At 44.1% G+C, this 72,089-nt stretch overlaps 3 protein-coding genes and 1 long non-coding RNA gene across 4 annotated transcripts; 2 read left to right on the top strand and 2 right to left on the bottom strand.

The window, feature by feature from the left end:
- The first annotated feature begins 34,516 nt into the window (after window positions 1-34,516).
- On the top strand, window positions 34,517-39,539 carry LOC133927060 (potassium transporter 10-like). Its single transcript, XM_062373323.1, has 9 exons — window positions 34,517-34,944; window positions 35,125-35,680; window positions 35,801-35,854; window positions 37,142-37,402; window positions 37,489-37,541; window positions 37,639-37,762; window positions 37,862-38,116; window positions 38,235-38,641; window positions 38,739-39,539. The coding sequence occupies exons 1-9, from the start codon at window positions 34,879-34,881 to the stop codon at window positions 39,387-39,389; spliced, it is 2,427 nt and encodes an 808-aa protein (XP_062229307.1). The 5' UTR covers window positions 34,517-34,878; the 3' UTR covers window positions 39,390-39,539.
- Window positions 39,540-42,038: 2,499 nt separating this feature from the next.
- On the top strand, window positions 42,039-44,253 carry LOC133927059 (uncharacterized). Its single transcript, XR_009911244.1, has 3 exons — window positions 42,039-42,494; window positions 43,923-44,015; window positions 44,115-44,253. It is a non-coding gene; the product is annotated as an uncharacterized LOC133927059 (long non-coding RNA).
- LOC133925963 (probable glucomannan 4-beta-mannosyltransferase 9) lies at window positions 42,609-47,397 on the bottom strand. The gene is made up of 9 exons (XM_062371697.1): window positions 46,883-47,397; window positions 46,625-46,723; window positions 45,961-46,213; window positions 44,641-44,751; window positions 44,130-44,266; window positions 43,884-43,997; window positions 43,605-43,804; window positions 43,280-43,474; window positions 42,609-43,207 (listed from the first exon to the last, which is right to left on the bottom strand). Exons 1-9 carry the CDS (start codon window positions 47,210-47,212, stop codon window positions 43,045-43,047), a joined length of 1,602 nt encoding a protein of 533 aa, XP_062227681.1. The 5' UTR covers window positions 47,213-47,397; the 3' UTR covers window positions 42,609-43,044.
- A 17,752-nt stretch (window positions 47,398-65,149) lies between these two features.
- LOC133927058 (peroxiredoxin-2E-1, chloroplastic-like) lies at window positions 65,150-66,166 on the bottom strand. The gene has a single exon (XM_062373322.1). It carries the CDS (start codon window positions 66,063-66,065, stop codon window positions 65,379-65,381), a length of 687 nt encoding a protein of 228 aa, XP_062229306.1. The 5' UTR covers window positions 66,066-66,166; the 3' UTR covers window positions 65,150-65,378.
- Window positions 66,167-72,089: the final 5,923 nt, after the last annotated feature.

The raw sequence follows: 72,089 nt of genomic DNA, 5'->3' as shown, positions 1-72,089 counted from the left end.
CTCTTCCATTGGATCCTTTTAAGAAAAGCTTGACTCAGTTTTTGAATCTCATCATTATGAGGGACGGGAAAATCTGTGTTCATGGTATTGGCATGTACAAAATCCATGAAGACCACGGTATAGCAAGGACATATCGGGACCGCATGTAACACCTTGACATTTAGATGCACCTGGCCCTTTGCAACCTCAATATAGTAACCTCCAAGTCTTATGACCAGCGAGCACGGTGTGAGCCCATCAAGAAGGTCTATGGTATCAGACTCCACAGATGGAGAGAAGATAGGTTGTTCAACCTCCCTAGAGGCTTGACTACTCTTATGTTCAGCAATGGGCATACCACCCGCTGGTGCACTAGAAATTATGACTCCCTATGCCGCAAAAGTTTGCATGACGTCTTGATAAACGATCTCCCCGATTGACTAGGTCAATGCTTCCACATCTATTGGGACCAGCTTCTTCCTCTTCTTATACATCCTGACATGTTCGAGGAAGCCTAACTTCCAACCCTATGAATTGGACACGCCTCGAACGTGACCTGGGTGCTCAGGGCTTCCCAGTGTAGTGGAGAGCACGCCATGTTCCCTAACCCCAGTGAATGAACCTTCGGAGGAGTGGATTGCTATTTCTTTCACCTTTTGAGCAACTGTCTCGGTTTCACTGGATTTGGAGGTGATTTCTCCACTGTCTGACAGTGTACCCCTCGAACACAAATAGGATTGCGATCATCCCGAGAGTTGCAACAAAGGATTCTCACGGACTTCGTTGGATAAATTTGCATCCTCCGTCTGCCATTTATCCCTTTTCCTCATGTACCCGCCTGTGCCCAGGTTGTGATTCTGCTTGTTCTTTGCCCGAAGCTGCTTCTTTGCTGAACTCTCCATTTGAAACGTCTCGAAGCTCTTCAATGCTACAAAGCTTCCCAATCCTCTCTTTTAATATATGGGTACTTACTTAAGGGTTCCAACTCTTTTGCCATATACAAGCTTTCTCATATGGCTTCTCCAAAGTTTGGCGATCATTTTCATAGCAGCCCTGCAAGCCTTCGCCTTCATGTTCTCTGGGAACTCCAGAAACGTATTGGCACCATAATTGAACAAGGTGTTCTTTTGATCCACTGTAAGGTCATCGAACTTCGGAAAGGTTAATGGCACCCTCTCCTGAGCATTAAGGCATGCGAGCTTCCGTAACATCTGCAGGGCCTTCTTTTCCGTAGGCATGCTGTCATCATCAATTTCCATGACGGTAATCTTTTCAGTCGGCCACTTTGCTTGTGCCTGTGCCTTTTGTACTGTTGCTCCACTAGGACCTGGTTGCACAGATGTCTGACTGGGAGCTTGTGCTTCGTCAGAGGATTCTGATGACTCGTTGGTAGACATCTAATAGATACGAATATGCAGATACAATTGTATAAGTCTTAGTAACTATATTGACTTTTATATGAATTTATGGAAATATGATGTATTTCTTATCTAAAGCAAAGGATCATAGCTAATTTCTAATAGGCAAAGATAGGTCATAATCCCATTCAGGGATATGTGGCCCGAGTAGGTTTCCATACTCTTGTATGGTTCTAGAGAAAACTTTGGTAGCACCTTCCCGTTGTTCTCCAAATACACGTCTCGACAACGAGTAGAGAGGGTGTATATCCGGAGAACAACAGGGAGACACCACCAAAATTTTCTCTAGGACCATACAAAAGCACAGAGACCAACTATTCAGGCCATATATCCTCGAGCTGTCTAAAGTACGTGGACAATTTTGGAGCATCTTCTTATAAATATGACGAGTTGCCAAGTCATATTTATAATCAAACACTCCCGAACGGGAGATGACGTAATAGGTTATGCAACCTAAATTCATTTTTGGGATTTTTTTACAAATTTAATTTTAACCATCATGAACTTGTTGTGCAATATGCATACATTAGTGACAAGAATATACAGCAGCAGATAAACAAGAATAAGAATTAATGTGTGCTGTCAGGACTAAAACATAAGCATATAAACATCAAGAACATGTTTATGTTATCAAGTTTTACTCTCAGAAAGTGGGTTACGACTGATGTCGCCATCCAAACACCAAATTGGCTATCTCATATCATCGGTATGTGTGATAGCGAACATTAATTCTCATATCATTCCCAAGAACAACATGCACTACGCCTCCATATTTATGCATATTGAAAAGCAAACTGCTAAGCATTGATTCACATACCCTCTATCTCCTATATTACCGTAAATACTACATAGAAATCGCAACTTAAGGGTCAAAATTAGAAACATATAGAGTTTAAGTATTCAATAGTAATTGTTAAATAGTAAAATAACAGAGTGCTAAATTCATCTCTGCTAAACTGCTAAGTTCATATTATTGCACTTAAGTAGACTACGCTGTCACACACAGCCTCACTTAGCCACTGTCATGATCGAATAATATAATCTGACATACCATTTGCATTCACCCTCAGCACACAAAGTATAGCAAAATGCATAGAAGTAACTCACAATGGCGGATAAGAATGATGGCAGCAGGTGTTAGTGAGGAGGGGATGGTGGGAAGCCTACCTCGATGGATGAGGACGATGGCGGCATAGAACATGGTGGTGCAGGCTCCTTGGTGTCTGGGTGCTCGTTAGGGAGGAGGCGGCGGTGGTGTGGGCTCCTTGGTGTTATGGTAGTAGGGGACGAGGGCACAGGGGAAGACTACATCGAGGAGGAGGAAGGGGACGGCAGAGAGACGACGACGGCCTCGAGGACGACCGGGAGAAGGAGGTGAGGAGGAATGGGCGGTGGGCGCGGTGGGACTTAGGCAAAATCAGAGGCTAGGGTTTTCGGACCCGTTATTTATAAACATATCATTAGTGATGGGTGAATTTACCACCCGTCACTAATGATCGGGTCACAGTGATGGATGAATTTACCACGTGTCCTAATGATCGGGTCACAGTGACGAGTAAATTTACCACCCATCACTAATGATTGGGTCACAGTGATGGATGGATTCAATCAATAGTGGCAGGTGGTAAATTAACCCATCACTATCTATAGGTTTACTGACGCGTGAAGTTATCACCCACCACTGATGTCCTTATCCCTCTAACGGATTTACTTGTATACTAGCTGCATCCTGAAGCAAAGTTAGGATTTGGCAGCCATCTTCTCCTGCAAACATATCACAAATTTGAGGTTACATTGAAATTCAGACTTAACTGAATATTACAAATATTACAAATTTTAGGTTACATTGAAATTCAGACTTGACTGAATATTACAAATTTGAGGTTACATTGAAATTCATTTGGCATGTGGCAGCCATTTTCGTGCTTTCTTTACATGGATCCCTTCGCTATGGTCAGAACGTGGGTATGGAGTCTTCTCGTTCTGTGCAACCTATGGCATCATTACAGTAGCAAAAGGAAGATTTCATCAAATTAATTGTACTCCTCATCAACCACGTTTTCAACTCCGACGATCCTTCTTTTCCCGGCGAGAACCACATGAAGTTTCTTATTTGCCGTGTCAGTCACATAAAACACCTGGGCAACTTGTTTAGCGAGTATGAAAGGTTTGTCCTTATATCCAACAAGTTTGAGATTAACGCTAGTGAATCTGTACTTGTCTTTCGTAATATCCTTTGCCCCGTGTACCCAATGGCACCGAAGTAGGGGCATCTTGAATCCAAAGTAATCCAGTTCCCAGATGTCCTCTATCTGATCGTAGTATATGCTCCTGTGCATGTTGTTATTATAAGCATCTATACGGACATCATTGTTCTAGTATGTGCTTTTCTAATCTTGGGCAACTGTGTAAAATATGTAATCGTTTATATGGTACCCCTCATATGTTGTAATTATGTATATAGAGCCTACTGCTAGTTTCCTGATCAAATCGCTTATAGGAGTACTCAATTGATTGATTCAATCTCGAAACCAAGTGTTGAACCTTTGCATATGTTGCTTCGCAAGCCAAGCTTTGGTCTGTCCTGGATTGTCCTGAAAAAGCAACTGCTTGTGCTCATCGATATATGGGGACCCTTCGCTCATTCGTTGCAACATGAGGAAATGAGCTTTGTCATATACCTTTGGATCAGGAGTAATTGCATATTGTCCTAGAATTCCTTGCCCTGCGAGCCTACCCTCGTGGCGAGAATGAGGCACACCAATTGGGTTATCTGGGTTCATGTAATTAACTCACCACTCTACTACCTCCTCTATAGAGTAACCCTGCATGATGCATCCCTCAGGAAAAGCTCAATTCCTTACATACGACTTGAGAACGCCCATAAATTGCTCATATGGATACATCTAATACAGGAATACAGGGTCAAGAAAATAAATCTCCTTCACAAGGTGAACTGTGAGATGGACTAGGATATCGAAAAAGGTTGGTACGAAATACATCTCAAGAAGACATAGAGTCTCGAAGTGTCTTTTTTCTAGCTCGCCTAGCGCTTCCAGATCGAGTACCTTCTGACCAATTGCATTGAAAAAAAAGCACAGGCTCAAGATAACCTCTTGAATACCAATTGGCAACATGTTTCTAGTTCCAACCGTAATCATTTGCGTTGACATCACATGGCAATCATGAGTTTTTATGCCGACAACCATTTTCAGCTCTTTCACCGAAACAAGTCTTCTAATGTTGGACAAGTAACCAGAGGGAACTTTCACACCGTGCAAGAACTCGCAAAATTCTTTTTTCTACTTCTTGGATAGGGTGATGCAAGATGGGGGTAGGAATTTCTCTTTATCCGTATCCTTAACATGAAGCTCTGGCCTTAAGCCTATTTTTTCAAGGTTAGCTCGTGCGTTTTTATGATCTTTTGTTTTCTCCTTCATGTTGAGCTTTGTATCGAGGAGACTATCATAGATATTCTTCTCTATGTGCATAAGGTTAATACAGTGATGAACGTCTAAGTATTTCCAATAATCAAGCTCCCAAAGAATTGATTTCTTGTTCCATATTCTATTTTTATCACTCGTGGAGGATCGTTTTCGCTTGTTAAGGATAACATTGATATCCTTAACCTTATTATAGACATCATGCCTGCTGAAATGCCTTGGAGGTGACGCTTTATCCCTTGTTGCGTTAAACTGAGACTTCATTTTTTTTTTACCGGTGGTTCCTTGGAAGGAAACGTCGATGCCGCATGTACACTGTTTTCTTTGACTCGTTCAACCACATACTCTCAGTGTCATCTAAGCATTTGGGGGCAAGCTTTACCTTTTCTTTTACTCTGCCCTAACAAGTTACGAAGTGCTGGCAAATTATTGATGGTGACGAACAACATGGCATGTAGGGTGAAGTATTCTCGCTTGTTCTGATCTCAAACCTCAATGCTTTCAAACCAGAGTGCTTTAAGATCATCCATCAAAGGCTTGAGGTACACATCGATGTCGTTGCCAGGTTGTCTCAGACCAGGAATTAAGGTCGACAACATAATGTATTTTCGCTTTTTACAAAGCCAAGGTGAAAGGTTGTAGATAGATAGTATAATAGACCAGGTGTTATGTGAGGTACTTATGTTACAGAATGGATTCATGTCATCTGTGCTCATAGCAAATGTAATATTTCTTAATTCTTCAGTGAACCACTAAAATGTGAAATCAATGGTTCGTCACTAAGCTGAATCTATGGGGTTTCATATCATTGTATCGTTCTTACGACCCTCCTTGTGCCACCGCAACAATTGGGACTCCTTTTTGTTCTGGAACAAATACTTCAAACGGAGAATTATAGGGAAATACCACATCACCTTTCTAGGAGACCCTTTCCTTTTGATGCCTTCCTCCATGTCACCACCGTCATTTCTACGCTTGTATCGATGGATTTTACAAATACAATATTGATCCATGTATGCATACTCCCCACGAAACAGGACACAATCCTCCTTACATGCATGTATTTTTTCTACCTCCAATCCCAAAGGAAAAACTATCTTCTTCACGTCGTAGACGGTCTTGAGCACCTTGTTCCCCTCTAGTAGCATGTTCTTTAGCAGATGTAACAATGCTTTGAAGCTCTTATCAGACCAACGATGGGTTGCCTTCAATTGCATAAACATAAGCACCGCAAACAATAGCGTGTATTTCTCCTTACAACCAGGATAAAATAGTATCTTCGAATCTCGCACCAGTTCCTGGAATTTGACAAACTCACCATCACTATACTCGTCGTGCCCCTCAATATCATGCACCATTTGGTCCATATTCTCCACGAAATCCACATAGTCATCATTGAATCCTAATATGTATACGTCCCTGAGATAATCATCCATATTACCGGCTGGCGGGAGTCCTTGATTCGTACTACCGTCCGGAAGGACTTGATCCATTTCCCCCTCGTTAAGGCCTTCCTCGCCATGTTTGTTCCAAACGTGATATCTCTCTTTGAATCCACGCCTTAACAAGTGATCGTACACATTGTCAGGTTTTGGGAACTTCTTCTTATTCTTGCAATCACAGTATAGACACCAAATTGCCGTTTTACCCTAACCTTCCATATCCGCCACCGTGACAATCAAGAAAGGCATCACCCCACTTAGGTACTCGTTACAAGTACGGCAATCAAGGTACATCCAACTTCGGTCCACCATCTACACATTGAAAAAATAATTAATTCTAAATAGAAACGACAGAGAAGGTAGAATAAGTATAAAAATTCTAACTCAATTTAACTAAATTAAGTGTGTATGTGTGTTCTAGTGATATTCAAGCCAACAATTAACCTCTAAATATTATACATGTTATCTATGACGAAGGATCCTAACTAATTTCTAATAGGCAAAGATAGGTCCTAATCTCATTCGAGGATATGTGGTCCGAGTAGTTTTCCATGCTCTTGTATAGTTCTGGAGAAAATTTCGGCAACACCTCCCCACTGTTCTCCAAATACACGTCTCGACAACGAGCCAAGAGGGTGTGTATCCGGAGAACAATAGGGAGACGCCACCGAAATTCTCTCTAGAACCATACAAGAGCACAGAAACCTACTACTCAGATCACATATTCTCGAACTATCCAAAGTACGTGGACAATTTGGGAGTATCTTCTTATAAATATGATAAGTTGCTAAGTCATATTTATAATCAAACGCTCCTGAACGGGAGACGTAGGTTACGCATGTACACTAAGAAGGATAATACACATATATCAAGATTTGAGAGAAGGAGCAAAATTGTTGATTCCAACTCAAACCCTAGAACCCACCATGCATATATGACCAAGAGGAGGAGGAGAGGATGGAGGCAAACCTTCAAAGGCCAGAGACAGACACCAACTTCAAATCACCAAGATTTAATTTGGCCTCAACATAATCGCTAGAAAAATCGTCCCTTTACCGAGCAGTCACGACGGACAGACACTGTCTGATTGTGCTGCTTAGGGAATAAAATAACACTAAACATCACTCATTAGTGACGGGTTATAAGGACAACCGTCACTAATGAGTAAGCCATTAGTGACTAGTCTCATAACAACCCGTCACTAATGAGTGGCCCCGGGAGGGAGCCGCTAAGGCTACATTTAGTGACGGGTTATAAGGAGACCCGTCACTATTTATTTAATATTAATGACAGGTGATAAGGATACCTGTCATTAATGGCACATTAGTGACGGGTGAAAACTAAGACACGTCACTAATGACTTATATAAGAAGAGATCGACTTTCAGAATAGAGGCATGCATGCAAACATAAGTACTTCAACAGATCCTATTCAACAGAACTAAACTGAACTTCGATGGACGATATCCTAAAGCAATATCAGGATTTGGCAGACATATAAGAACATTGATATACATTTATAAACTTGAATTTAACTAAGTCAGTCATATAATATAGTTATGCATATATTATGTACTTATCCAAAAATTTATACATCATTATACTTGAGTATTTGCCGGAGCACGTAACCACTGATATTTAACATAGTTAAAATCTATAATATTGTATCCTAGTACTTCATCGATATACATTAGCGCATGAATTAGTGCACTCTCTTTCGCTTGACATGGACGACCCGATGCTTTACCATAGATAGTAAACAATGTCTCATTAGCTGATTCATTTCCACTTAAATGGAACCTTATATCGGTCTGAAAGTTGCCTTCAGCAGTGAAGTCCACTCTAGGGCCATAAAAGCTTAACCCAAGATGCTCCATAGCTTGATCTAAGATAGCATGAAAGCTAATTGCCGCAAAGGTGTCACCAAAAATATCCTACAAGTAAAAAAAATAAAATTATAAAAATAATACACGCTAACAATCATGTATATCAAAACAACCAGATTATATATTATTGTACCATATCATATTCATCGAACTAAGCAAGCCTCTCACTAATCAAAGCCAAATCCTCTTCGCCCTCCTCAAGCGCTTTTATTCAAAAATAGTTGTAGTTAGGCGGAAAAAAAAAACCCATGCTCCTCATGCACTTTGAGGCACCCTTTAACGGTGGTTTTTCGGTATGTAACAAAATCAGTGATGCATTGCCACAAGCCCTATGGTGATATGCCCACTATTTTCTCCCCTTAAACGTATGTCAAAAGAGATAGATAGCCTCACAGAATTCCTTCCATCTAGAGTGAATTGCACCAAAGGTACAGTACCACCTATCGCAAGATTACCTTTTTGAGCTATAGGATCAGTTTCAACACCTACATGATACAATGATATGAATTGAGCCTAATGTGCTATAAACTCAATTAAATTGTGTCCTAATAAGTATTACTATGAGCCTAACAATGAGGAAGAAAAAGAAAAGAGATTACTATGATCGGTCGATCGTGACCGGTGGGGGAACACTTGGATGGTAGTATACACCTGGAGCATGACCCGATGGAGGAGTTGTCAGGATCCATCCAAGTCCGTCACGACGACGGCAACGGCCCCCGCCACTACCTTAATCCATCGCCCTAACCCTAGCGGGTAGAGGGGGACGGTGGCTTACATCGGGCTGTGGTGGAGGGGGGAGGATGGTGGCGGCAAAGTGCGCGGCGGCGGCGAGTGGACATGAGCATAGATGAGAGTGGTTGAGAGAAAAAAAAATGAGCGGATAAAAGTGGTTGAGCAGATAGGAGTGATCAACGAAGAAATTAGTGACGGGTGATAAAGACACCCGTCACTAATGAGGCAGCCATTAGTGATGGTAACAACTACGACCCATCACTAATTACTTTAATATAACGACATGTCACTAATGAGTATGCTATATTTAGTGATATGTGCTCCATATATTCGTCACTAATGGCTAAATTATCAGTGACTGACATTAATGTGACCCGTCACTAATATTTTTTGTGACGGGTCATTCGCTCACCGTCACTAATGAACCCTCATTAGTGACGGGTCTTAGCCGGATCTTGACCCATGCCACGTATTAGTGATGGATCAGTACTGAATCCATCACTAATAATATATTAATGACGGATACTGAGTAGCCGTCACTAATAGCATGTCTCCTTTGATTATGTATTACGTAGTGAAGTAGACACACTAGATAAATTTAAGTATATTTAGATAAAAATTAATATAGATTTTATCTTATAAAGTTTTTAAAATTAATTAATTTTTTAAGTATCCTAATTTATCATTTCTTAATAAGTCACCTATACAAAGTGAAGTGGCATGCTTCTTTTTTTTTCCTCTCGTTTTTGTTTTGGTCATTGGGCAATCCAGGCAAACCTACTTCACTCAAAAAAAAAGGTCGAAGATGCAGACGGATGTGTCGTAAATTAATCCACTCTTGGTCTAGAGAGATCAGTACGTAATTAGTAACCAGGAGGTAGCAGTAGTACCGTGTCTTCCTCTGTGAAGTTGGGATGGACTGTGACCTGCGCCATCTGTCCGGTCAGGTTCAGGTGGGTCAGAGGCTCAGAGCGAGCGAGGCAGACAAAAGAAACTGCACCGTTAACTTATCCTTGTCAGAAAGAAGCAACGTTCACGTGTACTTTCGTGGCGTGTTCTCGAGCGGACGACTGAACTCAAACTGCTGGTCAAGCCGGATGATTGCAAGGCATGCTCGCGCGTACGTGTCTGTTAAGGAGTGCGTGGACGGCGGCCGGCGGCTTGGTTCCATTCTGCACTGTTTGTGCGCGGCGCGCATGCACGGACGCGTCGTGTTTTGTTGTGCGTGGACGGCGACGTGCACGAACGCAGATGCAACTTCATTTGGGCTGCCGAAGCTTGCACTGCACTGGTCAGTGGCGGACGCAGCCACAAATCCTAAGATCATACATACCCAATGATTTCATTTGCAACCTAGAATTCTTTCACGCGAAAGAATTTTTTTCTTTTAACACTCTCATGGTTCTCTTTTACGGTTCTCTTTAAAAAGAGATTACTAAAATCATTTCTTTCAGATGAGATTATCTCTTCTTTCTTTTTACAAATTTTTTTTAAAAAAATATTAAAGATGAGAAAAAATAAAAAAAATATAAATAGAAAAGAGAACTAGAAAGAAAACAAAATAAAAAAATAATTGAGGATGGTCTAAGAGCCCTCTCCTTTCTTCCTCCTTCCTCTCCTCTTTCCCTTCTTCTATCCAATGGAGCAGCCTCTAGTAGGGGCCGGAGGCTCGGTCCAACCTAACCACGAGACACGGACATATACGTATGGTGTGCACATGAACTGCTCTTCCATGGGTGTTAACTTTCAGAAGAAAAACTGGGAGGTCTGTTCTTGTTGATGGCGGGGGAGCATGCAAAGCTAATGTCGCCAGGAGACGCGCGTGCACAGCTAGTTCCCTGTCCCAAAGGCGATGACCATGAGGCTAGGTGAAATGCGAGCACTTGATGAACACAGGGAGGGATCGAAATGCAATGCAAGCGTGGGTTCGAGATCAGATTGATGCAAAGGGTTCAGATACGCTCCCCAATAATTGAGATGTCTATTCGAGTTCCATAGCCAACTTGGAGCTCCTCAGCTTGTGGTCACGAGACATAGCATATTCGCAATTATCCGCAAGTAATTTTCAAATGCATAATGCACGAAGTGGTCACGAGACATATATTAGACTTCGGGTCCACAGTGATTGAGATTACCTTGATAACAGTGTTATAACATGCATGTGGTCGGGTAGGATCAGGACGTCAGATTTAGATACTTGCTTAATTTCACTCGGGTGTCTTCTCCCCCTCCATAGTGGTTTATTGGGCGATGCATGCTCAATTTTTAATCTCCATCTCAGACGAGGTTTTAGGATTTGGGTTGGAGGTTATGGTTCACTAGAGGTTCATCGGAGTCCTTTGCGGCCACACACCGGACCGGCGGTGACAATGGTTGGTGGGCGGGGCAGTGAGGGAGGGGCTCTCCATTGGTTGGGTGGTGAAAGATAGCCGGTAGTGAGCGTCAAACCAAGACGAGTTAGCATGACAGCGACGGATCTAGTGATGAGAGCCGATAGAGTTAGGATTGAGATGATATGGGTGCCGGTGTCGGGCTCGTCGAGTGGCGAAGCGAGGCGAAAGAGGCAGCAAGTAGCAAGAAAAAAGAATCGAGTGTCCATCAGCACATGAGAAACAGTAGATAGACCCAGGTTTAACATATGGTAACTGGCGCAGCTATGTTAGTGACATAGGTTATTTGTAAAATAAATCATCGATATTTTGAAAATATAGCAATTTCTCAAATCTATGGGATTCAACTGTTTTGTTTGAAAAGAAAAAGAGAACCTTTACAGTACACTATGATACTAAATGGTGAAGAGTATCATTGTTGTGATCCAACCGTCCATTTTAGTAGGTATTATTGTAATTATCTTGGTACCCTTAGGGGTAATTACGTCATTGACTGACCGGACTTCGGACCTTCGTCACCCATACCAGCCGACGGAGGGTGAAAAACCTAATAAATGAAATGAACAGAACAAGTGAAAGCTTATCCGAGAAATAAACTAACATTTTGACCTTCCCTAATTAAACATATAATTTACAAGTTTATCATGGTTTTTTTGTTTCCAATCCTACCCTTATAATACCCATGATACTCTTTAATGATACCCATGAAACTGGTGGGCGATAGAGTATTATTAGGTTAATCTAAACCACCGGATGAAAAAAATGAATGACATACACTCATTTAGGTGTACTGTAAAAGTCTTCAAGAAAAAACCTCAATAGGTCGTTAAAAGTTTTACGAGATTTTATTCTTGATGACGAGCCCTGCCTCGTGTTAGTAGGATCTGTGATCGTTGTTACTGTCTCAAGATGGATGAGAAATTCTGATGCCTTCTAAAATTCCACCTGCTGATACATTTATATCGAAACCACTAATTTCCGATCAGAGGGTTCAGTGACACGTCCTCTCTGTGCCTATTCGGACTGAAAGGCACACGATGCGAAAACGACCCACACCACGCAAACACAGACCAAAAGCATCGCCGTTCGGATGCCAAAACTTGTAAGGTTTGGTTGGAGGGTGAAGTGGAATGAAATGATTTTATTTATATATTTAGGAATGAAATAATTCTATTTATATATATGTTTGTTTGGTAAATAGGACGGAACTAACTACATTTTAATATCTCAAATCTATCGTTAATATCACGTTCAAAGTAGGATGATGGTGTTTTACTAGTTTTTTAACAGTTTCATCCTAAATTTTTTAATAATATTCTCTAATTTCGAACTATTCCATCTCACTAATCTCTATCAAAATAATTAAAAATATAATAAATCCGCTTTATCTAGTCCATCCTACGAACCAAATACTACCTAAGTGAAAGGATTGCTAAGCATCACGAAATCCAATTTAAAAAACTTTGACAGCCGCGGCAGAATCTCCATTCATGAGTGCATCTCAAGCTTGCAATACAAAGACCAAATATGCAAATACTGCTAGAGAAGCATGGTTGTTCTGTGGCCTGTTTTGGCAGTGCAGTCGTTCTCTCCTTGTTTCCTGAAAATGGCAGCTCGGTATAAAGAGCAGGCCGACGGCGACAGAAGCATCTTATTTTTTGGTCTCCAGATGGAGCCGACGATGAGACCGTTTTGTTTTGTTCAGCCACACACACACACACACACACACACACACACACACACAGAGAGAGAGAGAGAGAGAGAGATTCTTCTAGTTCTCTCCAGAAAAATATATAGCATAAAGATATGCTAGTTGGTAATCGTAGTTACGTGTTATAATCTCTCAGCTGGTTCTTTTAGCAGGTCTTGGAAAATGTTTGGCTAATGTATATTACAGCATGGTGAAATAAGCTTACTTGTGTTCCAGAGAAAATCTTCAAATTGCTAGTGGAGTAGGAGTACCTTAATTCAAGGCCAAATGGCCAAAAGAAATTCATATCCATTATGTAGGTATCTTGAGGGGAAATCTGGGCGGAAGAAGAGATTCAGTCGACAGAGAAATATTATTATCTTAGGAGGTACACCCCCTCTCCAATAATTCAACTTCTTAATTCCACAGATCCACTAAACAACATTTTAATATAATCTTTGCTGGTATAGCAGGTTTATATTAGACTATTTGGTTATACTGTGATGATATTATCTTTGACAAAAAAAACAACCATCACTATTTTTTTATATACTATTCAGAGAAACATATTGGCTATTAGAGTTTGTTACAAAATGAGGAAAGAATATATGTGCACAAGACATACCAAAGATTAAAGATACTAGCATTGGAAGTCTTCGCCTAGAATAAGTGATATTGAATTCCAAAATATGTGTTGGATGATATCTCTATATCGTCTTAATATTTATTTGAATATTTGATCATACATGGGCCGTGCAACTCAATTGTAACAAAAAAATCAGGCTCTCTGTGTTGAAAACTTGCTTTTCATTATTAAAAAAGCTAAACATGATCCTCTAGTTAATCATTAAGGTTGACCCCTGCAGTGTTCTCTGCTGGTTCTGCCCCTGGCCTGGTTAAGGGTTTTTCAGGAATTTATGCCTGCCAGGTTACCGATGTGCACAATGAGGCGCACGGCAGCTAGAGGACAGCAATGCTGCCAGAACAGAACGCGTACTTCCTACACTGAACAGCAGTGTTCCGAGTGGATTTTTTTTACATTTTAACCCATTTTAAAAACATATTCTATAAATAAACTTATGCAAAACAAATTTTGAAAATGGACATTTTTTACAGCGCCACGACATTTGAAATCATGATTGAATAGTACTGTGTCGTAACAATTGGTATCTTGGTAGCTGCCTAGTATAATCTTACAAATCTAATTTATAAGATTATATATGACAGCTATCATATTACCAATTGTTACAATGTATTTAACAACGGTGTGGCACCATAAAAAGGTTCATTTTTTAACATTATTTTCCTATAAATCCAAACATAGAAAAAGTTTTAAAAAAGAACCAAAATCTAAAAATTCCACATATTTCTCATGTGAGAAAGCTTATAGCCTCTCGTAAGTAAACTATCGCTTTTGTACATGTATAAACAACACTTGGACAAAACCAAATACGGTCATGATCGAAACGAAAAATAGCTACATTGGAAACAGGGGGCACCACAAATGTGAAGCAATTAAAAAAAAAACTCAGCAACCTGAGTCTGTGAGGCCAGCACATGATTCCATTAGCTAGAGCAAATGCGAATCACAACTTGGAGATATATATACACACACACATTCTTCAGTGGTTGCTTTTAGATCCTTAAGTGCTCTTCACAAGAGTATTTCAACACCAATGCCACTGTTATTAGACACATAAATAAATCTCTAACCAACTCTAGGCTTCCAATGTGAAGTATGGGCAACGCAAAGTCATGCTAACCACTGCACGTATCTGAATAGAAATTCTGCTTGAGTTCTTCCGTGCACAAGTGTGCTGGTATCTTTATGTAGTTTATGAAGGCTATTGCTCGTGAATCAGGAGTATGTCTTTGGATTTTGCATCAATTTGCTTTATAGTTAACTCAAAGTGAAAATAAAAAGTTTGGAGCATGCTTTGAGCATTTGAGGCTTAAACTTTTGTCCTCGGTTTGAAAGTTTTGTTGCATACATATACTGTCTAGTCTCTAATTCCCCAGATGCTGCCTGCATCTGCTCTTCATCACGAGCATCCAAAAGGGGTGCTCTCAAGAAATCTATTTGCAAGTTGTATGACGATGTGATGACCAAGCAGAAGGCATGCATGGCCAGAATACGAGATTAGTAGGGCCACCAACAATAGAGTGCCCATGAATAATTCTTGATCAGGTACATCCTTACATGATTGAGCCTACTTTTGATCTTATCACATCTAAAACACCTAACCTGCCATTGCTGATACAAGTGGATGCAGGCAGTCCTTTTTCTTTTACAATAAAAAGTTTCTTTTCTATATGGCCATGTGTGAAAATCTTAATTGTGTGGCTGACATAGTGAGTCCAGACCCTCACGATGGTTTAGGTCGAATCTGATTGGCAATGTCAAATGTTGGGATTAATGGACACATGAGGCACGAGTTTAACTTGGAAAACCCTTTCAAGCGAAGGGAGAAAACCACCGAAGACAATCTTAAATATTTGGTACAAGGTTATATGGTAAAGGGTATATATTTATAGACGTTGTGGAGTTGTGTTTAGACTGTAACTTTATCTCTAATTTGAGGTATAATTATCTTAATATCAAATAATTGATAAAACACATTAAGAACCCTATTGTATGGTTTTTCAACTCTTCAATTCACAAGGACTATCTAGTACTAAGCCGATAAAGCCGATTGGTTGGAGTTTACTCTCTCAATGTGCTTGCTATGCCTAGTTGTTTTTTCTTCCCTGGGAAAAAAGCCATAGCTACTTTCGTGTAGAAAAACATACATGGCTATTAATTTTCAGTCTTTGTTTTAGAATTTGCTACTGATTTTGCCAAATATTGAGACTGTAGGTTAGGAATAAAAGAACTGCAAAATCCCACTAAACCTACAAAAATGTTGCTCTCTATCCTAAAGCTGTGCACACATAATATTGCTTGGTCCCAATTTAACCCCATGCATCGGCCAATATTGGACGTCCAACGTTAGATGGTCGTCATCCCAGCCAAAGTGCAAGAAAACAAATGGTGACCAAATTAGGTCATACCAGACAGGAAAAAAAAAACACTTCGTTGTCATGGCGGCAGGGGCTGCTTTGGTGGTAGGGTTGAGTGGAACATCAATTCATACATTTTCTATCTAGAAAGATCCAATGACAATATCATCGTATATGTGACTTTTGTAGTTTGTTGATATGAAGGAATTCATTTGTTTGCTGTGTATTCCAGTAGGAGAGGAAAGGTGTATATGATTTGCTTGGAAAAGGAAATTGTCGTCCTTGCAAAGGAGACAAAACTTAGTGGCACTAAATAGGAGCAGATGGTGCATGGAAGATGTTGACGCACTACCCAATGTTGATTTTCCTTTTTGCATTCCAACGTTGCAGAATTTTCCTGCCCTGCGGCAGAAAAGAAAGAAGAATTTTTATTGCAGAATAAGAAAATGGTGGCCAAAATTACGTTGTAGAATGGTCCTTCCTCTCTCAAGGTTGGAAAAACAAGTGGCTGAAATTACAAAGTAGTACTTATAGTTAGCTCTTCTACCTCAAGTTTGGCGGTTTCCAAATTTTAGTGTGTTTCTTCAAAATATGTGGCTGAAAATCCAAAGAATTAGTAGTTTGATCTCCTCCCTCCACGTTGGCATGCAGCCCCAAGCAGGGGCGGATCCACTGAGGGCTGAGGGGGCTCGAGCCTCCCCACCCACCCTGGGCGCATCTGGAAGAGGAAGAAAAAGAGTAGCATTGAGTATCTAACTATGGAGCATCGTATATAGATAGGGTATGTTCAGTAACTGCGGATACTATAAAACTGAATCTGTGGTACCTAGCACATCTGGAAATCTAGAAGACGTATATTAGGAATGTCTCGATTGGTTACTCAACTTGAGAACGACTGATATCTAAGTCGGATTCATCTGCTTTGTTTTGATAGATAAGATGAAGGATTTTCTATCGACTGTGGTTGGATAGGAGGCGGCATACCAACCCTATATAAAGTGGGGACCCAGACCCCCAGAAGAGAACGAACGGAAAACTCACGCATCCTCAACACGAGGCAAGCACTAAGATCATAGGAGATACTCAGAAATATCATCCTTAGTTTAGCTTAGATCTGATTTGATCTTTGTAATAGATCTAGACACATTGCTTGTACTCGAGATAATATATATACATCACCATCCATACAGTGTATAGGGTATTACTCCAATCGAAGGTCCAAACCTGTCTACATCGTGTGTCTCGCTTTGTGTTCAATCTCTGATCTCAAAGGTACCCTGGTCAATTATAGATATATTGTCATGAACTAATCTTCAATAATTAGCATGCCAGGTAGGGGCCTTCTTATGCTTGTCATGATTAATCATGTCTCGAGTTCACATCCGCACTGGTTTCTCTGATGACAGTTTCTACGACCATTTCGAGTCGGCGAAAGCCATCTACTCATCGCCTCCTGCCAGATCTGAGATCCTCTTCGGAGCTATGGTTTTCCGCTGGAACGATCAAGGTGGACTGATCTACACTGGTATTCTCGAGTCCAACCCATTGAACGCATACCATGATGTGGGACATCTCAACTGGATCCCAAGGAGCCTGATGTTCTCCAGTATATAGACACCGACAGGGAGCGTGAGGATTAGGAAAGCAACAACGATGACTCGATCAACAGTCAGAGCAGCGAACATATCAATTCGCGTTCATGGCTCAAAGAGTCGAAGCCCCACCAGGTGACCCAATTGTGGTAGATCAAAACGCCGTAGGGAACAATGGTGTTGGGATTCCTACAGACCCAGTAGCGGCAACCGGCGCTCATGGTACAGGCATTGCCAGAGATATACCGCAAGAACTTCTGTGGTTGGAGCCCAGTTCGCTCCTAATACTACTTATCATCGACGGACCGCAGGAGGTCAAGTGCCCTTTGGTCTTCAACGACGACTTCCGGTGGGTACCCTCCACCAGCATTGGTCCTGGGGTCGAGGAATGGATACTCTTAGGACAACCACCACGAAGCTTCATCGACTCAGCCGCAGCCAAGCCTTGGTAGTGGTGTCTTTAGTACTCCTGAGGTTAACATCCAGTGTGCTCATCTGATTCTAAGATCATTCCCTAAGTTGGATCTGACGGATCCTGTAACCCTGATGCTCAATCAAGTGAAGACTTTACTCAACGCGGCTCAGATCCAAGCTGCTGGAGTAAACAACTTTGCAGCTCTAGGCACCCGAGTTGGCAAGGTGCTGGTTCGAGGATCCACGAACACGGACATTCCCGAATCGAAGAATCGCAGATGGAAATCTCAAGTGGTCAGGGTCGAGCGTGATCCTGTGGGCCAAGTTTTAAATACCCTATTCATAGGTGCGGGAACCAGGAAGACTTGAGAAACCACATCCCTCATGATCGACATGATCTACAGAGAATGATAGACAACCATCGTGAGGATCGCCACAAGGACAACCAATGCTATAACAAGCACAAATCTCTAGGACGGGACGATCAACGTGACTCCCATGTTCAAAAGAATAGGCATGGCAATCCTCTTCCTCCTCCTCCTGAGAGTTTGATGGCGGTTGATACAATGGCCCAAAAAGTTCAAAGTGGGTCCAATCCAAAAATATGACGTAAAGCTCAATCCCAATGAGTGGTTGTAGATTTATGTCACTGTTATTCGAGCAGCGAGCGGTGACAACAAGGTGATGACCAACTATCTGCTGACCGCGCTAGATGGACCAACACGGTCCTACCTGTTGAACTTGCTGCCCAACTCGATCCAATCGTGGGCCGAGCTAAAGGCTGAGTTCATCACCAACTTCTAGGGCACGTTCGAGCGCCCAAGAACGGAGAATGATCTTCATTGGCTGAATCAAGGCAAAGACGAATCTCTTTCAGACTTCATCTGGAGGTTCAATGACAGGCATAACACGATCCCGGACATCTCCCATGAGTTAGTCATCATCGCTTTTAAGCAAGGCATCAAGGTTAGCTAGTAGAAAGATTCAAATGGTAAAAGAGCTCTTCAAGCTGGCCAACAAGTCTCCAAAGCGTACTGAAGCTCAGGCACATGCCAAAAACCCTCAGCTTGGCAAGGACAATCCTGAGTCTTCGAGGAATGGAGGGAAGAAGGGTAAACCTGGTGACAAGCACAAGGGTCCAGATATGATTATAGTTGGGGTCGATAGGAGACAGTCGCGCAACACCAGGGATAGTAAAGGTCTGAGTCGAGGTGATGGAAAGTGGTGTCACATCCATCGAATCAACCAACATGACTTCAACGAATGTCACACCATTAAAAATAAGGTCAATGATAAGCTCAAGGCTATTGTTGCTGAATATCACAGCAAACAGGCCAAGCCGAACGCTAAAGACGATGAGCCTAAATTTCACAGGGCCGATTAGAGCTTGGCACATCTTTAGAGGATCCACCACATATGAATCCAAGAGGTAGTACAAAGTGGTCGAGAGAGAGGTCAATCTGGCTCTAACAGGGCCTACTCGATACCTCAAGTGGTCGGAGGTCTCGATCACCTTCAACCAAGCTGAGCACCTAGCTGCGATCCCACACCCTAGTCGATACCCGGTTATGGTCCAGCCTACTATCCTTAACATCAAGATACATCGAACATTGATCATCAGGGTAGTTCGCTTAATCTCATCTTTGCCAAAACGTTATACACGATAGGAATTTCAAGATCGGAGATCAAGGCAGAAGCTGAGCCTTTCATGGTATAACCCCAAATTCATCTAATATGCCCCTTGGCCAAATCAAGCTGCTAGTTATATACAGAGAGCCTGACAACTTCTGCACAGAGAAGTTAACCTTTGATGTCACAGACTTTGATACTACTTACAATGTGATTCTAGGTCACCTAATATTGGACAAGTTCATGGCCATAGTGCACTATGCATATCAAACACTTAAGATCCCAGGCTCCAAAGGGGTCATAACTGTCAAGGGATCAGTGTGCAGTAGCCAAAAGCGATAAGCAGAGCTTGGATATGGTCGAGCACTTCTGTCGGACGATAACTGCTTCTAAGGGTGCGGAGTCGAAACGCTGGAAGCATCAAACCGTCATTAAGGTTAAGGATTCCAAGCTTGTAAGTCTTGCTGACACTTCCAAGTACAACAAGGCCACCAAGGGAGATTACAACGACGGTGCTAAGGACAAGGAGATGATGGTGGTGTCAAGGTGATATCCCTCGACCTGTCTGACTCAGCCAAGACAATCAAGATAGGGGTTCATATTAATTCCAAATAGGAACTCGAGTTCATTACTTTTCTCCAGGCAAACCAAGATTTGTTTGCATGGCAACCCTCTGACATGCCCAGGGTCCCTAGGGAGGTGATTGAGTATCGACTAGCTATGAAGCAGCAAAGGTGTGCAAAGGATAGGAAGCAAGCTATTCGGGAGGAGGTCGACAAAATCCTAAAGGAAGGCTTCATTTGAGAGGTTTGTCCTGCTACATGGCTCACAAATCCTGTCCTCGTGAAGAAACCTGATGGTAGGTGGAGAATGTGTGTCGACTTCACCAATCTCAACAAAGCCTACCCCATGGATCATTTTCCTCTTCCTTGCATTAGACCATATCATCGACTCTATGGCAGGTTGTGTTTTGTTGTGTTTTCTAGATTCCTACTTGATATATCACCAAATTAGCATAGAGGTAGAGGATGAGGAGAAAATTGCTTTTGTTACTCACTTCGATGTACTTTTTTATGTAAAGATATCTTTCAGTTTAAATAATTCTTGTGCTATTTACCAATAATGTATTCAAAACTGCTTACAGCCCTAGATCGGACGTAATGTCGAAGCTTATGTCGATGATATTGTAGTCTAGTCTAGAACCGAAGACGTATTGATTAATGACCTTAAGGAGACATTCGATAGCCTCATGAAGTATCGTATGATGCTTAATCCCAAGAAGAGATTGTTCGACGTTGCATCCGGCAAGCTTCTCGGTTTCCTGGTGTCAAATCAAGGCATCGAGGTCAATCCACACAAAATCGAGGCTCTCAACCAAATGTGGTCACCTCGAATACTGAAGGAAGATCAAAAATTAACTGGATGCATAGCAGCCCTTAGTCGATTCATCTCAAGGATGGGCGAGCGAGGGATGCCTTTCTTTAAGCTGCTAAAGAAACACAACTGGTTCAAGTGGACAGAAGAAGCGAAGAATGTCATCCAGGATTTAACAAGGTATTTATCATCTCCATTAATTTTAATACCGCCTAATAAAAAGAGAAGCTATTTTTGTACATTGCAGCCCCGCAAGTTGTAAGCACGGTCCTAGTGGTTGAGCGGGAATTCCCTAAGAAAAAGGCAAAGATCCAGAAACTTGTTTACTACGTGAGCGAAGTCCTACACGACGCTAAGCTACAATACTCGTAAGTGCAGAAGTTGCTATATGCGGTCCTGATGTCTTCCCAGAAGCTACGATACTATTTCCAAGCGCACAAGGTCACTGTAGTGATGTCGTATCCACTGAAGGATGTTATACGCAACAGTGAGGTTGCTGGACAAATCACATAATGGGCGGTCGAGCTCAATGAGATCGACGTACACTGTGCATCACGAACAAGAGTTAAGTCGGGAGTACTAGCAGAATTCATCGCCAAATGGACAAGCATTGAAGAAACCAAGCCGAGTGTGATCAAGGACCACTGGACGCTCTTCTTCGACGGATCGCTCACGTTTTAGGGCTCGGGGCTGGCATAGTGCTCAAATCACCAACCGGCGATGAACTCGGGTATGTTGTTCAATTAAATTTTAAAGCTTCAAACAATATTGCATAATACGAAGAACTGGTAAATAGGCTCCGCATAGCTCATCACTTGAAATCAGATGACTTCTCGTGAAAGGGGACTCGCAGCTAGTCGTAAACCAAGTACAAAATGAGTACCAATGCTCAGAAAATAACATGACAGGTTATCTGAACGAGGTGCGAAAGCTTGAAGAAAAGTTTGAAGGGCTAGAAGTAACGCACATCAGAATGAGTGATAACTCTAGTGCAGATGAACTTACTAGACTCGCTTCTTCTCGAGCATAGGTGCTTGTGAGAGTCTTTGTTGAGAAACTCCTAAAACCATTTGTAATGATAGTTCGGCAAATGGATGCTGCCCAACTCGATCAATAGTCTAGTCAGGTCAGTGAGACAGAACTTGCAAACATGATAGTTGCGCTACTCGAACGCGAGCCTGTTTGGATGACCCCATGTCAAGCCTATCTCGAAGGTTGAGACATCTCTGACGATGATGCATCTATAGAGAAAATTGCTCATAAGTCCAAGCTATACGTTTTGGTAGACGGCAAGCTCTACCGAAAGGGGAGTAACAGAATCTTGATGAAGTGCATCACTTAGGAAGAAGGTAATAAAATATTGCTCGATATCCATATAGGTGTGTGTGGTAATCATGTGTCTTACCGCACCTTGTTCGAAAAAGCTTTCTGCCAAAGATTTTATTGGTCGACTACCCTCCAGGATGCTTTTGAGTTGGTCAAAAAGTACGAAAGCTGCTGATTTTTTGGAAGGCAAACCACTCGAGCAGCCTAAGCTTTGCAAACAAGTCCTCTTTCTTGACCTTTCTCTGTCTGGGGTTTGGATATCCTGTGACCATTTCCAAGGGCTCAAGGTGGGTTATAAGTTCCTATTCGCGGCTATCGACATGTTCACTAAGTGGATCGAGGCCAAAACTGTGGGGAAGATAACCGCAGAAGCGGCTAAGAAGTTCATGAGGAGCATAATTACTCAGTTCAGAATTCCACATTGGATAATTATAGACAACAGTAGTCAGTTCAAAATGGGACCTTTATTGTATTATGTGAAGAATTTGGTATTAAAAACTTGTTTGGCTTCAATAGCTCACCCTCAAAGTAATAGTCAAGTGGAACGCGCAAATGGTATAGTTTTACAGGGTATTAAGACTCGGGTCTTCTACAGGTTAAAAGCCTACTCGAAATGCTAGGCGAAAGAACTTCTCTCGGTGCTATGGGCCGTTCGCACCTTGACTAACATGGCTACCGGTAACACTCCTTTCTTCTTAGTCTATGGAGCAGAAGCAATGCTTCTGACCGAATTGAAATATGGATCATCTCGAGTGGAAAGTTACTCGAAAGAAGGACAAAAGCCATTATGAGTGAACAGTATCAATTTACTCGAGTAGTATCATGATCGAGCATCCATTTGAGTGGATGAGTATCAACAAGCATTGTGTAGATATCACAATCAGAAAGTCCAGCCCAGGAAACTCATTGTTGGGGACCTTATTTTATGAAAGGTCCAAAAACAGGCTCGGTGCCATAAGTTATCACATAAGTTGAAGGACCCTATATTGTAGTCGAAGTAAATTGGTCTGGATCAGTGCGGCTATCTACTCTAGACAGTGAGATACTCGAAAACTCATGGCATATTGACCAACTCTGATAGTTCCTTTCATAGAAAAGGTAGGTCGAATGTAAGTCAATTACATTTTGATCAGACTAATTATCCTATTACATATTGTTAATAAAAAGGACTCACCTACCTCTTGCAAATAGTAAAGATCCACCATCTCTAAGAGTTCAAAAGTATGTGGACCACTATTTACCCTCAAACGAGTTGAAGAATCTCTTCGGTTCTTCCATGGGGCGGCAGCTGATTACCCCAGGGATTGGTTGTCGACCTGCATAAGGGCCAGGGAAGGTGGTCCAAGCGAAGACCCTATTGGAGGTGCTGATCGGCACTGACGATGTCGCGTGGGCCTCTGCAGGATGCGCAGGTGATCTACAGTTGTTGATGGAGAAGACAGTCGCACTCTCTTCAACACCGGAGGCTCAGGGGCTTCATCGCCAAAGACCTCACTGGTGACTTGGTCGATGATCTCATCAAGATCACCACCATCTTCATCTCCCTCATGTGCGGCCCGCGTCACTAACTTCTGTGCCGCTCATTTTGTGGCGTCGGTGTCCAGGATACGCCAGATGTGATGGGTGAGGGATCGATGACTCTGATGGACATTCTGCTCCCTCTTCTCCTAAGCTTTTCTCTCGATTCCTCATCATCGGAGGAAATGATGATGACACCGGGAGAAACCATGGCGAGAGGCCTTGGGGATAAAGGTCATACTCCTCCTATTTCTGAACATGGCTCGGGAGACAACAATGGAGTGGAAGCCATGGTTTCAAGCTCTATGAGTTTTTACTGGGCAATGGGCAGGGAGAAATGAAGGAGATGGGTGAAAATACACAGCCCTAGATGTACCAATTTATAGCTGCGAAAATGGCGCTGTCAAGATCCGATAGTGTCGGGCATGATGACGAGGTCGCCTTGGTCACGCGGCACATTGGGTGGAAGTCGAGGTGTTGCTATGGCGTTATGATTTGTCTAACCTCTAAAAAGAGGGGTGCGCGGTCACTATGACACGTCAAATCAAAAGGTTACAATAAACATGAGCACAAGTGGGAGTGAGTTTTTAATTCTCACCTACTCGATTGTTCAATTTTCACTCAATGACCATAACACAATTGTTGCTATACGCCGAGGGGCTTATACCCTCGAACATGTGGTCAAGAAGAATGAGTCGATGCTTATGCTCCACTCTATGCTTGATCCGGTCATCGAGCATAGAGTCGGGGCCTACATCATATGTTTTTTTGCATATACTTCACTCTCTTTTTAACTATCACGTTAACCAGAGAGTCAGGAGTTACATTGTTTAATGACAGTGCTTATACTCTATTCTCTACTCAAATTTAATTATTGAGCAAAAAGTCAAGGGTCACATCGGGTATCTTATGATGCTACAATTCTACTCTCTATCTTGATTATCACATCAAATAGAGAGTCAGGTGCTACATCGCATACTTTCGATGAACGACTTTACTCCACTCGATTTAATCATTGAGTAGAGAGTCAAGGACTACATCATATACTTTCGATGGTACATGCATGTTCTTTCTTACTCTCTGATTGAGTGTTTTTCCTCCTCAACCAGAGAGTCAGGGCTACATACAAATACCATACTTATTCAGTAATGACGTATATTTTGTAAAAGTTTATCTAGCTTTATGTCGACTGCTTTGGATAGAATCAATAGAGGCGTGTGTTGGGCTGATGACAGATAACTACACCTAATAAGGCATAACGGCACAAGAGATTATCAAACATTTCATGCCTAATGGCTAACAAGGTTCTGGTTCTAGTCGATTATATATTTGTTCTCAATCAAGTTCATGTTCGAGCACTGGTCAAAGTACAAGTCGGTGAAAATTTGCAAAAGATTATCATGATAGTCCTGTTTCTAGTTTTATATTAGTCTTTCTTTTATTATTATGGTTATTTTGAGTGGTTAATCGAAGGCCAACACATCTAATCACCCGTTTAGTTGAGTTTTCAGGCATCAATGGACAACTAATTGGCAAGTCTCGAGGATGGGCTTAACATGTGCTAATCAGTTTTGCATCTACTTATGGATAAGGGAATAACGACAAAGCATATTGGACAAGCGAAATAATAGTAATTTTTACAGTCATCCCCAAATTACTTATCAAGATTTAAATGTTTTGAGTTAAGCCTGATCGGAAGGACTACCCTCATTTTTGTCGTCAGACAGGTTGAGCCCAAAGGACTCAACTAAAGTAGGTATCAATGTCTCAATGATAATCATAGTTCTGCCGCATCCTCTTCTGAGCATTCTAATCCCTTTGTCACCACCGAGGTGTTAATATTGGGGTCGTTGCTCTTGAGGAGACCAAACATTGTCTTGGCACTGATGGAGGCTGATTGATTCATGCGGTCGAGGGTCTGTTCCCTCAACTCTTGAAGCACTGAAGTTGTCATGTCTCAAGCAACTTCTGCTTTCTTCAAAGCTTCGGTTGCAGCATCTCGATCAGATTCTGCTTTCTTCAAAGCCTTAGCCATGTTTTCTTGATTAGCTTTAGCTTTCTTCGAAGTTTCTTTGAGTCTTGCAAGGTATTTATCCTTTCCATCCATGACTTTCATCGCATCGTGAAGAAGGGTTACATTGTTCTCTAAAGAAGATTCAAGACCTGAGAAGGCAAGCGAAGGAAATTATCATTAATCGCTCATTGTTCGAATCATATAGTGCTATGCGAGTAAGACTAGCCTTCAATCCTCTTTTGTTGAGCGGTTAGTTCACATCCTTATCCTTGAGAGTTTTCTGGTAGCCTGTGGGGTCCATTGCCAGAAGCTGGGCCTTGGCAGCTGCTGCTTGGGTGCAAATAGCCTTGAGGTGAGATTTCATTGCTACCCATGGATCAACGACTGGTAAGCTTATAAGAGACTCAGGGGCATCAAGTCTCAAGCTTGGTTCGGGAGCGTCTACTGAAGTTTGCGCTACTCGAGGAGACAGAGGAGATGTAACTGTGGTAGCTAGAGAAACACTTGTGGTATGTTCTTCTAGTTTCTCTTGACCTGACAAACTACAATAAACGGAATCACTAATGGAAAGGGAAGCCACAAGTTAAAACAAATATTCGAATATAACCTTTTGTTGACCAGGATAACACAGTGACTTTTGACTTCTGTTTCTTGGTTACTCTCTTCCTCATCGTATTGAAGGTAGGGTTCTATTCTGCTGGAAGGATGGTTAGGAGATCTGATGAAGCTAAGGTTGTCGTTGCCTGTAAGAAACCAACCCACAGTGATTTATCATCATTCTAGACTCGACAAGCTAATGCTCAGAAGAATTATTAATGTGAAGAGGGCAACTCGATAAATGTTACCTTTCTTACCGAGTCATCAAACGTGTCGTTTACTCGAGGAGGCGGTCGAGGAGTAGCTCCGGTTGTCTCCTCCTATAGAAAAGCCACCCATACAGACCAAGCGTCAGTATGTAAGTACTCGATAATTAATGAAGTGACTTAATAATCACCTAACAACTTGATGTTAGTACTAGTTGGCTTCTTTTCCACGAGCGCTTGAGGGGCACCGGATCCTATAGCGAAGAAAGTTGGAGGCTTGAGCAAGAAGGTTGGCGGAGAGAGTGAGGAAGAATTGCTACAGTCCAGGTTTGTACAAATAAATAGCCCAATATTTATCGTATTTTTGGTAACCACTCCAGTCTCTATGGCACCTCGGTCCACGTGAAAGACGGAATGATGACGTTGTGCAAATTTCTACACACCTAACCGAGTGTATTAAATGCACATATACCAACGTTTCAAATTCCGCATGTCTTCTTTTTAACTCTACTCAGAGTCGGGTATCGATTAGTCGAGTTTTTAGTCATTTTCGAGTTTCAAGTGCGGTTAACAGCAGGGCACTTGACCCAATTATGTTTCCACTCGGTATCCAGAATAGAATCTGTTTCTGCTCGATTCTTTCTACTGCAAGTCTGATCCACCTTACTCGACCAGACTTAAACTTGGTAGTACTCGAGTGGGCACTTGTGGAAACCTTTTCTCCTAAGCAGAGTTAGGGGGCTATTATTGAATATCTAACTGTGGGGTATATACGCATAAGGAGTACATCGTATATAGGCAGGATATGTCGTGCGCATGTTTAGCAACTACAGATACTATAGAACCGAATCTGTGGTACCTGACACACACAAAAATTTAGAAAACCTATAGTAGAAAGGTCTCGATGGGTTACACAACTCAAAAACGACTAGTATCTAAGTCGGATTCATCTGCTTTATCTTGGTAGACAAGATGAAGTATTTCCTATCGACTGCGGCTGGATAGGAGGCGACATGTCAGCCCTATATATAGTGGGGACCTAAGACCTCAGAAGAGAAGGGAGAGAAAATGTGAGGAACCGTCCAAATAGTATTCTAATTAATCATCAGGAGGATCATTATTCATAATCACAACCTCGACGATTAACCAGAATACCATTCCGGTAGTCCCGGCACGTGTTTTGTGCCCAGGATCGGAACACATGCCTTCCAACTCAAATATCACAACACAGTTTAATAGAGAGCAAATAATTAAACTGGATTACCATTATTAAACAAGCAACTGCTTCCACAATTTACAACAAAAGAGGAACAACAACAACTATGCAGCGGAAGAAAAACCTATACAACAAAAGAGTATGGAGCCGTATGCCCTTAGGCTCCATACCAAAAGCGCCGGAGTTCGGAGTAGAAGGTGCTACTCCTGCCCGCCACCCTGATCGGCAGGCACAAAGTAGCCGAACACAGCCTCTTCCTCGCCAACCTGCGAACCTGAAAGCAACTTAAGGGCAGCACCCTTAGTACGAAGGTACTAGCAAGTCTTACACAGTATGAGTATATATATTCTCGACTCCAAGGGTCATGCATTTAAAGCTGTAGCAAGGATTAAGACATGTTTAAGTTCATTAAGCGGTAAGCAACCTAGACTCTAGGTGTAAGCAACTGACTTAACCAACCACCGACTCAAACCCTGCCAACCAACTGATCAAAACAGATATATAACAACAAGTGTATAAAAGCAAACCATTCCCACTAAACCACCAACCACATACCGACCAAGTCACCCCAATCCAACCATGCCACAACCCACATCGAAACTCTACGACCAAAACATGGTCGCTCGGTGGAGATAAGCGATAGCGATGCTCATGACCGAGAGCGCGGCAGTTCGAACTGATTATACACCCTGCAGGGGGATACTCCTGGACCCACACGACACAGGGACCATACGGCTTGTGCCACCCGCTAAGATGCGCACAAGGGGTACCCGTGACAACCTTTCCCAACCAGGCCCAACCATGTGGATCAACCATAGCTCGGTGAGGCGGTATTAGAACTACTCCCCGAGCAAACTAATACCGCTAAAAGCCCGGACTCAAACCGGACTCACACCGTCTATGACGAGGCCCACATGACCACGTCTGCGAAGGTAATCGGCTCGCCTACCATTATATCAGCATGTGGTGAGTAAGGTATGTGCTAAAGCCGACTACACCGATGATCGGTGCTTAACCGGTGCAAGCGGTCTACGGTGTCCGGGTTCCCTCCCCGAACTGCCTGAGGACTCCTCGTGAGCAGATGACACCACTAACACCGCCCACACCTCGTCTCAACTCACCACTCACCAAACCGACTCATCATCAACACAACCATAAGTGTGAACAAGTAATAAGTCCTAGGCTCGCGACAACGGTGGACGCCGTCGTCGACTTCTACCGGAAAGCCTAAGTACCACTAAGCATAGCGAACTAAAATTAGACCTCGATGACACCACTAGGCTCCTAGGAACAACACATGACACGTGACCGAAATGGGATAATGCATCGGCATAGGTTCTACCTAACTCAGTACCCGACACATGCAATGTATACATAAGTGTAGATAACATATTAAATTTTCAAGTAGACACGGTGCAATATGAACGATGCTTGCCTTGCTGCCCTGGATCCGAAAGGTGGGACGCCTCACGATCGCCCACGGCCTCCGGGATCGACGGATCGGCGTTCACTACAGAGAGCAACGCGTCCAATGTAATGAGCATGTATGAAATGCGACCATGTAAGAAAAATATGCTCCACAATACATGACAACATTATTCCAAGATCGTACTGCCCAAACCAGAATTTTCCAAGTGGTCTCAAAAAGTTTGGAGTTCCTACGAATTAACTACGAATTTTACAAGCTATCAGCTATCAAGAAAGCCTGATAAACCGTACCCGGGGGTCCTCGGGTGAACAGTACCGGGGTGCTCGGGTGAACAGTACCCGGGGGTCCTCGGGATCGACCGTGCTCGGGTGCTCGGGGTGAACAGTACATTGGTGCTCGGGGGTGCTCGGGTGAACAGTACCCGGGGTCCTCGGGATCGATCGTGCTCGGGTGCTCGGGGGTGAACAGTACCCGGGGTGCTCAGGGTGCTCGAGTGAACAGTACAGGGGTGCTCGGGTGCTCGGGTAAACAGTACCCGGGGGTCCTCGGGATCGACCGTGCTCGGGTGCTCGGGGTGAATAGTACAGGGGTGCTCGGGTGCTCGGGTGAACAGTACCCGGGGTCCTCGGGTGAACAGTACTCGGGGGTGCTCGGGAGTGCTCGGGGTGAACTGTCCTCGTGCTCGGGTGAACAATACCCGGGTGCTCGGTGAACAGTACCAGGGTGCTCGGGTGAACAGCAGCTCCAGAACAGCAGCCATTACGAAGGGAAAAATTAGGCTAAATTAACCTGGGAGTCTCTCTAAATCAAAAGTAAAAATGCCTAGAAGGGTGTACAGGGTCTAGACTTTGCTCAACCGCCTAACAACATGATTCCTAACTCAAATCCACATAAATCCTCATTTGTTCCCAGACTGCAGAACTTTAAGAACTTTGCAACCCTAGTTCCAGATTCAAGATCTATCCAACCAAAAATGAGCATACTTGCCATGGGAGCCTAGCAGACTCACCCAAGGTCCTTTGCTGAGGTTGGCGACCGCCAGTTGAAGGAGGAAACGACGGAAAATGGCTTGGAGAAGAGAGGAAAAACTGCTGCTTCCTTGCTTCTCCCAAAGAACACCAAACAAGTTCAGAACCAGCTCGAATTCCTTTGGGGAAACTGAAAATGAATTGGATGGACGAGTAGTCCTTGAGCTGGTGGTCACGTGAGTACCACATACGTACCTTGATCTTGCTCTCAGAGGTAGGGATCTAAAAGGGGAAAAAGGGAGCCTAAGAGAGAGAGTGAGAGAGACAGCCAACTCCAACTTGCTTCCTCAAAAAGCCTTATATGGTGGAGTGGGTGAGGAGTATGTATGGGCAAGTTTGAGGGGAGAGAGAGCTGTTGCCCACTTATAGAGAGATATTTTCCACCCAGGTGGGCCCCATTTTCCTAGAGGAAAGTCCAGACTTGCTTCCAGCTCCTTTATTTCTCTTAGTTTTTTTTCCTTCTCCCACCTCATTGACTCAAAGTGAAGTGCTCCAGTGACCCAACTGGAACATGAAGCTGAAATTGCATGTTTTAGGATTAGAACACACAATTATGGATTTCGGGACGTGACAGAAAACTCATGCATCCACAACTCGAGACAAGCACCAAGATCATAGGAGATACTCGGTGATATCATTCTTAGTTAAGCTTAAATCCGATTTGATCTCTGTAATAGGTCTTAGACACATTGCTTATAATCGAGAGAATACATATACATCATCATCCATATAGGATATAGGATATTACTCCAACCGAAGACTCGAACATGTTTATATCGCGTGTCTCGCATCGTGTTCAATCCATGATCTCAAAGTTACCCCAATCAATTACAGACATATTATCAAGAACTAATCTTCAATAAGTAGAAAAAAGAGAGAGAGAGAGTCCCCTGCTCGGTAGCTCTGGATCCACCACTAGCCTCAAGTGTTAGTATCCTTCTCCTAAACATGTGCTTAACAGTACTACAAGAAGACATAGTTCGAGTTCTAACCCTGAACAATTACCAGTAAAACCAGCCGAAGAGTTGAACTTGATGTTTTTGTATGAATGAATTTTTCCAGACAGAGGCTTCATTTCTAAACTAGCTTGATTTTCGGTTTTGGCTTCACTGACCTTGCTTATTACTAGTACAGCGCATATTTATTTATAGGTAACAAAAAAACCCCAAAAATTATTTGGATTTTAACTTTCCCCTCAAAAGTTGTTTTGTTGTAAAAAAAACCCTAAAGGTTTGATTTTGTTGCAAAAACACCCCCAAAAATTCAAAAAAATAAAAAATCACAAAAAATTCAAAAAAACTAGAGACAATTCTAAAACCTTTTGTGAATTTTTTTTCAAAAATAATATCCTTTGCATCATATTTCATAGAGAGGAAGTTTGAAAAAAAAAAAAGAGAAAAGCGTGCAACTCATTTATTAATTCGAGTTAAATGCATAGTTAATTATTTACTAATCCAAAAATCATGAAACCAATCTTTTTAGTCTTCTTACATGATCATCTATCTTCTAAAAATATATAAAATCTTGAAATAATTATTGTAACGTGCAAGATTGAGTAAATGTGTTGCAGATAGATTAATTCATAACTAATTCATAACACCCCAAAATTAGTGAAACTACTTTTATTAGTTTACTTAAACAATTATTTGTGTAGGAAAAATAATAGTAGACATGACAAAGTTAAAATAACATGAGTTAATAAATGAGCTGCATATTTTTTTTTCAAACTTCCTCTTCATGAAATATGATGCAAAGGATATTATTTTTTAAAATAAATTTCACAGAAAGTTTTAGAATTGTCTCTAGTTTTTTTAATTGTTTTGTGATTTTTTTATTTTTTTAATTTTTGGGAGGTTTTATCAATAAAGTCAAATTTGGGGTTGCAACAAAACAACTTCCAGAGGAAGTCAATATTTAAGTGACTTTTGGGGAGGTTTTTGCATTTTTCCCTTATTTATACGACATGTTTACAGCTTCCACATTTTTTCTCGAATCAAGGTTTACAACATCCACATGTCACACCAAGAATGCCCTGCATGATTGCCCTCACCGCTAACCTCGCTCACCATTCTGGTTTCAGTGACGTCATCATCGTCTCACCGCACCACCACACTGCTACATACCACTGGTTTGATCGACTTCCAAAGCATTTCTCTGAACCTGACATCCAATGAATCCGACTCAAACCCTAATCCTCCTCCTCTCACATCATTGTCACATATTCTTCTTTTTCTACATGTATTCACATCATCGACTAAATATCTTACAATTTTTGGACGCCTACTTATTAGTAACTGTGTAGAAAAAAAAAACGCAGAGCTGGTGCGAGAGCCGTGCATGGTCGAAACACCTTTGAAAAAACGTGGAGAGCTGGTGCAAGAGCCGTCACCCTTCCATTGCACTGTCACGACAAAAACCTAATCGAGACGTCAGAGGTCGCGAGCCCGGGCCCGGGCCAGCCGGCGAGCAAAGCTCCACGCAGATGCCGTCAAGAGCTCACGGTCGGCACACCGAGTCGCCGTCCGGCGAGGCGAATATGCGAGCGAGGCCTACGAAGAAGACGGCGAGCACCACCCGGGAATCCGACGTGGAAAAAGTGAAAAAGAAACCCGGCCGCTTCAACGCGCGCCGCGTCGCGTCCAGCCGTCCGGGCAGAGTCACGGAACACGTGTCAGGCCAAGCGCGGCGTCACGCCACGCCACGCCACGTGGACCCCGCGGCTCGTAGTGCGAGCCGGGCCCACGGCAGGTGGGCCCGGACGACACTTGGGGTGGGCCGGCGCGGGGCGCCCACCGCGAGCGAGGTGAGAGGCGCACGCGCAGATCACGCTCGGTCCCTCGCGCTTTGCACGCCGGCCGGATCGCCGTGATCTTCTGGTACCGATGGAGTGCCCCGAGCCTATCTCACCTGATTCTCTGGACTTTCCTTGGGGGTGCTTTCTTATAGCTTAAGCTGAAAAACGAAGGACAGTCCAACAAATCATGCTACATGACCATTATACTTTTTTCTTGATCAGACTGGAACTGTGGTGAAACAAAATTTTATTGTGGAGTTTTGATTAGAAGCAATGTCATAGTTTACGTCGATAAAGTTCGGTCCAGCATAATGACCAAATAAGTAAATAAACAAACAAAGAGCATTGCTGCAATGGGTTAAAATCTAAACAAATGCTAGTTGGATTGAATTATTTTTAATAGGCACGTTTTTTTAGCTTGCATCAAGTTTTTTTGTTCCAATAAATTCTTTTAGACATTTTCTCATGATAAATAACAAAAATTATAACAAACTTTTCTTAAATGTTATAAATGATAATCAAATTTATAACAACTATAGAAACCGCTACAGTCCAAGCAAACTCATCTACAAAGCATAAAAGAGGCAATGAGTTATGTCTCTACTTTCTTTGGAAGTAAAAAATACTAGTCACCTCTTTTATCATTTATGGCCTGCTAAGTTTTATCGTCACAAACATAGCTATACCTTAGCATAGTTTTCTCAATGGCATTGCAGAGGAGCCAACCATACCAAAACAACCAATATAGTAATATACCATTAGTTAAAATATACTTTCAACCGATGCAACAATATATACCATTAATTCCGCATCAATTGAATATCACCATACAATACGCCTCGCCTTGTAACATTCACATTAATAGCAACTATAGGAACCACTACCATCAATCAAACTCATCTAAGAAGCATTCAAGTGGCAAACCAAGGAACATATCTCAACTCTCTTAAAAGTGGAAAATATGGTTCAGTTCTCACATCATTTATGACTAGTAAAACTCGGTGATCTAATGTACCAATATTATGTTATGGATTCCTTAACATCAATGTTATTCTCAACACTATTTCTTGAGTGACGAATTTTGTTCAATAATCATGTATCGAAATTGTGTCATGTTCTGTTTTTCCAATATGAATTATTTTCTCTACTAATATATTGCCTCCCTAGAATATCGTTGATGGTCGGCAAGAGCATTTGGAGAGGACGCAGGCACACCAAAACAACTAGCTATATAATTGTTTTTTTCATATCTATTGTCATGCTTTTCTCAACTATCATCCCTTTTCTATCTCTAAGATATCCTTGTCCTAAATAGTCAACATTTGTATTGCATAGGAGGCAGCGTACTCTTAAAAAAAGTAGTAACGCCCTTTCACAAAAGAAAAACCGCTGCTTTCTCCCCTGCTTTTTTGCCCCCTCCCTCTTCGTGTCCCACTCCCCCAATGATCTGCTTCTTCTCCTCGTCTGCTTCCTTCCGCCTCCTCCGTCCCTGGTCCCTGCAGCCCCTGGCTACCTCACGCCAATGCTGCCTCCCCCTGTTTGGCTGCTTTGACCCCCTTAAAAACCTCAGGACTTATTATATCCCACCGAACCCCATCTTGTACACGCCTCCTGCTAAATTTCTAACGCCCGAGAAACCAAGAACCCGGCTGGGGCAGGGCAACGCCGTCACCTAATCCCAACTCCCCCACTTGTACCCAAGTGTCTTCCTTGCCTCGTTGCACGGAGCAGACCAGAGTTACCTGCAGTGGAGGAAGCGATGAAGGACCTCCCTGTCATGGATCCCGAGGCGCCGCCGTCGCCGGGCACTCCTCCCGATGACAAGGTATGGTGGCCGGAGTTGTCTGATGCTTTGAAGGTCCAATCTTGCTGAGCGGTTCTTGTTCTTGCTGTGATCGTGGTTCTTGAATCTTGGAATGGCCATGGCCGTCCGTTTTCTTGCGATCTTTGAGGTCCTGAAATGCGATATCTTTTTTGTGTTTGTGTGGCTGTGCTATGTCTGCAGGAGGAGAAGCGGGGAGGGCGCAAGGGGATGCCATGGCGGATGACGCTGAGCCTGGCGTACCAGAGCCTCGGGGTGGTGTACGGCGACCTGAGCACGTCGCCGCTATACGTGTACAAGGCGGCGTTCGCGGAGGACATCCAGCACTCGGAGACCAACGAGGAGATCCTGGGCGTGCTCTCCTTCGTCTTCTGGACGCTCACGCTCGTCCCGCTCCTCAAGTACGTCTGCATCGTCCTCCGCGCCGACGACAACGGGGAGGGCGGCACCTTCGCGCTCTACTCCCTCCTCTGCCGCCACGCGCGCGCCGCGCTCCTCCCGCCCGGCCGCCCCGCCGCCGGGGACGAGGACCAGTTCTTGGACGTCGCCGGCGGTGGCGCCAAGAGGGCTGCGGAGAACGGCAATGCCGTGACGCTCGGTCGGCGCGGCGGGGGCGCCGCCGCCAGCGTGAGGAGGCTGCTGGAGCGGCACAAGGTGCTCCAGCGGGTGCTGCTCGTGCTGGCGCTGGTGGGCACCTGCATGGTGATCGGGGACGGCGTGCTCACGCCGGCCATCTCTGGTGAGTCCGCGATCGCCTGATTGGTTATTGTTGATTGGTGGCTAGATTTTGGTGGGTTGGGTTGGGTTGTGCTGGTATGCTGTGGATTGCTGCTTCTGAGATGGTGGTCTGTTGTTGCAGTCTTCTCGGCGGTGTCCGGGTTGGAGCTGTCCATGGAGAAGGAGCAGCATAAATGTAAGGATCCAATCATCGTCCTTACTTTGATTTGTCTTCAATTCATCATAGGAGTGTAGCTTTGTCTTCCTATCCTTCTAGGTACTGTTTATAGATTCAAGTTCTGAGCCAAATGGATCAGGGTCCACCTCAAAGTGTTCAGAACTTCAGATAAAATCATTGAATTGCCCCGGTATTAAGCCGTCAGTTCTGTTTCAGTGATTGCTCTTTACCTGTAATATTTGAAGCAAGGAGTGGATTTTGTGGCAATCTGGGTTTGTCCAAGCAGAAGACAGTAAAACCAGGTGTGATGAACCTGAACAATTTGGTCCACAGGGAACTTGAACTGTGTGAATGTGAACTAATGGACACAATTAGTTCAGGTGAATCTATTTCGTCAGAAGTTGTGGCGGAGAATACAGTTCATCTTGGAAGGTCTTTGACAGAGCGACACCTATGAACAGGGAGGCATGGACATTGAAGAAGACCATGCTGTCAACAATCAATTTATGCTAAAAGGGTCCATGAGTATGAAAATAGATCAGTTTCATTGTCATTGATGCTCCAATATATATTTTTTTTGTTATTTTAACCCTTTTGTTCTAATATTTTAATATTAACACCTCCTAGACTATATTTCTAGGAACTAACCCCTTTGGTCGCGTCAATCGTCATGGTGTGACAAATGACTGTTGTCATGCCACCTATTCAAAAAGTTAGGTAGCATGACAGAGTTGTTTCTTCACATAGGAAATGTGCCACATGACATTTTTCCTCTGGTGTGATAACGTTGTCTTGTCGCGCCACCCATGGTGGCGTGACCAAAAAGGTTAATTCCTAGAAATATAATCTAACAGGGGTTAGTATTAAAATATTAGAATAAAAAGGGTCAAAATAAAAAATCTCTCCAATATATGGAACTAGTCCCTTGTTGCAAGGAATAGTAGGTGGGAGGTCTTAAATGGAAATTCTCGTCAAAGAGGAAGGATATTTTAATGGCTCTCATGTAAGATATGCTAGTTCAATTGATATTTTGTTGGTACAAGAAAGTGGGAAGGCACAAATGTGGTACCAAGTAGTAAGATTCAGGAACTTGGAATAAGACCACCTATGCTGAAAGAAGTTCACATTTGCTGAGGTCCAAGATGTAAAGCAAAGGACCTATTCTTGACTTTCCCATTAATAATTTGTCCTTTGTCATGTTAATTATGCCTGTACTTCATTCTGATTCTTCTTCTGTTGATAATGTTCTGTTTTATTTTAAACCCCTTTCTAACTGTATGAAGTTTTGCTAACATGAATCTGCAGATGTGGAAGTGCCTGTTGCTTGCGTCATACTGGTTTGCCTGTTTGCACTGCAACACTATGGTACACACCGGGTGGGCTTCATTTTCGCACCAATTGTGATCACATGGCTTCTATGTATAAGCATAATTGGTGTTTACAATATTATTCATTGGGAACCTACTGTGTATCGAGCATTATCTCCATATTACATGTACAAGTTCTTGAGGAAGACACAGAGAGGAGGTTGGATGTCCCTGGGAGGAATACTGTTGTGCGTTACTGGTACTGTGCTCAGCAACCATTTCTGAACATTTGGCCTTGATCTGTGGAGTGTTTCTTACTACAATGTGAGCATTTTGCTCTTTCAGGTTCTGAAGCCATGTTTGCTGATCTGGGACATTTTAATCAGCTGTCGATACAGGTGAAGAAATGGCTGCTGCAAACTCATTTTTTTCTGTATTCCATCCTAGAAGCAGTATAGGTTGGATTATTATCTCTGATAAAAATTTCCTGGGCAGATTGCTTTTACTTGCATGGTTTACCCAGCGCTGATCCTTGCATACATGGGCCAAGCTGCTTACCTGTGTAGGCATCATATCATGGAAAGTGACTATAGGATTGGATTCTATGTGTCTGTGCCAGGCAAGTTACGCTCTTCAGATGTTTCATCAGAGACGAGAACAATACTATGATATCGTGTTCATAGTGGTGTTTGTTAATGTTTACAATTTATCATTTCAGAGAAAATTAGGTGGCCTGTTCTGTCAATTGCTATTCTCGCAGCAGTTGTGGGGAGCCAAGCTGTCATCACTGGTACATTCTCAATGATCAAGCAGTGCACTTCTCTGGGCTGCTTTCCTCGGGTGAAGATAGTTCATACATCTGCCAAAGTACACGGGCAAATATATATCCCCGAGATCAATTGGATCCTGATGATACTGTGTTTAGCTGTAACCATTGGTTTCAGAGACACCAAACACTTGGGAAACGCCTCAGGTATGCCAACGCTAATATTTTTTACATCTTAAACCACAGGCTTTTGTTGGTTGAGAACATACTAAAGGTGAGGAGCGAGGGCATTCCATCACATATCTAATTGTTATTTTTTATGCAGGATTGGCTGTTATAACCGTCATGCTGGTCACAACATGCCTGATGTCCCTGGTGATAGTCTTGTGCTGGCATAAGAGCATATTTCTTGCAATTAGCTTCATTGTGTTCTTTGGAACCATTGAGGCGCTGTACTTCTCGGCTGCACTCATCAAGTTCAGGGAGGGAGCCTGGGTCCCGATCGTCCTCGCTTTAATCTTCATGATGATAATGTGCATCTGGCACTACGGCACCATCAAGAAGTACGAGTTCGACGTTCAGAGTAAGGTCTCCATCAACTGGCTCCTTGGTCTCAGCCCGAACCTTGGTATCGTACGTGTCCGCGGCATTGGCCTCATACACACGGAGCTTGAGACCGGCATCCCAGCAATCTTCTCACATTTTGTCACCAATCTACCTGCCTTTCACCAGGTAGCTGCAAAAAATTTATTCCATGATTTCATTGTTCAAAGTTCAGACATTCAGAAGTATGTTTACCCTCTTATTCATCGTTGCTTGTCATGGCCAGGTGCTCGTCTTCATGTGCATCAAGAACGTCCCCATACCGCACGTCCGGCCCGAAGAGCGGTTCCTTGTTGGAAGAATCGGCCCGAAGGAGTACAGAATCTACCGGTGCATCGTCAGGTACGGGTACCATGATTTTCACAAGGACGACATGGAGTTCGAGAAGGAGCTCGTCTGCAGCATCGCGGAGTTCATCCGATCAGAGCCCTCCAAGGCCAATGGCATGTCGGAGGAGTCCGAGAAGGACGAGGAGCGGATGTCGGTCGTCCGCTCGGGCAGCATCCGCATGCTGGAGGAGGACGGCACGGTGGAGAACAGCGTCGGGCCCTCGCGCGCCAGGGAGATACAGTCGCCGTCGCCGGGGCCGGTGGTGGAGGCCAAGAAGAGGGTGAGGTTCGTGCTGCCGGCGGCGAGCCCAAAGCCGGACGCCGGCGTGCAGGAGGAGCTGCGGGAGCTGTCGGACGCGCGGGAGGCCGGCATGGCGTTCATCCTCGGCCACTCCCACGTGAAGGCGAAGAGCGGGTCGAGCTTCCTCCGGCGGCTGGTGATCAACTTCTGCTACGACTTCCTGAGGAGGAACAGCCGGGGGCCCAACTACGCCGTCACCATCCCGTACGCCTCCACGCTGGAGGTCGGCATGATGTACTATGTCTGAACCCTGAAACTCCGAGGAACATAGGAAGAAGAAAAAGGAAATGACAAAAAGAAAAGAGGGAGAAATGAAACAAAGTTTTCAGCTGTATATGCTAGATTTTGTAACTGATGTTGAGCTCTGTTGTAAATGCAACCTGATTTTCTTAGGTCTTCATCTTCTTCACTAGTTAACAAAAAAATCTTTTTTTAAACAAAATTGGCTAGAGAGATACACATTATATTAATAAGAAGAAAAGCTCAATGGACTAATATGGTTGGTTAATTAAGAGAAAATCGAGAAAAAACTAAAAAGAGCAAAGAGAAAATCAAGAAAAAACTAAAAAAAAAACAGAGGGCTAAGCACCTAGCAAAACTAGACCTATAGTACGTAAAGACAACACAACAAATTATAACCAAAGCGATTACAAGGGCCAGCAGAAGAAAGCACCACAGCAGCAGCGCGCAAGATCGTCAACTCATCGTCCCCTGTAAGCTTTAAGGACGATGACCAAGATCAACGACTCATCGTCCCCATAAGCTTTAAGGCCGATGACCTAAATAATCTGAGAGAACACGTCTGAGAGAAAATTCTTTCTATGCCACCGAATGTGAGTGTTGATCCCTGATCTACCACCGAAAGACCTCAACTATTTTTCGACAATACGCAGGATAGTTGCGTATTGTTATATTAAGAAGAAGAAAGTACATATGACTTTTATAACGTGAGGCACTGAGCGCTCACCAAACCCTAGTATTTACATTAGAGGACTATACTAAAAAACATCACAACTTAAAGAGACTAAGCGAGACAACTAGGACTCCGCAGTTTCCCTCTGTCTCAAAGCTACGCTACTGTGCTCATCGTCTAGTTGAACACCCGAGCATTTCGCTCTTTCCAAATTCGTCACACCACCAACATAACCATGGAATCAATTCCCTGCTTGTGCATCTTGAGGCGGCCTATGCATAGGTGTTGTCACCAATCGAAAGTGGAGTGATATGGTGGCATACATTGCAACCCTAGCCATCCCATCACGCCCCACCATATTTGCTTAGTGAAGCTACAACCGACGATCAGGTGATCTGTCGCTTCTTGTTCCTGGTCACAGAGGACACATTGTTTGTGGGTCGGAATGCCATGTCATTGACGTCGGTCAGCGGTCCAAAGATGTCATTGTAGAAGAAGCAATGCAAAGAATTTGACCTGCATAGGAGCCCAAGATTTCCACACATGTTGTAATCGATCGATGATCGCTGCAGATTCTCACTCTCCCTCTCTGACGAAAAAACGGCACGGCAAGATGGGGAACAGTGGAGTATTTGCAGCTTCTGAACTTGCTGCTGTTCTTCAGACTTTATTCAGTTAAATAGACAAACTTTCAACAGACTCAGCAGGGGATTCGCCCCTGGAGGCCTGGACGCGCGCCGCGAGCTGACTTCAACGTGCGCCATCCCGCGCGCGCGCATGACGCGGTCGCCCCCAGTGATTCAGGTGGGGACGACCTCAACAGACTTCGCCATGACCAACTAGCTCAGTCATGGCTTGAACGAAACAAATGGAAAAGAAAACAGAAGAGAGGGCGCAGGATTACATAAAGACAACATCCGGCGCGATGCGGGCGGAGTGGCTGGCGCCGGACCAGTTCACGTTCGCGTCGGTGCTGCGCGCGAGCGCGAGGCTGGCCGCGCGCGGGCAAGTCGGACGTGGACGTGAGCGGCAACGTCTTCGCCAACAGCGCGCTCGTGGACATGTATCTCAAGTGCAGCAGCCCCGAGGACGGATGGTCGAGCCCACGGCGCGGCGCTTCTTTCAGCTGCAACCGGGGAACGCCGGGAAATACGTCGCCCTAGCGAACACGTACGCCGCTCGCGAGATGTGGGACACCGTGGCTGGCGCGCACGAGGCGATGAGGTTGCTCGGCGTGAGGAAGGACCCCGCTTGGAGCGCCATCGAAGTGCACGGCAAGAAGCACACTTTCCTCGCCGGAGACTCGTACCACGACGAGTGGTCGGCGATATCCGAGGTCTGCAATGCATTGGCCTCCGCCGGCACCGAGCAGTCCCTTCGAGTAATCGATGGTGTCAGTCATTGCTGCTCGATGTTCATTGTCCTTCGCGGTTACTGCTGCATTCCAGGATGGAATTGCTTCGCTTCTCTGAAGAAAACATCCTGCCAGAAATATTATCTTCTCTGTGACCTGAATGCCAGGCTCGTTCTTGGCCGCGCCGTTTTGATCCCAACGGTTTCTGCAGCTCATTCGTTTGCCCATGTAAAAGGACGTGATAAAAGCAGGTTACAAAGCAAGACTTTCAGGTTAGTTGGACTGTTTTTAACCACAGATGGTTTCACAGTTTCACGCAAGTCACAAAAGGAGCAGCTTGCCACAACCTGATGATGCACTGTCACTGATGAAAGCTGAAAGAGTAGAGGGATCCTACAAATATTTAGGGGGTGTTTGGTAGGGATCCATATCTTGGATTTTTTGGAGCTGGTCGTATCCAGCTCTAAGAAATCCAGGATCTGGAACTATGGATAGATTGAAAGTATTTGGTTAAGTGATTTGGTTAAGAAATCTAAAAAAATAAATGTTTAAACCACTTTGTTTTATTATATAAACTCTAGATCCCGCATGGATCTCGAATCTGGAGGTGTGCCAAAGAGGCCTTACATGGGGAAGAAGCCTCCTCAGCAAAGGACAGCTCCCTCTTTCAGTCTTTCCTCTTTTGCGCTGCGCCTGCCAGTCACTAGGAATCCACCTTGCGTCCAGATGCAGCATGTACCACAAGATCGCATCACCAGTTCAGGTCTCCCAATCATAGAGGAGTATCACATTGAGCTGTGAATTGGATCCTTGCAGAGCTGTGAAACTGTCACGGTTGGATATATAGTACTGCTTAGTGTTCTTCAGTCACATGCATGTCCTTGTTTATCAGCAATTCAGTGATTCAGTTGAATCCACAGACAGTCTGTCCATCACCTGACTGACAGGCAGTGCTGGCAGTAAGATCTGGAGTAGGCAATTCTGAATGAATCAGAAAAACACTAGAGTGACTCGTCTGTTGAACTCCTAACCGAGGCTGAGAAAAGTGATAGAACAGTTGATCTATCAGAAAGCAATCAAAAGAGGTCAGTTATCTGATACATTTAATCTCTGTTTGCACCACAATGAATACATCTAACCTCTGTTTGTACCACATGACCTGAAATGGAATCTTCCCAGGTACAATCTGTTTAATATAGTTTGCACTGACAAGGGAAAAAAGAAGGGTAAAGGAGACAACAGAAGGTGTACCACTTTATTTCCGTACTCTTCTCCCAACAAACCGTGTTTAACAATAACAAATGAATAAACGATTTCTTTTTTGTTTGCACAAATGTTTAGACTTTCACGATTTGCTTTATTTTCTACCGCTGATTCTGCTACGGTGACGCTGAGACTCAAAACAGCCTGCTTGGTCATCACCAATATCATGCGCATCACATCACATTCTTAGCAGCTAAAACATACTTATATGCCTATGGCTTGTCCTGCAGTGCCTTTACACTGCCTTTTTTTCCTGACAACATTACACACAAGAGAAGGCTGCTTGATCTTATCTTTCATATGGTTATGTAACATGAGACTGGAAATGAAGAGAATCATGAAACCAGGACGGATGGCCACATTATACTCCTGTTATGAGTGGGGGACGAATGTCCCGACATAGCCCACACCAACGACGAAGAAAGCGATGGATTGGAGGAAGAGGAATATGAAGTAGCGGTTCTTCCCAAAAGCAACGTCGTAGCATCCACAGAAGAAGAGGTAGGCTGCAACACCAAGCTCCAGAACATGCAACCTGATTCCACATTTAAATTTAGCTACAGGAGTCAAAAAAATGAACTAGAATAGACAAACTTTGGTCATGTACCTATCCCCTATCCTCATGCGCGGCTTCTTGGATCTTTTTCCTTCCATTTTCATCTTCAGAGCATCGCCAAGCTTTTCTGTCACCACCCATTCGTTCACCCTGCCTGCCTCTAATAGGCCGATGAAAGTTGCCTTCGTTCTATGCAATGACATGACATTCTCAAAGAGGATCCAGAAGACAATTAAAGGAACAGACCTGCATCATTTGATGGTTTCCATGTTAGTGTTTAGGTAATTGTTAAATTTATCGTACATCAGATGTTAGAAAGGCATAGGTTTATTTTTATATTTGCACTAGAATCAGAAAGTTTTGAGAAGATTGGTACCTTGGAGTCCCAACAGCATTGAGAAGGGTGATGACGGTTGGAATATAAACGGAACCCCACTTTGGTATCTCAACCTCAGGTACTAAGACCGTGGCCGGGATAACGAGGCAGTAAAACACAAAGGTCACAATGTGCGCAATGATCTTGCGCACAAGAAAGAAGTTGTAGATGACATGGATTTTCTTCCAAAGTGTCACTTTCTGCATCAAGATCAATAAATAACTTGTGAATAACAAATGACGACTGTATTAAATTTTCCACAAATAGCTTGGTACAAACCTTGTTTCTGACAATCTCCATCAACATTTTCCTGAACAGGTTTGCTGGTCCGCATGACCATCTGTGTTGCTGATATCGGAACGCTTTGAGCGTACTGGGGAGTTCATTTTTCACCTGAAAATAAATTTCTGGGTCAGTTGTATGCTTCCCTGCGCATCTCTTTGGAGCTTAACAGCAACGAAAAGCAATAGCGGTGCAAAGTAATATATTTGATGTTAAATGAATTGATAGGTGGTGCATATTTACCATGAGATCGTCAAGGAACACAAACTTCCATCCTTTGAGGCTTGCTCGGACCGCCAAATCCATGTCTTCAACTGTGGTTCGGTCCTTCCAACCTCCTGCTTCATTCAGAGCAGATATGCGCCACACACCGGCGGTTCCTGTTCACAGAACATTTTGAATGGTATGAACAAAGTGGAAAGGTATCCTCTTTTTTTTGGGGGGGGGGGGGGGGGGTTGGTCGTTCAGTTGTGCTACCATAATTCTCATTTGCCGTCAAGGAAACACTCAACATTTAACTCTTTTATGCAATCTATGACACTACAATTTTATATGACTTTGAGATGTGGGACATGTCCTTTTTATTTCTTTACAAAGACTTGGAAACAGAGTGTCTCATTATGAACTGAAAACATGTTAGAAAAGGAAAAATGAATGAACAGAATCATGGAAATGAGAAAAAGGAAACCAGAGAATGCCCCACAAGAGAAAACGAAGGAAGCAAAAAGATGCATTGAGCTGGGACCGAGCTTACCATTGAAGCCGAAGAAGGCATAAGTGGAGGAGCCCACTTCTTGCTCCACTGTAAAGTGGTAATCCAGGGACATCTCCTGCATCCTTGTCATGAGGCATTCATCTGCGTTCACTGCTCACACACACCACCAACAGCAACAGCATAATATGTCATCAACATGCACAAGAATCTCTACTAAAAAAAGTTAGAGTACTACTAGCTCCAGACACAAATAAGTGACGTTTTGTACATCAATATGGTCTCCGAAACACAATTTTGACTACTATTTTTTGTTGTAATATATTATAAAACACAACAAAGCATGTTATTATGAAAGTACTTTTCGAGACAAACTTACCTGTATTATTTTCAAATATCTAACTCAATATATAAAAAGAAATATGTAATCAAAGTTTGAAATGATTGACTGACTGAGTGGCTGGTTCAGTTGGAGGCTATAGTTTAGGTAAGATACTAAGATTGAGTTTGGTATAAAAAAATGGCATTGCAAACCAGCAGGACCAACATGGCTGATGGAGATCACGATGCAACAGAAGAAAGAAAGGGGTGGAAAACAGTCACATACATGAAGAAAGACATGCAAGAAGTAGGAGATAAATGGGTTCCATCCTGCATGTACTTCCCCTGGTGCTCCAAGCAGAACCAAGGGCCGTTTGGATACAAGAATTTCTTAGGAGTTTCACGGGAAAAAGGGCTAAAGCGTTGTTGGTCCCGTAAAAGACCGAGCATGTGTACCCAAGTGCTGTATGGCGAAGCGCAATTGCTGGTCTCCAGATTCTACCCAACTCAGCCACTGTAACTGTAGGCTGTACCACTGGTGCTAAACGCATCATGGCTGCATGCAGTGTGTGAAAGGCAATTGGGTCCATGACTGTTGGCTTTATTTCTGGCTGGAGTATTATTAGACAACGAGGCATCCAGACTATGAACCCTCACCGGAGAGACGCCGAGGCAGAAGCCGGAGGTCCAGCACCGACACTGTCACAGCCGGGTCCCCTACTCTCACCCTCGTTCGCAAGTCACAGGTGCACATGAGTGACCTCCCAATCCCAGCTTCCAAGTGTCCAACTCCCAAGTGTGTTTCTTCTTTTTTGAACTACAGCAGCAGCAGCAGCAGCAACTGCCAACTGCCTTATCACTTCCTCTCCAGCTACCAGTCAGTCCTTTTCACTACCAGCTGAACCCAATCTGGACACTGCCATTTTTTACTCTCATAGTTTCATCATCAGTGATCACCGATTCACTGTTACTCAACTACAAGCTCAGCAAATCGCGTAACTAGAGCTGAGGCCGTGGTTAAGTATAGTATAGTGCACGTACCGAACTTCCATCGGGCCTGGACGAGCGCGAGGTCGGGGTTGTGGAGGAGGAAGGGGACGGTGCGCCACAGGAAGTCCGGCTCTGGCTGGAAGTCGGCGTCGAAGATGGCCACCACATCGCAGCCGCGGACGTAGGCGCGCTTCATGCCTTCCCGGAGCGCGCCGGCCTTGTACCCCCGCCGGCTGTCGCGTACCTCGTACTTGACATCCACGCCCTTGCTCGCCCACCGCTGGCACTCCCGCTGCACCAGCTCCTGCACGCGCTCACCCAACAACAATTCAGAGAGATCCTCTGACCTAACGTCCCCACGCTTACTAATATAAGCATGATAGTACTTCCACTAGACCTTGCGGAGTGATTATATTTTCCTGAAGAGAAGAACCAATCCCTAAGATAGAAATAGAAACTTGGGAACACCGCAACTGTCAGTGTATAGGCCCCAGCAGGCAGTTGTAACTGTCAGTGGCGGAGCTGGCCACCGCAGTTACTGCGGCGAGCAGGTCGATACCGGCGACCGTCGTCTCGCCGGCCACTGACACGTGGGGACAGGGAGGAAGGTGGGTAGGTAGGTACGTGGAATCGTGTAGAGCAAGGACTGCAGTGGTTTGAGCTTAAGCCAGGAGAAGGGCAGGGGTTAAGGTTTGTGCATGGGGGGTTTACGTACCTTGATGGCGGGGTCCGTGGAGTCGTCGAGCACCTGCACGATGATCCGATCCGACGGCCACGACAGCCCGCACGCCGCCCCGATCGACAGCTGGTACACCTGCACGTCAACCACCAGCCGAGCACGGCCCGTTTTCGTCACCACACAGCACTGCAACAGTAGCTAGCTAGAGAAGAAAAACCTTGGCATGCAGACCAGTCAATGGCGCCGCCGCCGCGGCAGCAGAAGCCTCGATGACATCGCTGCTGATCGACTCACCTCGCGCTCGTTGTACATGGGGATCTGGACGAGCACCATGGGGTACGCGGCGCTGCCGCCGGCCTCGAGGTCGTCGTCGCGGATGGGCTCGCACCGGTACCGCCGCTCGGGGCGGCGGCCCAGCAAGCGCACGACCAGGATGACCACGGCCATGTACACCTTCTCCGCGAACAGCATCACGGACATGGCGAGGCAGAGCGTCACCGACAGACGCAGCAGCGGCACCACCACCGGTGCCTTCACTTGCTGCCACACCGCCGCGATCTGCTCCGCCGCGTCGCCGCGCGAGCCCGGCATCATCCCCCACTCCGGAAGCGCCACACCGTCCATTTGAACACAACACACGCCTCTCTCTCCTCTCCTCCCCGGCGCTCTGCTCCGAGCTGACAGAGACGAGCAGCGCGTGCGCGTGGAGCTCGGAATGCGGTGTAGGCAATGGGCGGAATGCGGGGCGAGCCGGCTGCCGGGGTGGAGCCTGCCTGTGGAGGGAGAGGGGAGCGAGCGGGAGAAGGTGGTGAGCTTTGTCGGCTGTGGCAGGGTGGAGACGAAGAGGAGAGGGGGATTTAACGGCGGGGACGGGGAGGCAGCAGGAGGTGTCGGTGGCGGGTGGTTTTAGCAGCGGGGCCCATTAGTCAGTGAGACTGATGGCTGTTCTGAGGTTGGTTTGGAACTTGTAAGGCTGTAGTGTTGGTGGCATTCTTTTATTTTTTTATATATATTTTTTGGCCGTGATGCATCCTTGCCTCGTAAATGAGGTGGATTTTGTGTTGATACATTTTGATTTTGGTTGGAGTTTAGTGAGTAAATAGGATCCAAATTTATTTGAACAACTTGATTGCACCAAACTTTTATGAGATATGGTGTTGGTCGTATTCATCAACTTTTTTTAATGTATACATGTATGCTCCTTAACGGTTTGTATAGTGTGACTTTTTTACTGTACTATTGCTACAGGATTTTAGTAAGAATGTACCATCAGATTGATTTGGTTGTCGTCATGTTTTGGTATTTTCCACGTGTTAAACGGTGTATTTCAAGTCAAGTTTTGGAATTTTAGGTATGGTGTTAGCTACATGTATTGTTTTAGGATTGATTCTCTGTATTTCTATTAATGGTTTGCATCACACGGTTGGATGGTTTTTGCAATGGGGCCAAGGAGTCAGTGAGATGGTTGTTCTAGGTTGGTTAGTGATTTTTAAGGCTGTAATGTTGATGGCATTCTTTGATTTCTTTTGGCTGTGATGCATCGTCACCTCATAAATGAGGATTCAGTGTTGATACATTTGGTTTTAGTTGGAATTTGGTGAGTAAATAGGATCCAAATATATTTGAACAACTTGACCGCACCAGCATTTAATGAGCTATGGTATTGATCGTATTCATTGATTTTTTTAATGTGCACGTGTATTCTACTTAACGGTTTGCATGGTGTGGCTTCCTGCTGTACTATTCCTATGGGATTTTGTTGAGAAGATTTTATCAGATAGATTTGGTTATAGTTATATTTTGATGTATTCTTCGTGTTAAACGGTGCTTTTCTAGTCAAGTTTGGTGTTTTAGGTATTGTGTTGGCTACATATATTGTTTTAGAATCGGTTCTCTGTATTTCTACAAATAGCTTTCATCACACGATTGGATGGTTTTTGTAGTGGGGCCAATGAGTCAGTGAAATGGTTGTTCTAGGTTGGTTTGTAACTTGTAGGGCTGTAATATTGGTGGCATTCTTTTTATTTCTATTGGCTGTGATGCAACCCCACCTTCATAAATGAGGTGAATTCAGTGTTGATACATTTGGTTTTGGTTGGAGTTTGGTGAATAAATAGGATCCAAATTCATTTGAACAACTGGACGCACCAACCTTTAATGAGGTATTGTGTTGATCGTATTTTTTTTTAATGTGCACTCGTGTATTCTCCTTAACGGTTTGTATGGTGCGGCTTCCTAATGTACTATTGCTACAGGATTTTGTTGAGAATGTTTCATCAGATTGATTTGGTTGTTGTCATGTTCTGATATTGTATTGGCTGTAGTCATTAATTTTCGTCATGTTTTTTATATGGTATTGCTACAAGATATCATATTGGTTGTATTCATTATTTTTCATATGTACTCATTAATGGTAGGTTTGTTGTTCAATATTTACTTTTAGATTACGTTTACAATGTTTTGTGGGTCAGATTTGGTTTTCAATGCGTTTAGAGGTATTTTCATATTTAAACATGTTCCTTTATCAAATTTTGGTGTGATGCGGTGTTGGTTACGTGTATTAATCTACAACCAGTGCTCCACGTTTGTCTTAATGACCTCCATCACACACATAACTGGCTGTTGCTACTACATGTAAGGGTTGGATTTTGAAGCTTTACCACGATTTGATTTGGTTATCAATGTGCCTAGAAAGTATTTCCGTGTTTAGAAAAGTACCGTGATCAAGTTTTGATATGGTGTTCGTTATATTAATCTATCCCATATGCTGGCATGCGTTTTAATATTCGGTACAGGGAGATTTAATTTAGGTGATTTAGTTATCAGTGTGTTTTTGCACTTGCAAGTATTTGATGCATGTTCATGATATTCGTCTCAATTGTTATTTACTATGTGTTTATGTGTTTATAGGCTAACTCTTCGTAGGATGGGTTCTATATTCGAATTCTTCTCTTGCTTTTTCTAAAGCCAACTAGAATTTTATTTTACACATTTCAATAAGAATTCGACTTGCTTTTGTTCACAACTCCACAGCCTTGACGCGCCTGTTTAATTTCAACAGCGTGTAAGTACTTGATTTGGTGATCAGAATGCTTGTTCAAACACTTTTTTTACCTAGAAATGTGATGTCACAAATAATTAAATCATGATTGCTCGCAAATATTTCTTGCACTGAGTCACTAATTGTTCCAGTCGTCGACCACTTCTTATTCCTGTGAGGCTTTTGCTCATACCTCACTATGTCCAGTGCAGCTGCGCTTGCAAACTTTCAATGGGACATTCCCATCTTTATAATGTGTTTATGATCTTAATGAAAAACTTTATTCCTTACAAGAAACTGCCGAATAAAAATCATCTCTGAAGGGCCATTCCACCATGCAAGCGAAAGTTCAGCCGCCTTGGTGCGTGCAGCAATCAGCTCACATCCAGTAGTGTAATGTGTAGAGGCAGGGATTAAAATTTCGTCGAAATTTCGTTACATTTTGCGGGTTTTAGAGGGAACGAAATATCTAATTTTTTAAAAAAAATCATTAATACATGAGACCTACTGAGCATATGATGAAAAATGACTAAAAAATCGATAAAATTTTGCGAATTTTAATCTTCTCGCTGGTGAAAAAGAAAATTATAAAATGAAATTGAAATCCACGTGTAGATGTACTTGTCCGGCACCTGAAACGCTTTGTTGGTAGCTCAGTCCCCTTGCCTGTTCTGGAGGGTAAAAGCACAAGACGAACAGCGTTCTTCTCATCGCTTTGTGACAAATGGGCAGTGAGGCGCCTCATTGCCCGAAAGGCACGCAGATGTTGAAGTGACTTGTCAGTGATCAAGTCACGATAACTATGTCAGAGTATCCTCTCGCCGTGCGGTACCGGCCTTGGAGATCTTGGGCCAGTGACGAGATGAAAACGACAGGACACGAGGCAGGGCAGCCATGAAATTTTGCACAATGGTCTCAGGTTTGTTCACTGGCAGCTCCAAACAGCTACAGACCTGCAGCATAGAGTACGCTTTCGTTCGGCAAAACGAGGCACTGCTTTTGGTTGTGTAGAAGCACTACTGAGTATAAACAAGAAACATTCTGGCAAGTCGCTGCTGCCTGCTGTCGCCATGCGCCCCAAGCTTCCCTGTTCTGAAGCGATGCGCCTACCTGCGGAGCCCAGCGCGTCAACATTTGACAGCGAGTCATCGAGGCGCAGGTTGCGGTTAAGGATACCAGTCTTCTTTCAGAGGCACAATTAGCGGCGAGGTCCATCTCTGACAAGCCGTTTATAGGTCAGGGAGCAACGAAGAACAGCTCTCCTGCTTAAGCTCACATCTGCCAGTTCGCCGGTGGTGTGACGCCGCGGCTGCCTGCCTGCCTGCCTGCCTGCAGGTAACCAGGACATCACACGTCGCTCGCGATCAGCTTAAGCATGGCTGTCATCTACCGTTAATCACCTCCTGTTGAGGCGCATCTTCTGCTAGTGGTGTCAATCAGGAGGGTCGCTTGCGATGCGTCCGGCAAGGTTACTGGGAGGGGGAGAGATACTATGACGGAACTGCACGAGCATAGTTGGTTTGCTGGTAGCGGAAACTGCTGCTACAAGTTTTAGGTTATGTTTGTGACATCTTTTTTCAGAAGAGCTTTTATGAAAAAGCTTATATTTGTGATATCTTTTTTAGTGAGCTTTTCTGAAAAGCTCATGTTCGTGACATCTTTTTTAGAGAGCCTTTGTGAAAAACCAGCTTTTCTGAAAAGCGGCTACTTGAAGAATCTACTTGTTAGATAAGCTGATCGTTTGGTAAATCTGATTCTTTTAGTGTAGATTGTCTGTCTTGAGTGTATAATGACTGATATGCTCTCGAACTCTATGACTTGTTTGATTGTTGAATAGGTGCAAATGTTATTATTTTTTCATTCTTTGATATTTTACGTATTTAGTACTTTCATAAAGACATGCAAGCACTTTGACATCGCAAAGTCCAACAAAATACTACCAATTTGATATCACAAAGTCCAACAAAATATTACCCCATGTGTGCAACATACAATCATCCTATAAAGCGGCGGCAATAGAATCACATAATGCACCCATATTAGACTCATCTATTCCAGCACTCACATCATCTATAGTATCTTGGGTACCTTAAGCGGCTACATCGTCATCATCATAGTTTTCAAAATCATCATCATCTATGGCACTATTCCTAATAAAATTATGAATAGCCATTACAACAACTATGATTTGTGATTGCTTCTCTATTGGATCGCTATGAATGTTTAATAAAAATACGCCACTTCATCTTTAGAACTCCAAAGCAACGCTCAATCACATTTCGAATGGATGAATGTGCATGGTTGAACACCTCCTTCAACCCCACTGGACGATGACCATGTTGAAATTCAGGTACAAGGTATCTTTGACCCTTGTATGGCGCTAGAAAACTATTTTATTAGGATATCCTGAATCGACGATAATACTTCCTTACATAATATAAGTGTTAGTATAGCGCATAATACCTAATTAATTGTCATAAATAACACATACAAATAATTACCTTATGGGGATGTGGAAATTGATCTTTGTAGATTATCAAAGTATCATTCAATATGCGAGTGTCATGAATATATCCAGACCAACCAGTGATAACAAATATGAACCTCATATCAAAATCAAAAACCACCATGATATTTCATGAAAAATATCTATATCCAATGTATTTATGTTGTTCACTTAATGACACGGTTACAGATATATGTAACCCATCAATTGTACCAATGCAATCACTGAAATGAGCCCAAAACCTAGCTTCTTGAAGCCTTAGAATGCACTGTCCTAAATTGAGGATCTTTAGGTCTTATGATGTCAGCAACCAAGAGGGTTACACTATCTAGTACCTCAATAAACTTTCTACTAACAGTTTCTATTGAATGACCAAACTGATTCTTGACTTGGAGAGTAGATTGAGGTACACCACAAGTCCACATAAACATTGCTAATGCTTTTTTTACTGCAAAGTTCTCTAGTTGATTGCAAACCATAATGATTTACCAATGTGTCATGGAGACGATGAAAAACTAACCTCCTCGTTCTGAACATATCATAACAGTTGTCACTATCTCCGAGTTAGATTTCAACCCACTGAATTCCAAACATAATAAGTATTGGTCTTGCCTTCTTCTTACTTGAGCCACCATAGTTGTTCATGAATTCCAAAGCAACATATACAACTATGAAGTCATCATCATCATCATCATTATTGCTAAGACAGTTTGGAATGACCTCCCTTGATTCTTCTATCTCACTTGAAGAACTCATCTAGAAAACAACATACACATGTTGTAACAAAAAATCATTAACATCCAAAATGACACATTAAAGGGAAATAACATTAATCATTAAATGATGAAAATAAATCCAGTACACTAGATACACAACTTGTAAAAAAATCCATATTACATAATAGGACACCATACTTAAAATAAGTCTAAAATACATGACACACAATTATTAAAAGAAACTCAAGCAAGTCTAATGCTTCCTCCTATCCTCCCATGTCCTCCTAAGCTAAGCAAGTCTTACGTTTGGTTTCTTTAAAGTGATAAACACATCACGATACTCATTTTTAATAGAAGTTGAGTGGTATAGTGGTGCTCATCACTCTCTTCTTCAACCCCAGACTGCATGACTAAATCTAGCAGCTGAGCTATCTCCTCTCTAACATGATTAACCACTGTAGAAGTTGCAAATTTTTTATTTCTTTCATATTTCTTCTCGTATGCACCCTCCAAACGTTTCATAAGATCATCTCTGTACATCTTCTTTAGCTTCTTTCCCTTTGGAGAACCTTCAACAACAGGTCTTTTCTCCTTGCCACGTCTTCCAACAACAACATCCTCACCCTCCTTCTCAACAACATCATCATCTCCATTTCTAGCAGGGGTTGCTCCATTAACTCCTGGAACAAATGACCTCTCATTGGTACAACCGATGGTCTCAAAGATGATCCACAACTCATCCTCGTACTCAAGTGGTACAGTTTTAAAAATGATACAGCTAGCATAGCCTAAAAACAAAGAAATAATGCATATGTTACCATCTACTCATATGTTAAAGAAAAAAATACTCCAACAATTAATACTAACAGCTCTTCCTGATGGTAAAGAAAACATTACAACTCATCAGATTTTACTCTTCTCACCAATCGTCACTAGCAGAAATGCATCCAGTCACAGGATCTCTACCCAAACCAGATGCTCTTATGTTCAATGTCTTCCGTTGTATATACATCCTCTTCAAAGCATCTCATCTATTCTTATGTTGTTCACAGGTGTACGACCTCTTGATGCATTTGTGGAACTTCTTTATAAGATTTGCATAACCTAAATTATTCAAATGTTATTGTGGCCTATTATGAGCTATAACTTCTTCCACACATATATCTACCCACACCTTGCTCGCAAATGTGTCCCACTTTGCAACCATCTTTGAAGCTTTTGCCATCTAACAAGACAAATCAGTAAATAATAAGCCAAACAACAGAGCATGAACACACATTGTTAAGTTCAAAGAAAACTAGCGTCTGAATAATCGTATATATGGCATTATTTTTATTAAATTTTTGCATTTAAACATGATAACACTGTAATTTTCATTAAAAGACAAACATATTGTATTAGTAAGATTGGTTCTAATATCAAAACATCAAAACAACATTGTCTAATAAAACTTCATGTAATTCAAATTGCCAGGCTGCAATATATATATGTAATTCCACCAGAAATGATTAACTAGTGATGTCCATCTAAATTACTAAAACCCAATACATCATTGATACAACTATGAGTCCAACAAAACACTAGTCATATGTTGAACCCATATCCAGATCATCTCCATAGCACTTTCATGATTGCAATTTGTGCACCAGCCAAGGATCTCAAGCATAAACTCATCAAAGAACATCAGCCTGCCAGAACAGCCATGGGGTTCTTAGGCAATGGTCCTTTAATTCATCAAAGACATGCATAAATACCAACAAGAAGGCCTTGTAATCGTTGAAATCCATCGATCCATCCTATAAAGATCAATTAATTTTCTCATACACAGATCCATTGCCTGAGCAACCAATTTGTATCACCTAACAAAGGGGGGGAAAGAGAGATGGATGAGTACCTAGGCCAAGATTGTGGACGGGATCCTTGCCGCAGGTCGTGGGTGGGATCCTTGCCGCATGGGAGACGATGGCTGCTGGGATCCTCCTCACTAGAATGGGAGAAGGTGAGCTACCATTTCGTGAGGGCCGCCACTGCCAGAGGGGGCCGAGCGGCGAGGAAGGAGGGGCTGAGAGGAGCGAAGTTGGGCTCACCGGGAGAGTCGATGGAGGCGCTGGTGAGCTGCCATTCCAAGGGAGCCACCTTTGCCAAAGGTAACCCTAACTGCCTCTCTCGCGTAGAGTTGAATGGCTAAGGGGTGCTCAACACGAGAGAGGTGATTAGGGTTACCAGTTGAATGGCTGAGGGGTGACTCGGGAGAGAGCGGATCAAACCGGTAAGTCGATGTCATTTCTGGGTAATCACACCTGAAGTTCATGGGCTCTTTCATTTTTTTTCGCGTACGCGTTGCTTAAAAGTGGGTCCGTGGGCGCTTCCGCATTGCAGGCCAATCCTCCACGTCTTCCAAAATCGCGTCAACCAGAAGCAGGGCAGAATCACACCGTTAGGGGGAGGTTTGCCGCTTTTTTGGGCCAGAAGCTGAGAATAAGTTGTCCCAAACAGGGCCTTAAGATTTTGTGTCCGTGGATGAAACAATGGCTATACAAATTTTATGCTGGGGTTCCTTTAGATTGAGGTTGGAACGGTGAAAAACGCAGGCTACCGAACCTGAAAGAAGGGCATAATTATTTTGCAAACCACCCACTTTTACTTCAAGCTTTGCATATGCTTGTTTTTAGAGCATAATAAGAACCATGTAATCTGAAATTTTCAGAGACGCCAAGGTTCAGCTCCAAGTGACTTCATTTATTTGCCACTTTTAACATTGACTTCGCTTATTTGCTGCTAAAAACAACGCCTTCTTGATTAGCTTGCCATTATCCCATTTTAATCCAAATTCTTTTTCTTTTCTTCTCTCATACCAACTAAAAACATAAGATTGCCCCTGGCCTCATCTCAAGCCAAACCAGACCAGTCCAGTTCGATGAGATGTTAAGTGCCGGGCTTTCTTCAACAAGCCTTGCCTTTCTTCAATTCCATTCCATCGATTGCCTGCTTCTTCCTCCCTTCCCTTGTAAAGCTAGCTTCCCTCCACTCCCAGTTCAAAACAACAATGGCACGCACGGACGGCAACCAGGCATTCCTCCCACTCCACTCCCCGTGCTCACTGATAGCAGCACGCATGGCGAAGCTGGCGTCGTCCTCCAGCTTTGCGCTCCACTTCCTGCGCCACCTTCTCTGCGCGCACAGCGCTGGCCATGACAGCGCCGGTGAGGGCGGCATCACGTGGCGCGGCGCGACAGGACGCGCCGGCGCCGGAACTGGAGGCGAAGAGCCCCTGCATTGTGGCAAGGCTGATGGGCCTGAACGCGATGCCTGCGGAGGCGTCGCACGACCAGCCGCAGCCGCTACAGCGGAGCCGGTCCACGAGCTCCTCGGAGGGGTGGCCACCGCCGTGCTCCGGGGCTGACGCGCCGCCGCCGCGGGCCATCCTTTTAGTTGGTCCGAGAGAGGAAAAGAAAAAACATTAAATTAAAATGGGATGATGGCAAGCTAATCAAGAAGGCATTGTTCTTAGTAGCAAATAAGCGAAGTTAATATTTAGAGTGGCAAATAAATAAAACCGTTTCTTAGCAGTGGCAAAAAAAATATCAATTTCCTCGTCTAATCGCGTGACGGCGCCGTTTTCGTTGTCTGCCGAGGAGCCGGCTAGTAGGTACCACCGACAGAATTCGACGCTGGAAGACAGTGCCATTGGATCAGCTGGTCCAGCTTAATCAAATGAACAGGACATCTACTCACCAGTTCGGTTCGACATGGTTTATGAGTAGATCGGTGCAACATGCTCATATGACCCCAGGGCCTCGGCTCTAGACTGGGCCCTTGGGTGACACACAACTTGAGGGCATCTTTGATGTCGTTGTGTGGCTCTGTTACTCTGGTGACTCGACCGAGTGAAATAGGAGTACCGTGACTCTGAAGAGGATCACAGTACTGCCATCGGTATTTTCTTGCTAATTTGAGCAGAGTAGATGGATCCACCATGGGTTAATCGACTCCAACGAGAGTGTGTAATTCGTTTCTTCCAAAATTCCCGCGGACTGCAAACAAGGGTTTGTACCACTTCGAAAGGATCCTACCACATGCGGTATTACAACCAGCAAAAAAATAACAGTGAAATCATCAGTAAGTCAAAAACAATGTTTCTGACATCTATACCATGTGGTGCACATAATCTGATTCATTATTACACAATAATGTGATAAGCAAATATCATAGAAATTGAAACAGCATAAAGATAAGACCGCTACATCAAAAGTGTGCCATGAAGCGTCACACAGTTTATTATTAATCCATCATCCATTCTTGACGAAGACTTCTATTGTAATGGTTTCATAGAGTTCATGTGACGCTTACTAGAGTTCAGGCGCCTGATTTTGTGATGTTCTTCAAGTGACTGTGTGAACACAGTGACGGCGACGGTGTTAGGGCTACGGGGTTGGCAGTGGCGGCTTTTCGGTGGGGATTTGTCTGCCGTCGAGCTTAGAGAGAGGTCGGTGGGCGGCAGGCCAGCCCGGTGGAGGAGGCGAGCGTAGGGGTGCGGCAGCGAGGCAACGGGGACGTCACCAGCCATAGGTGGCAAGGATGCGGCCCGACGGAGCCGAGTTAGCATAGTGGGGGCGGCGGGCGTGGATCCAGCGGTGGGAGCGCAGTCAAAGATGGTGGAGGCCGGCGGGCCCATTGGGTGGGTTAATGAAGGACATAGTGTGCACGAGTTTGGGGGAGGGTCAGGAGAGCTCCTTGAGAGTTAACATGGCATGGTTGTGCTAACACACAATGAAGCAACACAAGCATCCTATCCAATTGCTATGCTAACGCTATGACTGGCAGGCCCATGTGGCCTGGCCTGGCGCGCACCCTCCGCCACTAGGATGGGCCTCTTGCTGAATCTCGCACGATGTACGCACGCGTGCATGCCCTCATTGGCACCGGCGAAGCTAGGATTCTGCCAAGCCTAGGACTAAAACTAAGGGCATATACTAGGCCATAGTGTCACACTCTGAGAAGTATCACAATCATCCTTTTTCCATGCGTGATGGACTGGGGTTTGTCCTAGTGTGAGAGTATGAGGATTGGTGGAATATTGTCGTGTATATTATAATAGTCTCGAGGCTCAATATATAGAGTATAGATAGTTTAGATATCAAGCAACTCTAGAGATAGGATGTAAACTAATCCTAACCTACCATAACAAACGGATCCTTATGTATCCTATATCATATACTCTAATATTCCCCCGCGGTCGCAGCGAGAGCGTCGCAGACGATGAGACTAGAGAGGAAGACAAATGACATCCCGCACAGTCAAAATAACGCGATGCAGATGCTGTGACTGGAGAAACTGATGAGTTGCTCATGCAGATGGTAGTCCTTTGTGCCAAAGTCGAGGTAGCCGAGAGCGAGGCGAGTAGCCATAGTAGAAGATGCTGCGCGTGAGATAGACGTGATCGACGTAGCCGTAGTCGGGGTTGCCGCGGTCGAGGGAGACGCACTTGAAGCCACGGGCGCCAGAGGCACCATGGAGACGGGTGCAGGGAGGCCCAAGGGAAGAAGACAGTGACGTGGACGAGGTAATCATTGAGGAAGAGGTTGATGTTAAAGTCGACGCAGTCGAGGCTATCGAGGACGACGCGTGCACCGGGTTTGCTAGGCTCGAAAACGCATCAGGGACGAAGGCACATACCAGTGTTGTCATTACCAAATGCGCGAAGGTAGCGAGCCTAACCATACGCCAGTGTTTGAGGGACCAGAAGAGGAGGCCTCCAAGACGGTTGTGGTGCGCATAGCAGCGAGGAGGAGAGTGTCGATGTAGCCCGCGGTTGCTGGAGTAGACGAAGTAGCCGAGGAGGAGACTGCGACGTTGGTGACGAGGTTGTGTTGGACGAAGGTGGTAGAGGAAGGTGGAACCAGCAGCCTGGAGTGGCGACGTCGATGTTCGGGAAAGCGTGACGACGGTGCTCAAAGAAGTCGGCGAAGAACACCCGAACAGCATGATGAAGACCAAGTGCGCTAACGACGAAGGCGATGACGCATCGAGGGAGGCGACGTCGGTCAGCTAGAGTGTCATGGCGCACGGGGACGATGATGTAGGGTAACAGCGAGAGCCTCCGGTCGGCTGGATCGCGCCCGGGAGGGCGTGGCGGCACTACGAAGGCACGGATCATGGGCAGTAGCACTACAGCCCGAAGGCGACACAGCGGCAGCCCCGATACTTGGGTGGAGACATGCGTACTCAAGGAGGACGAGAGCCAGACCCGATCTGTTGGGCGACACGCGCGGTCGACTAATTAGACCGAGGGCACGCAAGGCAGTCGTGGCAGAGGCGTCCTGAGTGGTGGAGGCGACAATGAACCAGTGTGGAGCACCATGCGAATGGAGTGGCGAGGCAGTGACGCGTGAGGGCATCCCCTGGAGCGCAGCGTGCCCAACTGTGGTCAAGGACATCTGTGATTGAGCGATGTGGTCAGGGGCGACGATCCAGCATGTGGTCATGGTTGACGTGGTCGTGCGTGTGGAGACAGAGTGGTCGAGCGCGTGGAGTCGAGGACGAAGACCACATGCGGGTGACGCGTAGACGTGTGCACGAGCGTGTGGTCAAGGTGGGCAGGTGGCGACGTGACGATGGAGACACGTGTGGTGACCTTGCAGACAAAGACGCAAGGACGAGTGGTGTGGCGACAGAGACGCGCGCATGGGCTCGCACCGCGGCAGGGAGTCTAGGCACGTGGACGGGCGACGTGTGGGAGACAAGTGCCATGGTCGATGACGTGCGCATGGAGGCTAATGGTGCATGGAGCCAAGCGCGGGACGACGTGGACAAGCGAAGCTTGGAGTTGTGGTCGAGTACGCGCGATGTGGTTGAGGATGATGGGCGCAAGCGCGAAGACGTCGAGACGTATGGGTGTGCCACACACCGCACGAGAGCCATGGAGGCGTGGCACACATAGGACCAATGCACGACACATGGAGACGGGGCAGCAGCCGGAGACGAGCGATGCGCGAGGTGATGGCACGTGAACGGAGGGAGCGGTGTTGTCATGCCGAGGTCGGAGACGCGCGAGGATGACGGAGGGCGATGGGCGACACAAATCAAGAGAAACGTCGATCAACGACTAGCGAGAGAGAGAAACCCGATCAAGATATCGGAAAAAGACTCTTTAAGGCGGTCGATCAACACGATCGGCGGCGCGAACTCTAGGTACGAGCGAAGATCATGGAGATCGATCTCCCAGGTGCACGTGATGGTGGCAGCTAGAGTTTGTGACCTAGGTTTAGAATCTAAACTCGTGATAACATGTGAAAGTATGAGGATTGGTGGAATATTATCGTGTATATTGTACTGAATCTCGAGAGCTGAATATATAGAGTACAGATGGCTTAGATATCAAGTAACTCTAGAGATAAAATGAAATATAATCCTAAACTACTATAACAAACGGATACCAATGTATCATATACTTATATACTATAATATCTAGCACTCTACGAAGAAGTATTAAAAAGCAAATTAAAACACAAAAATTGCAACACTTGGAACGAAAACAGCCACTCATTACAATTGGTGCGCAAAGCAGCGTATATAAAAAGCATATGGAATTCCCTCCAATATCCACCTTTGCAGCCCTAGAAATTCTCCTCTCAGAATTTAACACGTCTCGGTTGATTCCTCTTGCTCGTGCCGCGAGCAGGTCCGCACCGTACACACGCACGCATCGCTGGACCAGCTGCTGCAGGCTGAGGGGAGCGCGGCCCGAGAATTTCGGCAGCGCGTGGTTGGGGCCAGGGGGCACGCGCCGCCTGGAATGTCTTGCGGTGGCGCTGCTGGACGGCCGGCCGGCCGCGGGAACAAATCAAGCTAGGCGCGGCTGCCTGCCGCTTGCCTGCTCGGTTCCGCGGAGCGGGCATGAGATGACGAGCCGGCACACGGGCGGCCACCTCAGTTCGGCCGGCTACGTTAGGCCGGGTACAGTAGTGAAGCACAAGGCCTCGGTTGCAGGCTGCGGCCTTAGGGACGCTCCTGCTTTCCGGCACCGACGTACAGAGAGATCTATTGGTAGTTTAGTGGCCCAAGGCCCAAATAAAGGGCTACTGTTGCGATGTGTACTTCTGCATTTCCAAATTCCAACGGCTGCAAAGAAATGTTCACGTCACCGTTTCCAACCCCCCCCCCCTCCCCTTTTTGAGAGGATTTCACCGGTTCTTTGCACACATTGCTGTTAAAAATCTGTAGTTTTTACTTCTTTGGCAAAAGGGTCAATACCTTGACCTGAACGAAAAGTTTACGACTGATTTGCCAGTGAATGGAATCACACAAAATCTCAGCATTTTAGGTCTAGTTACGAAGTTCTCTATTATTTCGACCATTGTCACCTATGTCATATTTAAGATAGCTACACCAACCAGCGGAGCGGTGCTGGCCATGACCATGGTCCACGGATGCTAGAAACAAGGTGAAACGAAAATTCAACCACGGTAATTGTGGGAACCAAAAAAATTAAGATCAAGGTTTAAGACTGCATGCACCGGATTTGCTAAGCCCGGGAACGTATCGAGGATGAAGGCACGTACCGATGTTATCAATACCGAACGCGCAAAGGTAGAGAACCCAACCATACATCAGTGTCTGAGGGACCAACAGAGAAGTCCTCCAAGACGGTTACGGTGCGCAGAGCGGCGAGGAGTGCCGATGTAGCTCGCGGTTGCCCGATATTACATACCCACTTGCAGTCATATGTGGAAGGCGTCGGCGTCATTCCGGTTTCTCTGTCCGAAAAGACTATGGGAGCCCGCTAGGTCCTGCTGGGTCCTCCGACCAAGCATGCATCGCAACCTAAATCGGGTCATGCTGTGTCCAGAGCCTCGGGGGCACGATCCTTGTCGCCCAAGAGGGCCGGGTGCCTGAGCGGTTGGCTTGTTCGGCCATGGCGCAGGCCATTGCTAAAGTCGCGTGCACAACCGGTATTCAGGCCTAAAGATAACTTTTACGAAAGTGAATTGTTCTATTTTAGGTCGGCACAATGCAGATGAGTATGCCAGATTATTATGGTGTGTTATTGTGTACTTTCCATGTGCTACTAGAAATTTCAATTCACTATCGAACGCTCAAGAATTTATATCGAAGAGAGGTCAAGGAGAGGTTAAAAAGAGGCTAAACAGTTGGATAAGCAAGCATCTGACCACAGATGACATGTTTGTTCTTCTCAATTTAGTTCTTAGTAGCTTTCCCATTTATATGATAATTTTTTTCCTCATTCTACGAGGGGTAATAAAGAGACTACTACTTTCACTCATGATTTTACTAGCAAAGCAACATTAGGAAGAAAAGGTATTGTCCAGTGAAATGGAGCGTCAAATGACAACCAGTAACGTCACAACCCAAAGATCAGGAAGGCTTAGGGATCTTTGACCTTGCATTCAAAATATGACCTTACTCTGTAAATGGCTATATAAACTAGAAACCAAAGAGGAAAACTGACAAAAATTACTGCAAAATAAATACTTTGATTCCAAACCTCTATCACATGTTACTTGGAAATCAGGTGATTCCCACTTTATGTTAGTCAATGAAAGTAAAACAAATTCTTTTTTGTTTTGGTACCTTCAACATAAATGATGAATCCTAAATCAGGTCCTAGGAGGACCAATAATTAAGAAAGTCATCACTAAAAGACCAATAACATGCCTATATAACATCGTATGAAACAAGCATGACACAGATATCAAAGTGTTACAATTTTTTTCACCAGATATTTCATTTTGGAGGAGCCTATTTTCACCGGATATTTCATTTTGGAGGAGCCTAATACGATCAAAATTGATAGCGTAAAATAAGTTGCTTTAACGTCTTATCAATATTAACCTATCATAAAAGCTTGATGGGTTCCGATGTAATCTGAACCAACCTGAAAAATTCTATATGAATTACATATATTGCACTTATTACATAATAACACTCCAATTATGAATAGGCAACTGTGAAAAATAAAGATAGCTTTAAAAAACAAAATTTTCATTTGGTACTTACCAAAATATACTACTAATCAAAGATAATTTATCTAAAATACATCGACAATGTACGCATAAGTGTTATTTTTATCACAAAGATGAAACAATTAAGTATATCTTTTTTTTACTGTTGTTTTGCCCAAGTTGCATGATTTATAATTCAATAGCTTCAAATCTTTACCCACCACATAGTGTAACAAATATGTTTGGAAATTGATTGTGCGGATGACGGTAGCTGCTTTTTGTTGAATCTTATAGGTATGCAACAATGATATTTTCTTTAACAAGAATAAATTTTTTCTGTTTTACAGGTTATTTATACTTATACGCGCTAACTCTATACGAGATTTGTTCTACAGTGATAGGAGCATTGAGAAACGGTGGCAGCAGCATGCACACATTTGGAGCGAGTAGTCAAGGATCTTTTTACTTGGTTTGGATCTTTCTACACTGCGAATCGATGCTTCTTCATCGTAGACCTGCACTGGAGTGACACTTTATCTTTAATATTGTTAGACAATGAATCTATGATGTAGCAAATGATGGCTGTGTTGATTTACATTTCTTAGGGTCGGATTAGTAAACTCAAAGACACAAGGATTTTATTTAGGTTCATACCTCCTATAGAATAACAGCTCTGTGTCATGTGTATTTTATTATGGATTAGATGAACTCATTACAGAATGTCTTCCATGTTTTTGCAAGCCGGATCCTCCCCTTTATATATCAAGGAGAAAAGGTGTACATATAAATGAACCATACCAAATTCAATAACAGACATATACCTGACGAAGCTAATTACCCCTAACTCATCATGGTGAAAGATAGACACTATTATCCTTCTTTGATCGTCATGCACACCCTATCCCATCCACTGAACACCGTTATCCTCACCTTCAAGGTCATCACTTAGTATTAAATGCTACAAGTCAAGTCACCACACAACGCACCTGTCCATAACCTTACTCCCCGAAAAGGAGTACTAAAAAAGTGAAACACTTGAATAGATCATATTAAATATGATTCGATTAGTTAGATAAATATCTACTCTGCGATCAGCCAAGCTCTTGTCCTGTTGCAAGGTAAGACCGTAATCTTAAAGGTATTCACACACCAATTAACACGGGACAGCGTGGCACCCACCGGGTGAAGCACCCCTGGCATATTATACCGACAAATACGTGGCGTTTTTCTAGTTGTACTGCTTTTTATTTTATTGGTTACGTACCTCCTAGCTATACATAGGCCAGGTTTGGATGATAGTCAATAAATCTTCATATATATAAAAAAAAGTCACCATCTCCCCGGGCCATCTTCAGGACATGGATCCTCTACGAACTAGCATCGATCATCTACGGAAGATGACTTTTCTAAGAAGCTACTCGGCAGAAAGTAGGCTTCATACTTCTCTAAGCCATTTCATCCTTATCATCCTTATCAAGGAGCTGCTTGTGATGACTTTAAGCTGAATATGATGTCCCCAAACAGTGTTTAAAAGGTTTTAAGGTCGAGCAATCTTATGGCCACTTTGGGTTAAGAACTCAAGACTCTGTTAGTACCCGTAAATTTCTCCAATCCGCTTCAGCTTTGCGTTGTCCTTGTAGAACCCTGACTTTACAACTCCGGCACACCAAGAAATTTAGAAAAGGTTTCGTCGCCGTGGTATGATAATGCATTAACAAAACATGGTGAGGTAATGAGGTATTAGCAAATAAAAGAAGAGCCTTGCTCCTCCCAGACACGATTCAATTTATCGTGGGTAACCGCTCGATTATTATGACTACCGAACGATTCAATCAGCACCGTATTCATAAACCGAATGATTACCGACTAAACTCAAATTCAAAATTAAAAAAATAAAAAAATTGATAAATTTGATCGAATTCTATCAAATTCCGCTGAATTACTGTACTATTACCGCCGATGGACGGTTCTCGAGGTCCAAACGCAAATTCCACTGAATTTACTGTACGGTTACCGCCGACAGACGATTTTCAAGATCCAAACGCATTCGTGAAACTTGCTCCCAACAGACATGTGAGTATGTGACCCCTTGCTCGCTGAAACCTGAATCCCCACGAAATTTTCTTCTTTATTTGAGCCGAAATCCCCATAGGTTTTTTTTTTCTTTTGAGCCGAAATCCCCACAAGTTTTCTTTCTTTCTTTCTTTCTTTCTTTTGAGCTGAAATCCCCGCAAGTTTTTTTCCTTTATTTGAACTGAAATACAACTTCGTTGTTTATTAAGAAAACGGCCTACGTGAAACCATGCGAGCTGCCTTCTGTCAATCAAGCTTGCTAAATTGCTAACCTTCTGCCACCAGAAGGTTTCTTTATACCGGCTTGTTCGCTAGAAACTTCGCATCAAGATAACAACTCAACACTGCACTGCAGCGCACTAGTAACAGAGCTCGCTATTCATCACCAATCACCACCACAGTGACGGCAGCAGCGATTATTCAGGAAAAAAAACTAACATCTGAAGGAAGGGAGACGAACCAAGGGAGAGCCATGGCGCGCGAGGGCCACAATTCAGAGCGCCTGGAGCATGTCCTCGGCGCTGCTGTTGGTGAACGCGCCGCCCTCCTCGAGGTTGAGCACCTTGACGACGCCATCGTCCGCCAGCAGCGCGTAGCGCCGGGACCGCACGCCGAGCCCCACGGGCTTGTCCGAGAGGTCGAGCTCCACGCCCATGGCGCGTGCGAGCTCCCCGTTCCCGTCCGAGAGCAGCAGCACCTCGTCACCGACGCCGAGGCTCTCCTTCCACGCGCGCATCACGAAGGCGTCGTTGACGGAGACGCAGGCCACGGTATCGATCCCTTTGGCGCGGAGCTCCCCGGCCTTGGCCACGAACCCTGGGAGGTGCTTCTGGGTGCAGGTCGGCGTGAACGCGCCCGGGACGGCGAACAGCACCACCTTCTTCCCCGCGGTGAGGTCGCGGACCGTCACCGTCTTCAGCTCGCCGTCGGGGGAGTCGAAGTAGGAGAGCGTCGCGTCCGGGAGCCGGTCCCCGACCGCGATGGTGGCGGCCGCGGCGGGGGGCGCGGATGCGGAGGAGGCGGCCCTCCTTGGCGCGCCGAGGAACCCGGCCCGGAGGGGGCCCGCGGCCGCGAGGCGGCGGGAGGCGAAGGAGAGGGAGGAGGAGGAGGAGCGCGAGAGGAGGAGGCGCGTGCCTGCGGCCGCGGTGGCGGAGGTGGCGGCGAGGGCGGAGGTGGCCATGGTGGCGGCGATGTGTTCGAGGAAATGGCCTTGAGGTTTCCGTTTGACTTTGGGAGGTGTGAGTCCTAGGCTGCTTAGGAGTGTGATTGATGTTAGGGCGGCGTGACCAGGACAGCACGGCTGTGCGTGATGTTGGGCTGCGAGCGACAGGGAGCCCAGCACCAGCAACCTGGGAGGTGTTGGCCCAAAATATACCTTTGAATTGAGTAATCTCTCCAATATAAAACAGAGTTGGTTCCCAAATAAGCTCTTCTTCGTACTTTTTTTATCTAATAAAAATTTATAAAATTTGAATTATTTATTAACTTTTGTGATTCATACTCGTCCTTCATCCTCACAAACTCGTTACCAATTACGGATATAGGACCCGTTTTACTAATAAAAATAAATGAAGAAATTAGAAAAAAAAATAGCAAAAAAATCATCATCACTTTTCGGATCCCATCTGAAATTAAATTATAGTATCACTCCCGATGTATTCGTTCGACAGTGCTACCATGACACATCCACACCTCTATATCTTGAGTTTGTATTTGATATTACCATATCTAATATTTTATATTTTTTTATAATGCACGCCGCTTAACTAGTCAATTTAATTGAGTAAGAAAAAGTCTAATTTTAATCCATCAACTCTTGCGATGGTTTAAAATTAGTCACTCATCTTTTATACCGGTCACCTTTGGTCCTTTATCTCCGAAACCGTTTCAATATCAGTTCCTCTGCTCATTTCATGGTGGTTTTATACACGTGGCAAAGCTTAGTTAGATCCGACGTAGGCATCAAACTGCACTCCTCTTTCCCCTCCTGATCTCTCTCTATCCTACTTATTTTTCATCTCCATGAAACTCAGTGGAAGGACAACTGTTACAGGCTTATGGTATGAGATTAAGAAAATAGGTAAGATGTTTACCAGTTTTATTATTTCAGTTGTAAAAAGGAAGTAAACTCCGCAGCACACTGTTGTGCGAGAATGCATTCCAGTTTTATTATTTCAGGAGGCTGCGTGCACTCCTCGGCGTCAGCACCGGAACATGAGACATGACGCTCCAAAGCTGAAGGTGCATGTCGTGACTGTGCCCGGACGGGTTCCTCATGGGCACTGGATGAGCGCCTGCTGTGGGAGGTATGGGACGGGTCCATGGCAGGTTGGTCGTACCCACTCCATTGCGGGGCACGCCCACCTAGACCACGTATAGCGTTTAGGAAGCGGGATCCTCTCATCCTCATGTACTCCAGGAGAGGGTTCCGATCCCTCCGCGATGATGACCCGCTTGATTCCCCACAAGCTTGATCCGTCTGCGTATGCATCTCATACGTCTCTTCGGTCTGTATAAGATGAGGAACATGTTAGTAATATGAAGATTTTCCAAAAAAAAAATCATTATAAGTAACGCATCAATTACCACAACATGAAGTAGACGGGCACGATCCTCGGAGAAGGGTCTGGGGCCCGGCTGTACAGGTCCCCTGAGTAAGGTGGCACGCGTGCGCAGACGGTACCAAGCAAGGTAGTCCCAGTATGTGACCTCGTCGTATTGTCCAGAGGTAACGATGACATCCACTGCGGTTGACTCCGTCCACCTCCGTATGTAGTCGGCATTCTTGGATGCCCAGTTCTGCGTACCTCCACCCCCTGTGAGCTCCTCCTGTACGTGACATAAACAGTTATAATTTGTTAACATGGATAACCAATGTACTAAGGCAACATACAATAACACACTTACTCGTGCGCCCGTCCGGCGTCTCGTGGTGGTAGTACTGGCACCACCTGTCGGTACCCGAACTGCCTCTGTACACGCTCTGGAGAATATACTTCCACGCAGTTCATGTACAACAAGAAGCATGTGGTCAACCATAAGTCTGTGTCACGGCTACAAAAGGATGCGAGGAGTCCACCATCTGCAATTTCTTCCACTCGTGCCATACGCCATGGATCCCACTCCACGAGATCAGCGCTGAGGACGTCCAAGTCACTGATCACCCGAGAGTAGTTACCATGGTCTTGCTGCTGACTCCATCTCAGCCTGGCATGAATCCACCGATACCCCATCGTCGGCCTTATGTCATCTGCAATGCCATCGGAGATATAGACTGGGTAGTTGCACTTGAGCACCCAAGGTCTGCAAACCAAGAGGTACTCCCAACTCCATAGCTGTAAGAGGTGTAGGCACCCTGTAATAGTTGCATTCCTCTTTATTCGCTGGGTTGCATCACACAATCCTCTGTAGGTTGCAGCCAACACTGCAGATCCCCAACTATAAGATGTAGGCTCATAAGGATGTGACGTGAGGTGGGCCGCTAACCATACAATATGGGGGACGACATAATCGCCTGTCGTGTTGCAGAACATGATGCCTCCGAGCAGGATGTACAAGTACACCTCATAGTGCTGCATAAGTGTATCATCGTCCGCATCCAGTGGGCATGGACAGAACTGTGGCAGCCCATGAACCCAGGACATGTAGAGGCCAGCATCCTTCCAGTCGTATTGCACACCAAACCTACAAGATGCAGATGATCAATGAAGCTTTAATAGCACTATAATATTTGAAGTGCATTACATAACAAATAATTACCTGTCCGCAACATAACCCTTCCGCTGCTCCCTTGCGTGTCGCGAAACTATTAACGGGGCGCCCTTGATTGGCAGCCCGATCAGCTTGGCCACGTCCTTCAATGTTACGGCTATCTCGCCAAAAGTAAAGTGGAACGTGTGTGTCTCAGGACGCCACCGGTCGACGAGACCTGTGAGCAGTGCCTCATCAATCGCCGGTAGAGGTGTCCTGCCACCGCCTGCCATGGGAGCTCCGGCCATTATGAGAGCGAAAGGTAGTAGTTCTGCCTGTGCGAGTGGCTCGTGGAATCGAGGGTCTAACTCCTTAATCTTGTGAAAACTCCGGGCTCGCAACGGACCCAACTACAAGAGGTATCCAATACATGTATAGTGGCAATGAAATAGCACATATAAACGTGGTACCTGCTGCACTGTGAAAATCATCCTTCCCCTATGGTTCTCGTCGTACCGCTGCTGAAGAAGCTCGGGAAGACCATCATAAGCCATGATGATGATTTAAGGCTTCCTGGTTCAACAAATAGGTGAACACGTAATTTTTTCTAATTTTACCGGATAATGACATTCATATAATTATACTAAGGACACAATCTAATTACAATGCTGAAAAAAATTCATGATATCAAACTAATTAAATAATCTAATTATACAGACTAATCAAATTCATCTAATCAAACTAAGCATTGTAATTAATTAATCTAAGTACTCTAAATTATCAAATAATCTAATTAAATAAACTAAGTACTCTAAGTACTCTAATTAAATAAACTAAGTACTCTAAGTACTCTAATTAAATAGTCTAAGGAATCTAATTACGTAATTAAATAATCTAATTTGTATAATCTAAGTACTCTAATTAAATAAACTAAGTACTCTAAGTACTCTAATTAAATAATCTAAGTACTCTAATAACGTAATTAAATAATCTAATTCATATAATCAAAGTACTCTAATTTATCAAATTAATATAATTAAACAAATGTAATTGAACGAATTAAACAATCTACTTCCGAAAGAACTAATCTACTTCTGAACGGACTAACCAAATAAGCTAATTACTCTAAATACTATTACTAACCTAAGTATTAACTAGGTAATCTAAGAACTAACCGGTACGAAAGTGAGCGCTCTCGAAGTGTTAAACTGGCGCTGTTGCTGCTCGCGTTGCTCCTCTTCTGCTGCTTCCTATACTCGAGCTGCTGCTCCTCTGCTGATGCTCCTCGCGCTCCTCCTCTGCTGCTCCCTTCTCTTCTCCCTTCTCTGCTCTGCTGCTGCTCCCTCTAGTGCTCCCTTCTCCTCTACCAGCGACTTCATTTTATGCAGCACTGGACGCGAAAGCACCGACACCCTTCTCCTCTACGCGCCGCACGCGACCAAAGCAACGATGAGACGTGACGCGACCGCACGGCACCGAAAGCAAAAAGCGGCAGCACAGGATCTTTGGAATGAGCACATGCATGAAAAAATCACCAGCTCGCCGAAAGCATCACCACACATGGGTGCTCACGGAAAAAAGCGTTTGACGTGACGCGGCCAAAAGACTTGACGTGATGTTCGGCCGGCTGATTTCGGAAACTCAGGTGCCGAATACGGCATGTTCGCTGTATTCGGCACCTCAGTTGCCAAATACGGGGAGATTTCGGCAACTGAGGTGCCGAATACGGTGAACAGTGCCGTATTCGGCACCTGAGTTGCCGAAAGCTGTGGGGCCGAGGTGTTTTTGGAATTTGAGTTACCGCAAGTCAATTTTCGGATTTTGAGTTACCGAATACGAGTGCTAGATTTACAAATACGCCGATATGTTGTCTAATTTCGCAAATACGGCCGCGTATGTTGTCTAAATATCCAATATTGCCCTCCAGCGGATGTCGTATTGACTGCTACAGTGAAACAAAGCGGTGTGGAGAGAGAAGACAGTAACTTTGCTGGAGGAAATAGATGTCTATAATACTGTTCACAGAGGATGAAAGTGGACTTGAGGAAGAGAGAGTAATGAAAGGTAAATAATGTGATAGTTATTGAAGTGAAAAAAATAGATAATACTATAATAATAATAGGAGATGCTATAATAATATTATATAGCACGAATTTATAAAGTAGCTGTTACCTAAATGATTCATCGGTGTTCTTAACTTTGCATACTGCTACTTGGAATTTTCTATTCAGATTGCATGAAAGATGTGAGGAAGTGATTTTTTATAACTGGGCACATCCATTTGCCTGTGCTTCGATTTGTTTAATTGAGGGCAGCAGTAATGGTAGTGTAACAATTTTTGTTAGTCCCAAGTGGTACCAGAGTAGTATTTCTGACTCAAATTTGCTCTCTTTAGGCAATCTCCAAGAGAATCCACTTTTCCATTTCGCAATATTGTGCCAACGCGTTTTTGTACTTTTTGCCGATTCAAGCAGTCGGTATTGCTCTCCAACGGCTTCGATATCAGGTGGCACATTGTTGCGGGAGAAAAAAGCGGCAGCGGTAAATTTGCGGGAGAAAAAGGATCTCGTAACACTATAGTGGGTGGATGACTGTGAGTCCGAAAGAGGGTGAGAGTAATGGAAGGTAGGAAATAGGGTAGTTGTTGGAGATAAAAAAAATGGAGGATATTATAATAGTGTTAGAGGGGATGAATTTTTAGAGTATCTATTGGAGATAGCCTTACGAGATAGGTCGTAGGCGACGATGCTGCAGCGCCGGTCAGCATTGGAGCTCACTGTCGACCTTGCACTCGCACTGCTCGCTATGCTAGGGACCTTGATTTGGGGAGCTGCGGCCGGTGCAAATGGTGGGGTTGAGGTAGGTGTGTAATCAGATCAGATATAGATGGATATAGTTTATTCTGTATTTTTTTCTACATTTGTTTTTAAAATTGGAATCGAATATGGATAATATCAAATAATTATTTCTTCATCTTATATCTTATTCTATATTTTTTTTCAGAGTGCGAGCCGGAGCGGATAGTGCAGTAAACTTTCGATTGGTCGGATAGATAGAAAATTTTTATTTTATTTGTATCCTCATGTAACACATTAAATAATATATTGGTATAATCAAAGTGAGGAGAGAGAGTCATCGTTGAGATGTGAAAATAAGAGTATTTAATATTATGTATGTACGGATGTATAGTAATCTACCTATATATTATCATGTTTTTAGATAAAATCATAATAAGTTTTCTCGTAGCACCTAACATTTGGATACTTCGGATGGATACCAATTATCATGTGTCGTATCTTTTTATCCTCAGATTCAGAGCCGAACACAGATAATATCGGATAGCCATTGTTATATCCTATATTTGCTTTATAAGCCTTCGGTCGGTCGGATGAACAGAAAATATCCTTTTCATTTTCACCTCTAGGTTACGGGATTGTGAGCCAGGCACGAGGGTTTGGGTAGCTGCGAGTGGCATGCATCGTGCCAGGATTTCGAAACTACGGGCAGCGGCTAG

This window comes from Phragmites australis, chromosome 8, assembly GCF_958298935.1.
Source record: "Phragmites australis chromosome 8, lpPhrAust1.1, whole genome shotgun sequence".
NCBI lineage: Eukaryota > Viridiplantae > Streptophyta > Magnoliopsida > Poales > Poaceae > Phragmites > Phragmites australis.
Note: the sequence above shows the minus strand (reverse complement) of the source record. Positions and strands in the feature narration are given on the sequence as shown.

Excerpts from the sequence above, each read along its gene's own strand:
- LOC133927058 (XM_062373322.1), bottom strand. The coding sequence starts at position 66,065 with ATGGCCACCTCCGCCCTCGCCGCCACCTCCGCCACCGCGGCCGCAGGC.
- LOC133927060 (XM_062373323.1), top strand. The coding sequence starts at position 34,879 with ATGAAGGACCTCCCTGTCATGGATCCCGAGGCGCCGCCGTCGCCGGGC. Across the intron at positions 38,117-38,234 it reads ACACTTGGGAAACGCCTCAG|GATTGGCTGTTATAACCGTC; the intron begins GTATGCCAACGC and ends TTTTTTATGCAG. Across the intron at positions 38,642-38,738 it reads ATCTACCTGCCTTTCACCAG|GTGCTCGTCTTCATGTGCAT; the intron begins GTAGCTGCAAAA and ends TGTCATGGCCAG.
- LOC133925963 (XM_062371697.1), bottom strand. The coding sequence starts at position 47,212 with ATGGACGGTGTGGCGCTTCCGGAGTGGGGGATGATGCCGGGCTCGCGC. Across the intron at positions 44,752-45,960 it reads CCAGGCCCGATGGAAGTTCG|TGAACGCAGATGAATGCCTC; the intron begins GTACGTGCACTA and ends GTGTGTGAGCAG. Across the intron at positions 43,805-43,883 it reads TGGAGATTGTCAGAAACAAG|AAAGTGACACTTTGGAAGAA; the intron begins GTTTGTACCAAG and ends ATCTTGATGCAG.